Genomic DNA, 72,089 nt, shown 5'->3' with positions numbered 1-72,089 from the left:
CATGAGGAAAGTGTGGCGATTGCGCCGCAGTTCACCTGGGCATAATCGACGAGACGTGCATAGTCAGGGTTGTCACGGTAGCTCACGATCAGGTCGACGGTGAACACGCTGCTCGCACTCTGCGAAGACCCCAGGGTAGCCCGAGAAACAGGGGAAGCAGGAAAGGGTAGGGACATTAGGCCGGGCTCTTCCTCAAGATCAGTACCGCCACAACAAAGTCTAGTGTGATACTGCTGCGCACTGCCTCAGCCACAACCAACGCTAAGAACACCGCACAATAAACTCAGTTTACATTGACAGTAAGGTGAGTTCTGCGAAGTTACTGCCGTATTGTGCGAGCTGAACATTCAAGGACGTCACATCTTCGGAATGGCAAGACCCCACCTTCTGCAGGAGCAATGAGGCACACACCTGTCAAAACAGTCAACTCTCAATGTAAGGTCCCTTTGTAATGACACCTGCATTATTCAGGCTTTAAAAAGTCAATGTTGTACTTGGCAAGCAGAGCACTCAACGACTTCATTCCTCCTGGATGGCGTGAGGACTTTCTCGCCAGTCCGGCTGAAACATAGCCCTGTTCTCCTGGCCAGAGCCAACGTCTCATCCGTAGTCCGCGAGACGCTTCGAACAAGACGACGAACAGTACAGGTACCGCTGTCAGTTCTAGGCCCAGGGCGAGGGCAGTGCGTCTGGCGGTGTTTTGGACAGAAGTTCCTTGAACTGTCTCATTAGATATCGAAAACAGCAGAACATTTTTAAATTTATACGTGCCATTGATGTCATGCACATGGCACCTGAGTCTCGCGTCGAGAGCCTCAGACGGGTGCACACTGGCGTATCTCGGATAAGTGCTCGCGACATTTCTTGTGAGACCGGGATTACCACAGGCGCCCTCGATGGGACTCCCGGAGCGTTGAAGAGCAAGTTGGTGACTCGGCCAGAGAACCCTTACAAGAATAGTCTATAGAAAGTTGATAGACTGTCTATAAACAAAATTTTACTAAAAGTGTATGGCCATAAATATATAGATTATCTAAAGACTGTCTGTTGCATTTGCACTGCCTATAAACTCTTCTCTATGATTTGTCTATACAGAGTCTATGGACTTCATAGGCAGAAATCTATACATAGTCTATAGACTAAACTTTTGTAAGTGAAGGCAACAAGACTGAGTGGGATCCTGAATTAAGGACTCCACCGACTCCATCAACTAACCATTTCGGGGAAAGAAAAGTTCTTGTATTAAGCTCTCCCCAGCTGATGAGACGTGTAGTTCAACTCATATCCCGCGGTTACAAAGTACCTCGAGAACACTCCCGAGCCGGCAAGCATTACCAGCTATCTCCTCGAAGCGGCGCGGTTGTCCATCGCCGAACAGTCGGCTTGAGGTTGATGACGCGAGAAGGTAGAGGTCGTACGAAGACTGAGAGCAAAAAGCAGTCAGACTGATTCCTACTCCTTTCGCTTCACTAATAACCAGATTATGACTGATTGCGGGCAAATCGTAAAAGGCGCCCGTGTACTGGCTCACCGCGGTGGCTCAGCGGTTAAGGCAGTCGTCTATCGAGCCGGATTGCCTGGGTGCGAACCCGACCGCGCCGGCCGCGTTTCGATAGAGGCGAAACGCAAAAGGCGCCCGTGTTCTGTGCGATGTCAAGGCACATTAAAGATTCCCAGGCGGCCGAGATTATTCCGGAGACGACCACACCGGAGACGACTCTTTCTTCCACTGCCACCTTCTCTTCCCTTACGGTGCAGCTCAGCTGTCCACCGAAATGTATGAGACAGATACTGCGCCGTTTCGTTTCCTCAAAAACAAAAAAACGTGTGCTGCGCAATGTAAGTGCACGTTAAAAATCGCCAGGTGGTCGAAATTATTCTGGAAGCCTCGACTATTGCACCTCATTCTTACTTTCTTCTCTCATTCCCTGCTTTATTCCTTCCCTTACTGCGTGGTTCCGGTGTCCACCGAGATATATCAGTTACTGCGCCAATTCCTACCCTCAAAAACCAATTTTAGCTTTTTTTTTCTGAACAGAAATGCAGCCGTTACGACATCCCGGAGATGCACGAAGATACGCTTACACTGCTTCCGGAGAAGTTGATGAGGAAGGCGCCAACGATGAAGAGCCCGTTGAAGATCACCAGCAGGCGGATGCCCCGGATGTACCAGGTGAGGAAGTACACGTTCTCGCGCAGTGCCCCCATGAAGCCCATGAAGCTGATGAAGAGGAGCACGCCCGACACGAACAGCACCGTCACCTCGATGTTCACCATGAAACTGACGAGCAGGGAGCGATTCCTGAAGGAGATCTCGTCTCGACGATCCACAATGGAGACCACCTGCGACACAGGGAACGTGTGATCGACTCCGTGCGGCGGTACGCACGTCCGTGGTCTTTCTTTTGTCGGCCGTTATTTAGCTTAAAAGCACACTAAGAACGACTTTATGAAATTCGGTTCTCTATATATATGTTTTCTGCGGTTCTTTCTGCATATTTTCGTGTTTGTTCGACAACAAAAGACGCATGTATCGCTGAGAAAAATGGGTGCAAAACTCCCCCATCCTTCGAAAATAAATCGTGATGGCAAGACCGACAAAGACTCCGTGATCACCGCTTGGAAGTTAATACAGCAGGAGTAGATTACCCTCAGGGATTCGCACTGTAGAAACTCTCTTGACGTGTAGTGGTTTCCGTGTTAAAATTTGGAGGGGACACTTAGGTTCTGTGTAAAGGGTATGGCGCGTAAGCGTTAATGGGTTAATAACTTTATATGCGGAATCGGTCCTTCTCTACATTGGTAGATGGCTGGGACTAGTCATACCACTTCTGGCCCAGTGGTGCAGCGGTTAAGCGATGCGCCCCTGCCTCAGCAGGTGGTTTTATCAAACACAGCCACCGCTAGGGCTTGTGAGACCCAGGTTGTTCTTCCCGAGCAACCTCTGGCGACAAGTCGGTAATTTAACTGCCACCTGCCACGGAGGCACTTTGTTCATATTCGGGTGTGCAAAATACGATGACTTCACAACAGCACCCCTGGAGATTACTCTGTGGATGTTTCACTCGTCTCGGCGACGCCGATGACACCGTGTTTCTCGCTGAACGGGACCCTTAACGATGTTATTTTAAAAGGCAGGTGTCGCCGCGAGACATGTATTTCCTTTCATGACCCGTTCTAGCTCCTATCACCGCCGTTTACAGTAAAAGTAGCCTCTTTTTCATCCATATTCATCATCATCAGCCTAACTGCCTCCACCGCAGAGCAATGGCTTCTCCTATACCTCTCCTTTTAACCCTGTCCTAGAAGGCGGTCGGTACAACTATGATGCAGCTAAGCAAACTTCAATTTGTCCTCGCTTTCTCTTTAGCACGGCTTCCGGATTCATTCGATAGATGCATGCTGCCAGTCTACACTGAAGGCATTGACCTCGGTGCCCGCCTGGCCTATAGGATCAATCAAGGCACGTATTCTTGAGTTCCCACTCCGCAGCCGGCATTCTCCTTATTCCCCCCCCCCCCCCCTGGACCCCTTGGAAATTAGAAGCCCAATAAACTGCTATAGTCGGATGCCACTCGAAAATGAAGTCGGCCGCTTGTGGCGACATTGTGGTTAATCTGCTGTAATCGTGACGTATGGCTAATATGCGCACACTTGATACCCTACGCAATGTCACGCTAGCAAGGGAAAGGATATTAAGCACTAAGTCATGACAATCGATGAACGTCGTTGGCTGGAGAGTCTCCTTTCAGGGAAAGTCGGCGCTTCATTCGTGAGTTGTATCCCGTTATAGCACGGCAAATGATAGGTGTAACGTTAAGAGGTCGGAAGAGGGCGGAGGGGGTGAGGGAACAAAAGCGGGTTAATGACATCTTAGTTGAAATCAAGAGGAAGAAATGGGCTTGGGCAGGGCATGTAATGCGAAGGCAAGATAACCGCTGGTCCTTAATGGTAACAGAGTGGACTCCAAGAGAAAGCAAACGTAGCAGGGGATGGCAGAAAGTTAGGTGGGCGGATGAGATTAAGAAGTTTGCGGGGATACAGTGGCCGCAACTGACAAAGGACAGGGTTAACTGGAGAGACTTGGGAGAGGCCTTTGCCCTGCAGTGGGTGTAGTCAGGCTGATGATGATGATGATGATAGCACGGCAAAATAGACGCTCCTGCACCGGTATTCCAATGAAAGGCAAAAAGCATATATTTGTGACAAATGAGCCCGATTGCTCTACGACTTCGCTCAATCTTGGCCGAGTATCCAGGGTACCGAGGATTTATTTTTCATGAGCGATGGCAGTTTGGTGAAACAATCTCAACACTCATGTGTTTGGGTCTGCGGAAGTTTGAATCAAGGCCATATTTTCCCCAAGCATCACACCTCCTCCCCCCCCCCCCCCCCCCCCCCCCTTCCCCGAAGCCGAGCTCTACGCGAAGCAAAAGGACGCACCCAGTGGAAAAATCTGTGGGCACCTATCGGCACTGGGATGCCCCGCCGCGGTGGCTCAGTGGTTACGGCGCTCGGCTGCCGACCCGAATGACGGGGGTTCGATCCTGGCCGCGGCGGGCGAATTTCGACGGAGACGAAATTCTAGAAGCCCGTGTACTGTGCGATGTCAGTGCACGTTAAAGAACCCCAGGTGGTCGAAATTTCCGGAGCCCTTCACTACGGCGTCCCTCATAGCCTGAGTTGCTTTGGGACGTTAAACCCTAATAAACCAAACCAAACCTTTCGGCACTGGGTTCGAACTCCGCAACTCTCGCATGCGAAGTGGGTGCTCAAGCCACTAGGCCACCACGGCGGTGGCTTCGCGACGCAAAGGCATGTGTGTGTTCACTCACGCATACGAGGACGACCATGCAGTTCACGGTAAACATGAGCAGGTTCAGGAACACGAGCGGGACTCTGTGCAGCGGGTTCACGTCGATAATGAGCGTCGACTCGCCGGGTTTGGGCGTCGGGATCTCCGGCATGGCGCCGTTCCACCCTCGCTAATCCTGCGGACAAGATCAGGGCTGTGTCCCAGAAGCTCGCGCCGCGTGTCTTCTTGAGGCTGCCGCCGCTCGGAATCTCAGCGCGAGCCTATAAATGGTGATGATAATGCTACAGTCCACAGCTTATGACTGTGCTGGCGACACTGGTAATGCTAGGCGTAAAGTTGAGAGATCGGAAACGGGCGGAGTGGGTGAGAACAAACGCCGGTTAATGGCATCCTATGGTCGAAATCAAGAGGAAGAAATGGACTTGCACAGGGCATGTTATGCAAAGGCAAGGTAACCGCTTGTCCTTAACGGTAACGGAGTGGATTCCAAGAGAAGGCAAGCGTAGCAGTAGGCGATAGAAAGTTAGGTGTGTGGATGAGACTGAGGAGTGTGCGGGCATACGGTGGCCACAACTGGCAAAGGACAAGGATAATCGGACAGACATGGGAGAGGCTTTTACCCAGCAGTGGGCGTAGTCAGGCTGATGATGATGGTGATGATCCATTAGAAAACCTGTTCCTTCACGCTACAGACCTGGTAACTTTGGCAACTTTCGCCCCGTTCCCTCTTTCAGTCACCGAACTGACAGTATTTGATTAGTTTATTTCAATCAACAAATCGGAATTCCTTTTATTTATTTACTTATTGTTAATATTAATGTTGTTTTTATTATCGCCTTTATAATTTTTTAATTTCATTTATTTATTTTTAACGTTTAGAGCACCTCTCAGTCGCCGCCTGTGTCTTTTCCAATCTCGTGCATTGGGTATGCGCCATTATTTCGAGGACAACAACATAGGAACGTTTTCCAGTGGTTGGTGTTAAGGCTCCTTTTGAGCCTCTGTTCTGTCGGTTGATTAATTATTGCCCAAGCGTCATCATCATCTGCAATGCTATTTCAGCATAGCCGCTTCCAAAAGAACGGATATCTAAACCTACGAGCGAGGTCTCGTGTCCGGGAGAACAAGAAGAAGAGGTTCGATTTTTAGCTCGTGAGCCAGCCCCTGCCGTTACTCATTTTTTCCTCTCCTGCCGGCGGCTCGCTGCTCTCCGTAGAATTTACTTGGAGATCCCCGTCGCTCGGCTTGGGCTTCCTCTATGTATTCCGATTCTCTTATCCTTCGGGGCAAGCGCCAAGGGATATGCCCTGAAACCAGTGTGCGATTCTATTCACGATTATATAATTCCATCTGGTAGATTCCTCTGCTAGAATGTGAATTCACAACTTTTCCTTCTCCGTATTTTTTATTTTGTACAAATTCTACCTCTGCGTCCCAAAATTTTAAATATACTTTTTTTTTAAACGTCTTTATTTCTGCATTTAGTAGGCCGATACCTTGTGGCAGAACTAAGGTGCTTCATGGAGGTTGGGGTGGGGGAGTGGTTAAGGGTGGGGGTGAGGATGAGGGTGGGGGTGAAGGTCGGAGTGCGGGTGGGGGACCGGTGTCCGCTTCTTCCTCGAGGTAGTGCCGTCCCGAGGTCGGCTCCGCGAAGTGATGGCCTGGCCCTTCATCTTCCTTGAAGTAGGAAAGAAAAGTTCGCCAGAGCCGGAGTGCGTCTGATGGCCCGATGTGCGATGGCAGATCGACCCATTCCTGCAGGGTTCCAGGTCGAAGCCCGCCCAGGGACTTGAGTGCTCTCTCCCGTACTGCGTCAAAGGTAGGGCAACTCCACAGGAGATGTTCGGCCGTGCCTCTGGCAGGGCACGTCGGGCACTGAGGAGTCGGGTATGAGCGCGGGTTTATGAGGTGCAACTTCGCTGGTGATAGAAGCTGGCCGGTCTGGGCTCGGCGAAGGAGCACTGCCTCCACTCTCCGGAATGCGCTATGTGGACGGCGATATAGTTGCTCAGGGTTGGCCAAGTGCTGGAGTATGCTGCGACGATAGCGTTGTGCGCGATGCCATGTCTCCGCCCTATCCATATGGGGTGACGACGGGTGCGCAACGTCATCAGGGGGCCAAGAAGCGGAAACGAATGTGGATCCAGGCAAAGGTGCGGAAAGAGCTGCTGCGCGCGCTGCCTGGTGTGCCTTTTCGTTCCCAGTGATTCCTTCGTGTGCAGGAATCCATTTGATAATGACAGTGTAGCCCTCCTCTCGCAGGCGACGGGCTTCTGTTCGAATAGTGTTGAGAACGGCATAGTCAGCTCCCCCTGCGCGGCAGGCGGTGTACGCTGCTTGTGAATCTGTGTAAACATGGTAGGTGCAAGGAGCCGGATCTTGTCTTTCTACTATTCGAGTAATGGCAAGTCGTATGGCAATGAGTTCGAGATTGGTGACGGTGTGTTACTCGGAAAGCCATTGAACTACAGAGGTATCTGACACAGAATCGTGACAAGCTATAGCGGCGCAATGTTGAAACTGAGCGGCGTCTGTGTATAGTTGGATGGCTCCTTCCTGGGCTAACTTCTATGATGTCTTCTCGTGCCGTTTGGCGGCAGCTTTGCGCCTTTGAGGATTAGCCGAACTCATATTCTTTGGTAATGGCATACCATCTACTAAGTCGATCAGTTCCCATGGCGGGGCAGCGGACGAAAGTGGCTCTAAGTTGTCAACGTTGTAGCCTAATGCCCGCAGGATCTGTCGGCCAGCCGCCGTTGTGGAGAGACGGACTCGCTGGGCTAGCGATTGCTGCTCTGCCAGATCCTGTAGGGCATTGATTTTGCTGCATGCGTGTAGGCTCACTACTGGGCAATACTGCGGCAGACCAGTAACCAGACGCATCGCCTTGCGATTGATTCGCTCAAGCTGAAGGCGTTGGGTTGCGTTAAGCCGCATGTACGAATATGCGTACAGGATTTTTGATGTTATGAGTGCCAGGGTAATCTGACGGAGCCCCATCTCCTTGATTCCCCATCCACGCGCAGAGACGCGGCGCATAAGGTGTAAAGCCTGATGACAGCTATGCATCGTGTTATGAAGCCAGCTTTTGGCTCCTCCATCCTCGTCAATAAGCATGCCGAGTATACGGATTGTTTGTTTCCGGCAGATAACTGAGTACCCTAAATGAAGAGAGATAAGTTTGCGTTCGGCCTCGGCCCGTACCCGCGAACCATTTAAGACAACCACATACTCGGTTTTTTCGGGAGAGGTTTCCATTCCACACTTCTTGATGTATTCATGAACGGCATTAAGACCTGTTTGTAGGGCTAGTTCTTGCTCTGCAGGGGACCCTGAATTAGTCCACAACGTTATATCGTCCGCATACACGGCAAAATTAAGACCGGGTATCGACGACAACATTGGCGGGAGACCTGACATAGCAATGTTAAAAAGAGCCGGTGATATGACAGCGCCTTGGGGGACACCTGTTTGGTTACGTTGCCATTCACCCTGAGTATCTCCAACCATTACTGAGAAAGTTCTTTCTGCAAGAAAGACTTTCACAAAGCGGTAGAGGTTGCCGCCTATTCCCACTTCCTGTAGCCGGCGAAGTATGGTCGAGTGGGGCACGGAATCAAACGCCTTTTTGACGTCTACCCCAACAACCACTCGGAGCTGTACCCTGCTAGGGTAAGCGAGAACGTCGTTATAAAGCCTTCTGAGAATGTCTTCGGCACAGAGCCCTCGACGAAAACCTACTTGCATAGGAGACAGGACGTTGTACTTGTCTAAGTACCATTCAAGTCTTCTTAGAGCCATACGTTCCATGACCTTACAAAGGTTGGACGTCAGCGATATTGGCCTGAGGTCTTGTAATGTTCGACTTGGCTTGCCAGGTTTTGGAATTGGTATTACCACTGACTTCTTCCAGGCAAGAGGAAGATCACCGTTGGCCCAGTACTTGTTTATCTCTTTCAAGAGGGCAACTTTATGTGACTTGGGAAGGTTCAGAAGTGTTGAGTAGCGTATATCATCCGGCCCTGGGGCGCTATTGTGATTGGAGTCATACAGAGCTGCCTCCAGTTCGTCTAATGTGAAGGGAACGTCGTAATCGTTTGATGTACCTGATACGGAGTCCGCAGGCAAGGCATCTGCATTTTCAGGTTGGGGAAAAAATACCTTCCCTGCTTGTATAGCTAACTTCGCAGGGGAGACATTCAATTTCAAGGCCATGCATTGGGCAGGGGAAATTGGCTTCTTGCGTCCAAGGATAGCTCGAAATATGTGTCAGGCCTTCGATAAGTTAGCTGCTCCATTGAGTGAGTGGCACAGCAGCTGCCAGTCTTGGAGAGCGAGCTGCAGAGTATACTTCTCAACTTCTTGACTGATGCGAGTGAGAGCACGCCTCCGATGGGGTGTCCGGCCTGATCGACGATACGCCTTGAGAGCCCGAAGCCTACGATTCCACAGATTCAAAAGGTGGGAGTCCGGCTTTGGGGCATCAAACTTGACTGAAAGCTTCGTTGTAGCTTTCGTCTTGGCATCGCTGATCTGAGTAATGAGCTCGTCTAACCCTGTGGGAGCGTTCACCGTACCGAGCATTCTACGAAAATCGTCCCATGAGACGTGCTCCTCTATTCGACGGCTTTGTTGCCGCTGTAATGACTTTCGCCCTCGAGGACCCCTTGAGACCACCACGGTATAATGATCACTGCCCATGACATCATCAGCCCTCGACCATAGGATCTCACTGGGATGAGACACTAGTGTCAAGTCTGGGGAAGTGTCTTGTTGACCTTTGTGCTGGCCTAGGCGAGTAGGTAGCGTGAGGTCGTTGGCTATGGTCAGTTTCGCACTGACAATTTGCTGCCAAAGGTGCCTTCCCCTAGCATCTGAGTGATGATATCCCCAGCTGCTGTGCATGGCGTTAAAATCACCCCCAACGACAACGCGATCCTGGGGATATATCCTTAAGAAGTGTTCTACAAAAGACATATCTACTCGATATGTCTTAGTACCGAATGATCGCGCATAGATTGAAAAAACTAAGGCTTGTTGGTCGCCATCTAAGCTAAGGCGTACTCCCGCTACCTCCTGCGTCTGCGTGCACCACGTGGAAGTATCTAGTTCAGCGTGGGCCGTGCGCGAGAGAACAAGAACGCATGCTTGCCCATTGGCCATTGGAGGCGCAGATCGTGATCCTGGCCCGGGACGCCGGTGCTCTATGGAAGGGGTGCAGTAAGGTTTGTACCCTATTAGATTGGGCTTATTATTGCCAGTCTCCTGAAGCAGGACAGCTAGAGGAGGCGTTGGCGTGATGGACAGTCTCCTCTGAAGTTCCGCTTGTTTGCGACGGATTCCTCGGCAGTTACATTGCAAGAACCATATAGGAGAGTCCGAAGCAAAAATGTCATGTGGTTTCGCGCTAATTCCTGCCATTATTAAACTGAAAAGTACGCGGAAGTGAAGATGATGTGTGCCCAATTTCGGGCTCTTGATTCGGAGAAACCTGTGACATTCCCAAGAGTGGGAGCATACGCTTGATCACCTCGGCAGTGACCAGTTCGATAATGCGCGTGAGCTGGTTTTCTTCTAAGTGTAGCGTATGCGAACTATCTTTTGCAAGATTCGTTTGCGCGCCGCGTTGCGTATCACGGAGTGTTTCAGCGTAAACCCGATGAATGCGCGCTTGCTTTGGTGCCGTCGCGGTATGCTCAAAAACTGCGGTTAGAGATGAGGTGGCATTCCTTTGACTATTGCTCTCAGATTGTGTGGAGGGCTTGTGCGCGCCTTGCCGTTTAGTTTTATGTTCGCTGTCTCGTGTCTTCTGCAACGGCTGACTTTGTAGTGGAGGGAAGTCCTGATTAACAAGCACAATTGACTCCGAGGCTGATTGCTGTATACTGACAGGGCTCTTGTGCGCCGTCGTCTACACCGTTTGGTTACCACGTAGAATCTCGGCTTGTTGTTTGCGTTCTTTTCGTCGCGATACTCGGATACGACGGAAAATGCCATTCCTCAAGGTTTTTGTGGCCTGCCGCCGAGCAGGGCACTTTGGGCCCGTGGCTACATGGGGACCTCAGCAATTGCGGCATAGTGGTTCTATCGGACAAACCTCGAGGTTCCCATGTGCAAGACGACCGCAGTACGAGCATCGACGTTGGTCGACTAGTGGACACGAATTTGCCCTGTGTCTGATGTTGTGACAGGTCTCACATATGATAGACTTCGGGTGATAAGGTGTCACCGGAAGGAGTATGCTGTACAGATTAATTTTTCGGGGAAGTCTGGAGCCCTCAAACGTGATTAGAGCTGCTCCGTTCTTGCCCATAGGCGTGGCGTTTATTATCCTGCATGAGTAGCACGTGAGGTTTGCCATGAGCTGTTCGCTTGTTAACCCGTTGGCACGATAAATGACCCCGCGGATCTGGCCGGGGCGTATGGTTTCATAAGCTTGGATAGGTGTCTCCTTTCCAGAAATTAGGAGAGACTGCAGTCCAATCAGATGGTCTCTGGCATGCATATGCGATATGTCGACAGCAAACTGATTGCTTCGTTCAAGAGGCCGTACTTGAAAGCCAGAGTGAAAATGAATTTTCCGAAGCCCATTAGCAACAGCTTCGTGCAGCCAGTGTGCGGGGAGTGTCCCTAGTTGTCCAGGTGAGGTTAGCTTAATTATCACAGTGTATTTAACACTGATTGGATCGGCGGCTGCGGCCTTGTTCTTTCGCCTAAAGGCTGCCAATCATCTTCTTCAGTATGTTCATTATCAGCCAAGTGATCGATTCTGCCCATTGGGGTGACTATGGACGCTGAGGCACAGCCTAGCGATCGATAATGCGCATCCGTGAAGCGAGCATTTATAGCTATCTGCGAGTGGGCATGTTTTACGCCGTGTCGTTTGTTCTCAAAGCGAGTGCTTTCTTGAGCCATCCGCGAGGTGCCTGACCCCATCCTACGTTGCTTGGCAAATTTCGAAAACGGAAAAGTGCAAGATCCTACCTCGGAAGGGGCGCTTCCCGGCTTGTTTTCCGTGGAAAGAACAGAGAATGGGTTGGAGACAGGTATCGTCGCAACCACTTGAATGGCTTCGTCATCTGCCATGCTTTCGTCGGCGCCGAGCACGGCGTCAGGTTGGGCCGCGTTATCTGTGCCGCTGCAAAACGATGCTACCGCGGCGTCTTGCCGAGGCTGCTGCGAAGCCATGTTGGCGGCTTCGGCGGTAGGCGTATCCGATGCATCCGGATGGTTTCCTGGGGTAGTCGTTGACGCGGAAGCGTTGAAACCGTCGTCCACAGGTGGCGAGGAACACGATGGGGGTGGCCCATTCATTTTTGGGAGCCTAGCCCAAAAACGTCCGGGCCAAAAAGCTTCAAAAAGTCGGAGCGATGCGAACGTGCGTCTGTTCGAGACGGCTGCTTGCAGCGCCCTACCTTAAATATACTTCATTCCCTGTACATGAGTGCGTTTGTATCCGCTATGCACCCTGGCCAATCCCCCGCCGTGGGTATGTGCCATTCAGCTTGAGGACATCAACATCGTCATCATCATCATTCGAACCCCAGCACTCGAGCTCTCCGGTTGCTGTCTCGCCTGATTCTGCTAGGACTACCCGTCGGTCTTCTCTCTACCCAGGTGCACCCTTGCTTGGCCGAGGTCCACCCGTCCATCCTTGCCCCTCCAGTCCTGCCCAGCCTTGGACCATCCACTGGACAGCCGCCTGTGCCGACACCACCCCGTCTCGACTTCTACCATGTAACGGTCTCACAGAAGGCTTAGCAGCTACGGCTTTACCGCGTATGATGTCCTGGTCGCGGATGCCGCTCCCGCACATCGAAGGAAGTGAACAGCCAGCTCTGTTTTCGGGAGCTTTCAAGCAACTATTAGCTCGCATTTTATCCAGCCGTCCGCTACACCGTGGTGATTCATCAGTCCTGTAATGTGAGATTTTAAACTGGAGTATAATACGTGTAGGAACGTGACTTGACAAAATATGTTGCGTCCCTGTATATGATAGTTGGACCATACTTTGGACAGGCACCTGTGACAACATCACTACAATCTCGACTACTCCCAGTTAACGGTCTCAGAGAATGCTTAGCATCTACGGCTTCAGCGCGTCTGTGGTCCTGGTCCCGGACGCCGCTCCCGCTCCCGCGCATCAATGGAAGTGAACAGCTATCTATTTTCGAAAGCGTTGAACCAAGCATAGGCTCGAATTTTACTGAGCCCTCCGGTACCCCGTGGTGTTTCATCCGTCCTGGAATATGAGATTTTAAATCCCAGAGTAGAATACGTGTAGGAACGTGACTAGACGGAAGATGATGTGTCCCTGTACATGATAGTTAAGTAGAGAACAAAAAAAAAAGAAAGCGCACTGAGTTATTGGTTTCCTCATGCAGCAACCCAAGCTGTACAGGTAATCGGCCCAATATTGCAAATTGACGATTTCACTCTTGTTGTCAGTAGCACTGGTCTATGCCGATACGTTTCCGATATTGGGTGGATTACCTGTACTATTTGGGAAGAAAGCAGCCCTGGCCGCGCATTTTCATGCCATATCGCTGAAATGCATTCGAGCAAATCACTCTGTACTAGGCGTGTCACCAGAAGACTCCCAGGATGCAGCGACGTGAGATGTCGCCATTGCGCATTTATGCACGCCGCGGCTTTGGATGTCCGATAGGCGCCGTTGGAGGCTGAAAGCGCGTCGTAGGTTACGCCTGCGCTCGCAGCTTGCCCTTCGATTCGGGCTGCACACAATTCGAACTTTTGCTCGATGGTCGCTGTTAGCAGTGTATAACTCTTGCGCAAGCTGGACTTAAAAGTTTAGGCAGCTACAGCGAACAATTTTGAGAAGCGGTGGCGGCAGAACTTTTCGCTCTGAATTCACCACGCACACTTGCGATCACGAGGTATACTATACAGGGTGTTCAAATTTAGACCTTACTGATTTTTTTAAAACATGCGAATCGCCGTACGCTGATGCCACTTTTGCTTCCTGGTAATGCGGCCAGGCGGACACAAATTGGGGTCATAATTCTCCGCATAAATTCACTAATTAGCTAAAAAGATATTAATTAACTTTTTACTGCCTAAATTTAGCGTGCATATTTATATTTAGAACTTAGAGTCATTTGGTTTTCAGGGCTATTCCATTTTCTACAACTTTAGAAACATGCCTGTGCCCTGAGATACGCATGCCTAAAATTTCGTCCCAGTTCGTCTAATTACGCATGCGAGACCGCGGCTCTCGGCGTGAAGCACCTCCTTCGTGTGACGCAGCTGTTGCGTATGGCACTAGGCCTTGACTTGCGAGAGTGTGCAGCGAGCGGCGACGCAGATGACTTTTTATTCTCGGCAACGTTTTCCTTCTTGGCGCGCGAAACTAATGAATCACGAAAAGTCATCCGCGTCGCCGGTCGCTCCTGCAAGGCAGAGTGCCATATGCAAAAGCTGCGTCACACGAGGGAGGTGCTTCACCTCGAGAGCCGCGATCTCGCATGCGTAATTAGACCAACTGGGACGAAATTTCAGACATGCGTATCTCAGGGCACAGGCGTGTTACTAAAATTGTAGAAAATACAATAACCCTGAAAAGCGAATGCCTTCATGTTCTCAATATAAATATGCATGCTTGCATCAGGCAATAAAGTGTTAATTAATAATTTCTAGCTAATTACTGAATTTCTGCGGAAAATTGTTACCCCAATTTGCATCCGCCTGGCCACATTAGCAAGGAACAAAAGCGGCTTAGCATACGGCGTTTCGCAATTTTTTAACAAATCAGTAAAGTCTAACTTGAACACCCTGTATATTGATATACGCAGGTGTGAGCATAATGAGGGTCCGGAGGGTGTTGCTCGAGTGCTTCGGGGAGATATGCTTTAGCACCATGCGCTCTAGCCTGCAGTCAGCACGGGCGCTTTGACCTGATAGGCAGCAACCGAATGGAACACTGCTGACAGCGGGTTGCAGCATACGGACTCCTTTCGAGGTGTTATTAGAAGGCCACACACCCATTTGTCACATTGTTTGCTACCAAGGACACGGCTAATGAATCCATGAAGTTCTAAGGGATGCTATGCGGAATTCAAGAACTTTTTGTAATTACCAGAAATTCGTCTAATTATATCACAAAGGCATTCCACCGCTTTGGCGTCAGTTGCATATTTTAGTAGTGTGCTTATAAAGTAATACCTTTAAAGGCCCCGTTATCCAGCAAATCCGCCGTCTGCGTTGTCGTCGTTGGAAGCAAAACATCACGAGCACAACTGTGGCAAGTAGCGCCCAGAGGCGGCAGGTGTGCCACTTAGGTCACATGACCATGCGGTGTCATCACATCCTGCCCACCTTACAGTGAGCCAACTGCCTACCGCAGCAGGTTGCAGTTAAATTAATGATGGACGCTCAGGAAGAGCAACCCGGGTCGCATAAGGCCCACTGTTGTCAGCACCTGCCATAAACCACAGGCCAGAAAACCACAGGCTGACACTACGAATTGAAGAACTAGAGCAGTATGGCAGAATGAATAATCTGGAGATAAAGGGTGTCGCATCTCAGGATGAACCTGTCGATGTAGTAACAAAAATTTCTGAAATCATAGATGAACCAGTCACCACTTCTGATATTGACACATGCCACAGCGTTCCCACAAGGAACCCGGATGAATTCAACATTGTTGTCCGTTTTGTAAGGCGAGATAAGCGACATGCTTTTCTCGCAAAGGCTAGGAAGCAGACGATTACGAACAAGGACCTTGGCTACTCGGAAGGAGGATCCGTCTATGTCAATGAGCACCTCACCCCGGCTAACAAACAGTTGCTAGGAGCAGCAAAAGCTCGTAAGAAGGAAGTGTCCTGGAAATTTGTTTGGACAAACAGGGGAAAGATTCTTGCGCGGAAAGATGAAACAAGTGACGTCATCAGGATAGCTGAGCGGGCAGATCTTGATAAGATGACACGCTAGTGCTTTTTCCATTCTAATGTGCTAACTGGCTCGGAACCTCCATGGATTATCATTATCCATGTCTTCTTTATGACTCTGTCATTCAAAGACAAATTTCATTTGCAAAGACAAGCGTTTTTTGCCCTGCACTTCAATATCCGGAGTATGAACAATAAGGAAGACAACCTTAATATGATCCTGGAATCTTCGGGTGTGCAATTTAATGTGATATTGTTCACAGAAACTTGGTTACGATCCCATGAGGATCATATTAGCATAAATAATTATCATTATAATGGCCTAATACGTCAGCAAGGAAGAGGTGGAGGCGTTGCAATTTATGTGAGGAATGGCTATCCGTACTCTCTGTTGGACGAATTCTCTGTTATTGATCCCAGTGTGGAATGCTTGGCTCTGTCCGTTACAAACATTGTTGTAGCTGTAATATATAGACCTCCTACTGGTAACAAATCACACTTTTTTCAATTTCTTGAAAACTTTCTTGAGTACCTGATCTCCACTAAGCTCCCATTTGTACTTATGGGCGACATAAATATTAACCTACTGCACGAAGATGCCAACTCTACAGAATTTAATAGCATCGTTTCTTCCTATGCCTGTACAAACAATATAACTCTTCCTACAAGAGTTACTTCAGATACTGCTACTCTGTTGGATGTCTGCATCACTAATGTGATGTCTTCTGATAATGATTTTGGACTACTTGCATCAGATATTAGCGACCACCTGCCAATTTTCTGTAGCCTTCCGATTGGTGGTAGAAAAATTGCAGATAAAGATGCTGTTGTAAGATGTAGAGACATAAACGAGACTTCCCTTAATATATTTAAGGCATTAATTGAAAGCACATGCTGGGATGGCGTATACGCCTTAACAGATGTAAATGAGGCATATTCTGAATTTTTTTCCAAATTTTACCATTGTTATGACAAGGCCTTCCCTGTTGTAATGAAGAAAGTGAGAAACAATAAATTTCGTAAGCCTTGGATGACCAAAGACTTGTATAAGAGAATAGCAAAGAAAAATGATATGTTTCATAAGTTTGTTCAAACACGTGAGGCTAACGCTTACGCCGACTATAAAAAATATAGAAACAAACTCAATAAAGACATAAAGGCTTCCAAAATGAATTATAACATTGAACAGTTTTCAAAGATTCAAAATGACTCTAGGAAACTATGGCTAGCAGTCGCTAATATATGCCATAAGAAACAACCTAAGAACATAATCGAAATTATGACACCCAATGGTAAGCTTCTTGACACTGAACTACCTAATGTAATGAATGAATATTTTGTGGCAGCTGGTAACGTAACCACAGGCTCATCACCACTTGCGTCTAACTATAACAACCTGATTACTCCTTTGCCTAATTCTATAGTGTTCGAACAGGCTACTTCCCATGAGGTAGCGACGTTAATTATGAAGATAAGAGATAATGTAGCTGCAGGACACGATGACATAAGGGCACTTCCACTCAAGTATGTGTCAGTATTTATATGTGACATACTGAGTCATATCGTTAATCTTATGTTAACGGCTGGCGTATTTCCAGATGCGCTAAAAACTGCACGTGTCACTCCGGTATTCAAAGGGGGCGATAAAACTGAAATGTCTAATTATCGACCTATTTCTGTCCTGTCAGTATTTTCTAAAGTTCTTGAAGGCGTCATTAATAGCAGGCTGATGGGCTTCTTTCATAAATATAACATTATCGATAGTTCGCAATACGGATTTATGAAGAACAAATCCACAGAACAGGCTTTATTAACTGTGAAGAAGAAAATTATTGAAAATATCGAACATCGAAGATACACGCTTGGTCTCTTTCTGGATTTTCGTAAGGCATTCGACTGTGTGCAGCATAAACTCTTATTGCAAAAACTAGGAAGTTATGGCATTCGTGGTACTGCGTTAGATTTGCTAAATGATTACTTATGTAATAGATCTCAGTATGTGCAGGTAAATAATGTATCTTCCAATCACTGTGCTATTAGACAGGGAGTGCCACAGGGGTCAATATTAGGACCACTCCTGTTTATCACCTATATTAATGACTTCTCCAAAATACCAGGGTCACCTTATTTAATTATGTATGCGGATGACACTAATATTTTCTTTTCTGCAACTTCCATGTCGGAGTTAGAAACAAGCGTAAATTCTTATCTAAAGGAACTTCATTTGTGGTTGCAAAATAACAATCTAAGTTTAAACCTGACAAAAACCAACTACATTATTTTCAGACCTATTAATGCACTCATATCGCAACCTATCAATATCCGATATGCAAACACTACAATAAGTCGGGTTACTAATCAAAAATTTCTTGGCGTTTGGTTTAATGAAACCCTATCCTGGAATGTACATGTTTCAAAGCTAACTACAGAACTAAGTAAAGCTGTTGGATGCCTGTATAAAATTGCACCTCTAATACCTGTCTGGCTTAAGCTAGCAATATATTATGCCTTTTTCTATTCCAGGCTATCGTACTGTATTTTAGTCTGGGGAACCACGACAGCTGCTAACATTGAAAAACTTCACACACTCCAAAAAAGAGCCTTACGGGCATTAGAAGGATTTTATGGCTTACCGTTAAATTTGCCAACTGCCCCACTCTTTAGAAAGTACAGTCTACTAAACACTAAGCAGATTTATAACTTTCGCCTGCTGCAGCATATACACAAAAATCGATTATATGATTCCACCAATGACACCCCGACAATGAGGTACCCCTTCCGCAAAATAATGAAAGTAGTACCAAGAATCCGTACAAACTACGGCAAACAAAGTTTGAATTATCAGGTACCAACTATTCTCAATGTGTTTAGCGTTAAAACTGAATTTACCATTTCTCTAAATAGTTTTAAGAAAAAATTCAAGAAGCTTTTGTTAGAAACTGACCCTCTATTAACATGAAACTTTCTTAGGGTCGTCTCGTTTTTGGCCTACATTTTGTTCTTTTTACTTTTGTACTGCATATCGTGTTACTTTATTAAGTTACTATGCTTTTAGTCTTTGGTAAATATTTTTTGTTTACATGGTGTATGTTTTCTGTGCAGTGCCTGTGCACCTCTTTTGTATAATTATTGTGTATCTTCTGTTCTATTGATGTTGTCAGTAATGCATGCAGTGTTTCTTTGCTTGCATTTTGTTATGTCATTGCATTTATGTATATATATATATATATATTACATCCCCTGTGCGTTATATTCCGTAGCCACACTTTCAATACAGTGCATCTCCATCTCCTTTTGTGCCACCAATGTCACCAATTTTTTTGTATTTTGTTGCCATGATGTTATCATGCTTGTATGTGCTGCGCACCGCTGCCCCTGCTTCAGGTGCCGGGACCTCGTCAGGCCAATTGGCCTTTTGCCCCGGCTCCCTCTTTCTGTAGAAATAAAGAAAATAAATTTCAATTTCAATTTCAGTGTAGTGGAGCATCGGTTAACCGCTGCACCACTGCGCCAAGAGGGGCATGAGAACTCCCAGGGATCGATGAATGTAAAGTAGACAATTCGCGTCATACACTTAAGGCGGAGCTTAGAGGTCTCCTTCGATTTTTTTTTTTTGCGGATTCAAATGCTTCAATCGTCGTTGAGGAATGTTGTTCTTGGAAACTCTCTTTGGAATGTTATCTGATCAAGGTGCTGTCGTTGCACTGAACGACATTGCTTAAAGAAAACATCCACTGATTTCCATTCTAATTGCTATCCTTATTTTTCATGCAGTGGTGTCATCTAGGCATCCAGTGAGCCTTCCATAAGCGCCTTAACGTGCTGTACACTACCTGTGGCCTTTGACCCAGCAAACCGGCAAAACCATGAGTGAGTATCCTGGGAATAGTTTGAGCCAGCGGCATAAATTTGTGGGGCTTTTTAATTTGGCGCCTCAAACGTTAGCTGGTTACAAGCGCGCTAGGACAGCAGACAAACGGAATGAGGTGGCACATTGGTACGATTTCAGTTTGATGTTTGTCACTTCTTGGCGCTACGTCTAGACAATAATGCAATAAGCAAGAAATAAGACACTCACGCTTCGAAACTGTCACTTGTATTTGAGTGATGAAAGACGTTACGTATATGCATAATAAACAATAACTGTCTCTGAAGAAGCAACCGCGGTGGATCAGTGGTTATAGCACTCGGCTGCTGACCCGAAAGACGCGGGGTCGAACCCGGCCGCCGAGGCGAAATACTAGAGACCCGCGTACTGCCCGATGTCATTGCACGTTAAAAAAAACAGTGGTGGTCGAAATTTCCGGAGCCCTCCACTGCGGCTTCTCATAGCCTGAGTCGCTTTGGGTCGTTAAACCCCCCATAACCACAGCTGTCTGTGATGTGACAGCACCCAAAGGTTTTCCTTGACCAGTCGCAAGAATTTCAGAATTCCTGGACATCACTTATAATTGTAAGGGAGCAGTGGATTATTCTAAGGTGCTGTTAACGAACATATTGGTGGCAATTGTCTACGATTCCGTTTCGCAGCAACATCGTGCTTTCAGATTTTGTCCTTCGCTCTCAACGCGTAGCAAAGGCTGCCTTAGAAAACTATTGGGGTGCGTTTTTTTACTGTAATCGCCAGGCAACTGTGGAATATCGTAAGATATGCTTAGAAATATATTGATAGAAATCAGTTGCGTAGCCAGAAATTTTTCGGGGGGTGTTATTCGCCGCTGGTAAAAAATAAAACAAAGAGCCTGCACCAAAGCAATAAACCATTTTCTGCTTTAATAAAGCCGAAGGGCCAGTTTCGTTCTTTGCAATGTCTACATAAATATACGATCGCACACAGGACTCCGAGGAGTTAATCAATAAAGAATATTTCTTTTCTCACAAAAAAAAAACACTCGCATGAAAAATAGCGGCTTTTTACAATACTACAATACACCACCTACTTTGTTGATTTCTCGGGTCACATGCCGATGTGAAGTCCGATATCGTTCACGGAGAAGGCTGCCTGATCTGAAGGTTCCACTAACATTGTTGCAGACGCTTGTGCCACCTCAGTTGAAGTCGCCGGTGCAGCACTTGCGGTGGGTGTCGATTTACCTTTTGAAGCGAAAGCGTTACCGCGCCATGTTCGGCGAGTTTCGCAGACTCCGTCGCTTTGACCTTCAGTGACCTTCAGCCGCTCCGGAGCTGCGCTGGCTCGATCATGTGACTAGCCACGTCACTCGCCGCTGTGGTTCCGCCGCCGACGCAGCTGGAAACGCCGCGCATGCGCTCTGGCACTGTCAGAGCGCGTTACTAGTCGTGCGCTTCGCCGCGGTATAAAGAGGAGCGTACCACTCGCCTAGGCATTGGACGTTTCGACATGGATCCGAGCGAAGGTGGGCCATCTCGGAACGTTGCGCAGAGGACCTTGCATCGTCGTCAGCAAGCGACATCTGACGACCCCGCGGATATCGCCTGCTTTCGCTTTGTATATCTAGGTTTAGAAGAGATGAACCTTCAGTAATTTTTTTTCAAGTAATTGTTCAGTGTCAACTTGGGTCGTTTCTTCGAGCTCATTTCTAAAGCGGCGCCAACACACACACACACACACACACACACACACACACACACACACACACACACACACACACACACACACACACACACACACACACACACACACACACACACACACACACACACACACACACACACACACACGCGCGCGCGCGCGCGCACACGCACACGCACACGCACACGCACACACGCACACACACACACACGGTAAGCACGAAATTGAAAGTATATTTACAAAGTGCAACGAAGCAGCACCGTAGAAGTCAAAATCAACAGTGAAGCTTTTAGTGACAGGTGCCCACGCGGGCGCAGTGCAGTGCCCATGTCTCATCCTGGAGGCTCCCCCATGCTAACCAAGGATGCCCCAGCACCAGATAAGTATGCCCTACATTTCCTGCGCCCTGCGAACCCACTAAATGCGACTACCATACTGTCGCTGAAGAGTGTCCGTTATAAATTCATTTTGTACCCAAAAACACTAATTCCTAGCTGTAATTTAAAGTACTTTAGCCATTGCGCTGATTTTATTGTTAAAAGTTGAATTACTGTCTCGCTTTCTACTGAAACGAAGTGGTATAAAGGCAAATTTAAGCCTCGATATGCTCCTATTATGCATGTGGTGCCACCTGTCAGTAACTTTTTTCTCTTCCTTTGTTGATCAAAACTGTAACAATGGTAAAACATCGGGCGACATTTCAGCTCCACTTTTAACGGTATGACGTGATAGCGTTCATAAGACCCGCCAACGGATCCTCTTGTCCACGCAGGCACGGGCACTGTATCCCTATACGACAGACCATAACGTATGCATACAAAATCCAGCTTTAACCAGACTGCACAAAAGTGCGTGCTTGGCACTGAGGTAGCGTATCCGTCTCGAAACTGTAGGGTCATGGTTTTGAATCCTGACTGATTTGGAAATTAGAAAATTTAAGGAAAGGAAAAATGGCGCAGGAACTGCCTCGCATATATATCGGTGGACACCCGAAGAGCGCTGGAAGGACAGGATAAAGGAGGAAAGGTGAAATTCATTTGTCTTCCTAATTGAGTGTAATAAGAGGTATATATTGAAGGTTGTACAAGCCTAGGCGCCCAAATGCATTCATAGATATAGAAGAAAGATTTCATGGACACGTTGAATCGGCATTGAGCAGACAAATTACTGGAATACTTTACCTCCTCCTTTAGGGCATGACGCACCTGCGTTCATGATTATTCGCTACTTTGTCTCCTTATGAGCTCCTCTTTATAATTACACACAGTCATCAGTGAAGTGCAGCAGACATACTAGATCACGTGATAGACCACATGCCACACAACGTCTTCTTTTAGGTAAGCCGAAGGAGCGGGCCTCAGTGGCCTAGGAGTAGCCTCCAATTTTAAAAACTAACTATCCAATTTTGTTTCAAGGGTAATTAATATACCTTACACCCGTGCATGTCATATTGACATATTCGACATACTGCATAAACAGTCAGAATTTAACCCCAGATTTATTAAATCTCCTTTCACAGCTCAGTGTGTGACGTCACAACCCTCTCGACCAATTCTGAACTTGTGTGACAACTCGTATGGCGTTCCATGCGAACGCTTGCTCTAACGTTGCGTTAAACGCAGCGAGCTGTAGGGTTGGAAGGCTTCAGTGCGAAGGTAGGACCAGGCAGTGGGGCAAATTTAAAATTGGTTCATGAGAAAAGGAAATGGCGCAATACTTTTCTCAATGCACTGGACGTAGTGGAGGGCTCTGGAATAATTACGACCACCTGGGGATCTTTAACGTGCACTGACCTCGCATAGCAACCGGGCGCGTTTACGCTCCGCCTCCATCTAGACGCGGCCGCCGCGGCAGAGTTCGATCCCGGGTACTTCGGCTCAGTAGCCGAACGCCATAATAAGAATATATTCTTACATCGTGGTCACAACTGATCAGCTGCGGCTGGTTTAGGCACTGGGGGACTATGAAAAATTCGACACAAGTTGGCAAACATTGAGGGACACGAGTGGGTTAGCAAACATACTCTAATCGATGCTTTGCCAGCTTCGATCGAGAATAAATAGGCATGCACAGGGCATGCAGTGTTCAGAGCAGATAACCAGTGAACACTTAGGGGACAGTGGATTTAAAGAAAAACCAAGCGAGTGTCAGATAACCGGAGTAGATTAGGATGATTTCGGCTTGAGGGTGGCCAGAGAAGGCACATGAAAAGGTTAGCTGGAGGTCGGTGGGAAGAGGCCTTTCTCCTGCAGCGGAGGCAGTTTGGGTGATGATGCTGGTGACGATAGACATATATGCTGGCTCAACCATAAATGCCTGTGCATTGGGCACTGTATTATTTGAGGTGAGAACAAGCTAAAATCATCGTTATCATCATAAATCATCTTTATTCAAAACAATAATACAAAACTATTGTCTTGGGAGACGTGAGAAAAGGCGGAAAAGTGCCTGACGAGGTCACGCCACCCTGTGGCAAGCAGCGGTTTGACACTCATGCAGAGTGTTAGGTGTTTGCAGAGAAATGTCTAAGATGAACCTGTATCCCCCCACACCCTTACTATATTTTTTTTACAGTGCAAGAATATGCACAGCAACGGAATACAAGAATAAGTGCACAACGTCTATTAGGAATGCATGTTTACAAAACACTTCCAAACATAAAATACATGTACACTATCGAACTTGAAGCACACGAAACAAATTGAAAAAAAAAGAAAAACATGAAAACATGAAACACTAGTATTCCTTTAAGAATAACCTCTTCAGTGTTTTCTTAAACCTGTTTAGTGAAACTATTTTTGGCTAATAGGTCATGAATGACTGGACAGCTGTTTATTAAATCTGCTATCTGACAGCTTAATATTTGATGCCCATAGTTGGTTCGAGCTCGGGGCATGACTATGATGTTCTTCCTTAAATCGTACACACTTCTTTTTTCCTGGTATTTTGTTTAAAGGGTAGATTTATCCAACCGGTATTGGCGATAAACTTCGAGGCTTAGTCTGTATTTGTAGAACTGAGGCATTTGGAGTATTCCATACGATTCATAGTAGGGCGCACAACTAGAGGACAGCTCTAAGTTACCGATAGCGCGTATTGGTCTTTTTTGTATTGATACTAGGGAATCTAAATTTGTTTTCATCGTGGTTGGCCACACAAGAGAGCAATAGCTAAAACGTGAATGTATAAGAGAGTAGCACACCAGTCGTTTGATAGAAGCTGGCAGGTAACATCTCAGTCTGTTTAAGATGCCTAAGGCACGAGAGAGGTCAGTTCTAAGTGTGTGAATGTGAGCATTCCATAAGAGATTTTCGTGGAATGTGACACCGAGGAATAATGGATGCAGAAGCACGGTTGGGTTAATACAGCAGGGCATATCGAGAAATACATATTTTGTTAGTGGGAAGCAAGAAACCAAATAAAATAAAAAAAATCAGTGAACAACTGAGGACTGAAATTCATTACAGTGCGAGGCACAACGGGTGTTTGGACGAGTCCGTGTAGTTGTCGTTGAGGAAACGGCCGAGCCGCCTCATCCTCACTGTCCGCACGTAGCGGCCGAGGACCTGCGTCCGCTGGCACTCCATCGTAACGCTGTCGTAGTTGACGTCGTAAGCAGCAACGGTGAAGACGACATGAGTCAGGTTGTACTTGGCGTCGCACAGCTGCGTTCGTCGGAACACCATAAAGGAGCCGTCAGTCGGCGTCGTAACATAAGCCGGCTAGAAGCTTTCGTTATCAAATTTAGCACTATCCATGGCTACTCCATGACGCAAAACAGCGCTAAGGAGGACCAGGGCGCTACGCATGGACAAAACAATAGCATCAAGTGTTGCAAGATGCGAAGAGATTCTTGCCGCGAGTTTTTGAATTCTGGCGGATGGGGAACAAAGTTTGGCACAGTTGACTGACAACATTTGCAGCTTAGAAGAGAGCCACCTTTTAACAAAGATCAGGTCTCTGAACGTTAAGCAATTCCCGGCACAGCTGCTCGCTCCCATAGTAAAGTCAGCCAACTCCACACATTCACCACGCATGCTGGAATTTCCTCCTACTGAGTTGCATTCGATGGCGCTGTAAGCTAAGTCGCTTGTGTCGTGCAAATAAAGTCGGCAGTTAAGATCCTGATTCACATGCGCCAGTGTTTTAAGGCTCTAAATAAGGCTATCAAGCGGATACTCGAAAAACTGCATGTCACAAATGAGCATGCAGGCACCACAGCTGAAGGCAGCTTCAAGGCTTAAATGATGAAGCCTAGCTTCTTGTCCTCAGCAGCTGGCCCTCAAATCTGCAAGGAAATGGTGCAACAAAATGACTCGCATTTCGAAATATCAATCCCAGCGAAGCCCGCAGGGCATCTCGGCACGTAGTCGCATAGTGAGAACAGTGTTTGTAGTAGTGTTTGTAGGCTAGGATTTAAGAAACATTTGAAAGATTATTCCTTGACTGAGCCAATATAGTCACCCTGTTGTACAAAGAAATCACTGCGCAAAAAAAGCCGCCTTTACTTGAAACAACCTTAAGATTTCCAAAGACTTCGAGTGCAAGAACCACTCTTTCGTTCTCGGCTGTTTTCGGTTTAGTTTGCTGGAAGTAATCCTCACTATTGATTTAGCATTAGCTCGAGGAGAGGTTGGCACTTATTCGAAACTTTCACTGGCTATGGTGGGCGCTACTGGTAAGCCAATATGGCTGCTCTTGAGGAGATTGAGCACCCGCAGCGGTGTTAGTTTCGCTTTTGATTTCGCTTTGGATCCACGTGTTCGCAATATTAGCTCAGCCTGCAATTGGCTGGGAGCGAGAAGGAGCGAGTCACACACTCGTCATGCGTAGAACGCAAAAAGGTTGCAAACGCTGGCCATGTAACAGGTTTAGTGGTGACAGCGCCGTGGAGCATAGCGTGAGGGTCAGGCATCAGAACAGGGTCAAAAACTGCGTGCACACTCATATAACGAATGGGCTGGAAAAATCTGGAGGTCAGCATCTCTGCACAAGAAAAGCCGTTCAGCACGGCCGCCCGACTGGTTTTGAGTGCAGAAATAAGTCGCGGCGCTGGAGATTTCCCCAGTCAGGGATATCCGGCGAACACTTCCTGTACACTCCTACATTGCTCTGCCACCGCGATTAAGCTCAGCTCTGCGAAGCCACAGTTCGGCAGGTGGAACACACCTCCCGCACGCAGACGCCGCGACGGGAGGTGTGTTGCACGTGCCACGCTCTCACGAAAACGCAAATTTTCTCATTGCCGTCCGGGTGCAGATTTTAGAGTTCAAGTTCTTGACCCCGTGCCAGACAGCTACACCGGTCTCAAAGCTGAGATTCATTTTGCGGTGGCAGACATGGAGGTGAGCACAGAAAAGAAAGTAAGAAATGTTTGCAGCATACTGCAAACACATGCGTTTAAGTGCTTCTATCTATATAAAAATTCATGAAAGTTTTTGCTTTGTTTGGAGACACATCATGAGAGGTAGGAAATTCCGCAAGCACTTCATGATGATGTGCTTATTTGCTCATGTAATAAGCGGGTCGTGAAAAAAGCTGCCGAGTCCGGAGGCTAGACTGCACGCAGCATAACCAAGTCATGTCGGTTCTGTTACCCATAATGAGAGTTGCAAAAGCACGTCTAACATTGCTAGACAAGCATCACATTCTGCACGACTGATTTTTCAACAATTTTTTTTAAACTTCGAAGTGGCGCTCCAACGCTTCATGCAAATCGCGCGATAACCAAATCTCAACGAACAAATGTCATGTTACTCGATAACTTTTGCGCGAAAAAGAAGATTGGTCGCCCTACAGCAGGCCATCCAGAGTAGGCGATGGATCGAGATTTTATTACAAGAAGAGCGGACTCCACCGCTGCTCCTCAAGAAAAAAAGTAAAATCAAATGTACGTCTGTCAAATATCCCAACGATGCTAGCAGTTAGCCAACAAGCTACGGTAAGGCTTAAAGCACACGCACACCGCTATAAATCCCGTTTTTTTTTTTCCGAAATAAGAAGTACCTAACCGTGTGTACCTTATAGTCGGTAGTGTACAACCACAAATCCTTGCTTTAATTTATTTTGTGCGGGCAAGGTGGTCTTAATTGTAGCAACTGGCAGCTACACATTGTGGCCTGTTGAAAACAAATACAGAGGTCATGGTTCAATTCATTTCTCGGTACTGGTGGGTAGCGGCGACGGAGAAAGGAGTGTTTCCAACTCACCACTTCGCTAAGTGTGGTAAACAAATGGCAATGAAATGAAATTGCGTATACTGGCATAACGCCAGCGCTAGCAACTCACATTAGACGCGTATTGAAGCTCATAGTATTGTTTATACACTTTCTCAGCTGCCTGTCGCTTCGGTTCCACAAAGCCTTTTTCTCGCATGGAAGTGCCTATCCGCTTTGGCACAGACAGCGGCAGTGCTCGCAATGGCCTTATGGCTCGTTCACAGTTGGGGCATTCGGCGACGACAGCGAGCGAAATCCGACGCCGCCGAATTGCTGCCTCCTTCACTCTTTCCGGCCACCACGACGCTGCTCGTGGCCTTGAGAGATATGGTTAGAGAATAGTATAAATCGACGCTGTCAACGTACCACAAGCACCTTCGCACTTACATACGTTAACCGCTAGTTTTTTTGCGTGACGTCGAGCGCTGTTTTTCACATTCCCTATTTTTATAGTTCAGCGTGCACAGACACGCTGAAATATCAGCAGGTGTTGACAACATAAATTCTAAAATATTGAAAAACACCGTATCGATCTCCAGTGAAATTCTATGCCTCATCTATCAGCAATCATTATCATCCGGTTTACTTCCTACAGATTGGAAAATTGCTAAGATCGTTCCAGTGTTCAAAAGTGGAAACAGAAATTCACCAGAAAACTACCGCCCCATTTCGCTAACCTGCATTTGCTGTAAATTACTCGAGCATGTTATCGCTTCTCACATTTACTGCCATCTGGAACTTAATTCTTTCTTTTTTCCTAATCAGCACGGCTTCCGAAAAGGTTTTTCTTGTGACACCCTACTGCTAGAATTTACGACTGACTTGCATTTCAACATGGATGCTAACCTTCAAACTGACTGTATCTTTTTAGATTTTGCTAAAGCCTTCGACCGTGTTGCACATTCCCGCTTGTTCTCAAAATTGTCTGCTATGTGCCTAGATGCTTTAACACTGTCATGGCTACGTAACTTTCTTTCATTTCGCCAGCAGTTCACTACAGTTAACAATTTCACCTCCCCACTCAGTGATGTAGAGTCTGGCGTACCCCAAGGCAGTGTTCTTGGCCCCTTATTGTTTCTAATATACATTAACGACTTGCCCGCAGACATATCTTCTTCTATACGACTCTTTGCTGACGACTGCATCATTTACCGGCCCATTAATTCTATGCATGATCACCTTGCCCTCCAAACTGACCTGAAATTGATTTCAAATTGGTGTAGTAAATGGCAAATGATGCTCAACTCATCTAAATGCAAGGTCATCTCTTTCACCCGCAAGCGTACTAATTCTAATTTCTCGTACTCCATTGAAGGTATCGCAGTGTCTCGGGCATCATTTTATAAGTATCTAGGTATTCACCTCACGGATAATCTTTCATGGGCCACACACATTCAATCCATCTGTGCCAAAGCTTCAAGATCACTTGGGTACCTGCGCCGGAACTTGCGAAACGCCCCTAATAACGTGAGAAAAGTCGCTTACTTAACAATCGTGCGTCCTCAACTAGAATTTGCTTCACCTATGTGGTCCCCTTATCAAAATTACCTGATCAACATGCTTGAATCCGTACAAAATAGAGCCGCTCGTTTCATCACACAAAAGTACCACCCCCAGTCCAGTATCACTAAGATTAAACTTGATATCTCCCTCGAACCATTACATATTCGTCGCTCCATCGCTCTTTTATGCTTACTTCATAAATATCGTCAGAGTACCAGGCCATCTCCCTTGCCCCTCGAAGAGCATTCACGCATTTCACGCCGCCTACATAATCAGTATAGCATTAAACGCATTTACGGAAGAACCTTAGCATTCAATTCATCTGCACTTCCACGTGCCATTATTCTTTGGAATGATCTCCCCAACTGTATCGCATCTATCGGCAACCACCAATCCTTTCAAGACCAACTGCACAAACATTTTCACGACATTGTGTCTTGCTTCAGGTTGTTCTGTGTCCTTGGTTCCCTTTTCTTCTCGTTGTTATTTTACAAAGTTTTGGTTTCTTGTGCAATTTCAACCATTTGTATGTTTTTTTATGGCTACTGCTTTTTCTTTTGATGTGTATTGGGCACATGCGATGCATTCTTGCTACTATTTTAATTTTTGTTGCTCGCGGTGATGTATGTCTTTTGCTTACGTTTGCCCTGTATATTTATTTATAATTGTGTTTAATTCTTGCCTTGTATCACGCGTTGTTTTTAATTTATTCTTCCTATTTGCTTAATCTATTGTTTTTGCCCCCCTTACTCAATGCCCTTCTGGGCCCTGTAAGGTATATTGAATAAATAAATAAATAAATAAATAAACGATAAGGTGAGCCTGCCATCTGGTTGATAGGACAGGAAAGATGTTTTGTCAGCAACCCGACGCACCTCTTAAACCTAAAAGCGGCGGAATCGTAACTCTAAATGAGAGATAAAGCAAATGTTTCACTAATAGCTTTTGTCACGCGCAAAATGAGAAGAATTGGAAGACCGGTGCCCCCTTTTAAGGCCAGTCAACGCGCTGAAAAAGACAGTAAAAACGACGGAATCAGTCTGAAGCGAGAGGTCCAGTTTTGAAGGGCGTCGCGATGTTTGTCGCCGCGTGAATGCAACTGCTGCTATGCTTCGGCTCGTGTCCCTGTCAGTCTCTTCCTCAGCAGTTACTCTGTAGTTTTGCCCACAGCACATATTTTCGGCAAGAGGAGTGCCGTGTGCAAACCTTGGTACTAACGGGGCCTTCTGAGCACTAAAGTTGTCTTTGATCACCCTCAAGGCGTTTTTTTTTTTTTCTTAGAGTGTAGGCCATCGGTAAATTTGCGCTGGTCGAGGCAGAAAGGCACCCATGATGAAATTTCTCTGCATAAGCACGTCCCAAGCCCATGTCGCTCTGGCGGTCCGCTGTTGACGCCGACAAGTGACGGTGTACGACGGTGCGTTTGATACGCTAACGAACGTTACCGGCGCTGATGACGTCTCAAGCAAAAGAACTCCTAGTGCGGGTGCCACAGTGATCGCTAAATTTCTTTTTCCTATATGTGTGGAGCAGTTGGAGGAGGCCTTGACCAGCACGGTCCGGGAGGACCAGCTCGCCTTTATAGACCATTACATCGGGCGAGGATAGTGCCAGAACACCTTCTCTCTGGGCTGCCGCAGTCCGTTTCCGCTGCCGCTTCCACTGTGCTAGCGTGGGGTGCACACAGTGGCCCAGCGAGAGATGCGGCAACGCCCATGGAGCCCTTATTGGAGAGATCTATAGAGCGAGCATGTGCGGCGGCCGTATCCCGAGGGTCCCGGACTAGACGAAAGAAGTCCGGAGCGAACCACACTGTCCCCATCGAGAAGTCTTTGCGAATGAAGTTTATCCCTCTTCTGTTCATTGGCTGCAACTGCCACGACACCCCACACAGCTTACCAGAGCTTCCTCCCATGGGCTGCAGCCTGCAGCTGGCGCGGCGCTCTTCCGAGTTTACCCGATCTACTTCAAGGCTTCATTTGTAGACTGAATGGTTTTTCCGTTAGCGAGGCATATAGTGCTACCGCACTGAAATAAAACTAACTGGCTCGCAGCTGCAAATTGGCGAAACAGCATTATTCATGTGCCTCAGTCGTCATAAGGATGATTGGCGTCGCTCCCGCGACTAAGTCTACCGTACCTGCTGTGAATGGTTGTTTGCACCCTAGTACACCGTGCACCTACCGCCTGGTCTTTATTGCACGACTGACGCCACAACCGACTGATATGACTCTTTACGAAACACTACTTTCTGGTACTCTATGAATTGAAGTCGAACCCACCTTTTGCATGTATGTCTGATGGTTGTCGAAAGTGAAGGTCTGTTTGAAGCCAGGTCTTTTGTCATACGTGGTCAATGCTTGAGCCTCCTGGTCGAGTTGTACATTCTTGGCGTAATCTGTGTCTGTCATATTGCAAACCTTTATTCAAGGAGAGAGAGAAAAGTAGCCAGCACAAGTGCAAAATTTTCAAGGTACTGTCGCATATCATGTACTCGGAAAATAACGATTCGTGGAGCGCCTTCTCTTTCCTAGTAAATGTTTTTATGAATGATCAACAATGCACTATAATTCAACGCAGAATAAGGTTCCAGTCACTTGCTTAGCCTTTGAAAGAATCACAGAAAAATCGGTATGTCTGCATTCTGCCACCTAATGCACTTGCATTCATATTTCAGTATAAAAATTTCGTTAGCGCCATTAAATCTTGAGAAACCGATATGTCGCCGATGTCCAACAATTAGCATTTGGTCCATTTTTTTCCCTGTAGTCTGAGCTGTGTGAAGGGCCATATTGAAGGCCTCAAAGGAGGAGGCCTCGAAGGCCTCGAAGGAGCCTCGAAGGGTAGTCAATTTTGCTATCCAACAAACTGCTTCGTGTTTTTCACGAAACACTCTTGAGAAATATGACAGACGAGGAATTGTTGATCGTTGACTAAAAGTCACACACTGTCACCTCATTTTCTATGCACAGCGTGATCATAATGCCGCCAAATATTTATACTGCAAAGCGCTGGCAATTGAGAGCGTGCTGACACAAAATCTCTCATGCAGTAGGGTAATGAGTACTATACGGCATGCAAAATGCATGCGGTGAAATCACGACACAGGGCAAGAAATAGTTAATGACTCTTTTTCATGCACCGCAGAATGATAAAACGTAATGGAGAAGACCGTTGCAGACATACTTGTGCCTGCTAAGCGTGTTGTCGAAAACGAAACCAACTTTTTGAACGCTTCACGCGTTTATGACGAGTCGATTCAGTCTGAGCACACAGTTTCGACATCCAAAGCACAATGCGACCAACTGACAAACACGCGGGGCGATCGGGTGGGGCGATCATATATACCGGGTGTTCTTTTAGGTCCAAAATTTTAAAAGAAAGGTATATTCCTTTAGATTTATTTTAACCCTGGGGCTATACAGAAAGCTACGGCGGACGCCAGGTAAGAGGCAAACTACTTTAATTAGTTCGCTGATTAACCGAATACGTTAATTAACTATTATAAATTTTATTTTAGGGGATATGTTGTATTAGCAGAATTGGACATCATCTTCCAGACTGTCCAGCCAAGAAAAAAAATTTTCAGGAAAATTTTTTGCGTGCGTTACGAAGCCAGAAAAAGTCACCCTGGTAGGCAGCTTCGCACTGTTACACAGCGTCTGTGAGCGCCTATGACGTAGTTCACTCCGCCCTGCGCTTTGTGTCGCACGGTTGACGTCGCCTGAAGCATAGATGGGCGGCTGGCGGTATCGCTGCCCGTTTCGCTTCGCTCAGCGGCCTCACGGAATGCCGCGTTGGACCAAAAACGCACGGTCATTGCGCTTGCGATCCGACCTCAGAGGGACAGCGGGCCGTAGCGTTTGCGGAAGGGGCAAAAATAAAGGCTCGAGTCATTTGCGCGTGTGGTGTGTCACAGCATCGGCCTCGAAATGCCGTCGCGGAGTGAGGGAAGGCTATCCACGTAAGAAAAAGTAGACATGGTTGTCGCATATGTTACAATGGCCAAGAGAAAGCGTCTGGCGGCGAAGTTCTATGCTTCCAAGCACCCGGGGCGTCACCTTCTAGCGGAGACATCATTTAAGAGGATTTTCAACAAATTTGCTTGTACAGCTTCTGTGTCATCAGCAAAGAGGTCTAAAACGTATGTTTCGGATGAAGAGTTTGAAATCGGTGTGATTGCGTTCGTAAGAGCGAAGCCAGAAGCCAGCATTCGACAGACAGCCCAATGCGCAGGTTCAAGCATGATGCCAGTATGGAGAGTCCTTGTCAAGCACTGCATGTATCCTTTTCCTGTGAGTCTTCACCAGCAGCTGAGTACGACAGACTTTGAACGAAGGCAGGATTACTGTAACTGGGCCCTGATCAGTACGACAGAGATCCTTGCGTTTTACACAAGGTGATCTGGACGGATGAAGCACAGTTCTGTCGCAATTCGTCTGTGAACCTGCACAATGTCCATTACTGGGCTGATGTGAACCCTCACTGGCTTCGAGCCCACAAACACCAACAGAGGTGGGCAGTGAACGTTTGGTGGGGCATTTTCAATGGACAAATCATCGGCCCATACTTTTATGAAGAGTCACTGACTGGGAAAAAGTACTGCGAAGAAACTCACGAAGAAACTCACGAAGAAAAAACCAAGCTTTCATAGATGAGCCTGCCAGTGTAGAGAGCCTAAGACGAGGATCATCACAGCATGAGCTGCAGTTGAGCCTGCAGTGCTGATGCGGGTACTTGATTCTGTACCCGAGCGATACATGATGTGTGTTGCTGCCGAGGGACAGCATTTCGGGCATTTCTTGTAAAGGTTCTGTGTGCTTCTAGCACCGCTTCCCAGTTTACACGCCAGTCCACAAATTGTAATTTTGCCACTAATGCAATACTTCGATAAAGTCTTTCCGTTAAACCTGGACACGTTGCTTAACTGCTGGAAGGTAAACAATCAATTTCTTGTTTTGTCTGTTCAACTTCAGAGTTCTCTGTTTTCAATGCCAGAAGATTGCTGTCAATCAATCATGATATGGACGTTCGCTTGCGTCAAGTAGGTTTTAAAAATAGGCAACGTCGCTGTGGAGACCGATTAGCAAGACTTATTTCAGTAGTGAAATTTATCAGGCACTGCACGTTGCATGTTCTGTCAGCAAGTTAATTGTGAGGCACCAAAGCGTCACTTCAAACACCATCTAGAACGTTAAGATTGGGTGACAGCTCAATTATCGAGCGACTTCGTATTCTGCCTCGATCGGAACAAGTGCCTTGAAGAGAAAATGAAATTAAATCCCCCCGGAGATGTGGCCAACCACAATAGTTCTTCGCAAAGGGTCTTCACGCGGAAGGTGTTTCCAATCAGGGCGTCAAGGCAGATAATACATCTAAGGCGCTTGGGCAGAGTTAGCGAAAAAAAGTTTTGCCGCAGCTGTTCACTTTGCGCACTCAGCAGTTGCAAGTGTCTCAAGCATTTATTTCTGCCGGTTCCACCAGCGACAACGTTCTCGTAGTCACCCTGAGGTGGCATCGCAAGCGCAATGACAGTGCGTTTTTGTTCCAAAGCGGCATTCCGAGAGGCCGCGGAGCGAAGCGAAACAGGCAGCGATAGAGCAGGCCGCCCGTCCGGGCTTCAGGTGACATCAGCCGTGTGACACAGCGCAGGGCGGATTGAACTACGTCAGAGGCGCTCACCGCCGCTGCTTTACGGTGTGAAGATGCCTACCGGGGTGACTTTTTCGCGCCTCGTAACGTGCGTGAAAAATTTTTATTTCAAGTTTTTTTTTCTCGGTTGGACTCTTTGGAGGACGACCTTGAATTCTGCCAATACAACATACCCCCTAAAATAAAAATTAGAAAAGTTTATTAACATATTTAGTTAAACAGCGAACTAATTAAAGCAGTTTTCCTCTTGCTTGGCGCCCGCCGTAGCCTCCACTTAGCCGCAGTGCTAAAATAAATCTAAAGCAATTTACCTTTTCTTTTTAAATTTAGGAACGCCTAAAAAAAACACCCGGTAGTGGTCTCATGCAGTGACAAGCGAAGTTGATGTGTTCGCGCCACCATGGGCTCGAGACCCACTGGCGGCCACAGTGTGTTTCGCCGTAAAGTGTTTTAAGGCGGAAGCCTTTAAAGGCTTCCCTCGCGGCCATGACCCTGTCCGTCCGTCCGTCAGTTACATCTGAACTGAAAGGGAAACAGTCATTACCAGTCACAAGTCATGACTAACTAATCATTAACCAGTCATTACTAGCGAGTCATGACTGGTACCAGTCATGATTAGTTAGTCATTAACCAGTCATAAATAGTTAGAAATGAACCAATCATGATTTCTTAGGCACCAAATAATTAGTCATGACTAACTAAATATTAACCAGTCATCAACTAATTATTCATGACTACTTAGTCATTAACCAATCATGAATAGTTTGTCATTAACCATTCATTAATAGTCATGACTAGGTAGCCATGCGTCATGAATAATTAGTCATTGCTAGCCAATCCAAGTTGCCCCATAGCCGCCCCGCGTGTGCCCACAGCCGTGCAGCCAAAGTTGCGTCGAAAGGGTTTCGCCTCGCGCTCTTTATTTAAGTAGATGGTCAAAGTACCCCCTGAATTTTTTCTCAGCTGGCCATCAAGCCTACAGGCAGGTTGCCACCTGTCCACCACGGCAGATGGGCGATCTGCCTTTAGGCTTGGGACAAACAAACAGTGCGCGACATCTGAGAAAGGGGGTTTTAGTGCTAGCGCACCCAAGCGTTAATCGTGCATGCTTCTGCGTTTTAGGTCACTCCAAAGCGCTGCCCACTCACCACACCCGCAATCGAGTCTTGGTCGAACGACCTTAGATCGCACTCCTGGTACAACCCGTAGCTGCCGATTGCCGATGGGGTTGACTTTTCGTCGTCGGTGCGTGGCACCCACCAGCGTCCCTTCAGGGTTAGGGAGACACCGATGGGGACCCCTAACTTGTGTTCAATTCGCAGGCATTCTGCCAACTTGCATCCTTCGTACTGCGAAACGAAAATCGAAAAGTAAGATTAGCTGCGATTCATTCAATGTAGAGACCACTGTCCAACATTCAGGAATGTATTTAAAAATATGGCTGGCGGCTTTGCCTTGCTATGCAAATAATATTGTGCGACAGCACTGTTTTTTGCAGATGGACACTACCACTAACCACTCTAAAGCGCGAATGTGTTAGCCACAGGTCGAAGGAGACATTTAGGCGCATATCGCTTCCTCAAAATCAACGGAGCCTAATCCTTCCAATATTTTTAAGAAAGGAATCTCCAAACTTTCGTGGGTGGGCCACCCAAATGGGCAAAGCCGATTTTGATGGTGTCCCTGGTCGGTTCTGAACCTGGGGAGCTAAATTGTCAAATTTTCCGTGGCGGGCCACCTGAATTTCTGAGGGGGGCCAAGCCATTTAAGGGGTATGCCAGGTCGGTTCCGAACGTACATCAACTCACGTTACAGGTTTTAGGGGACAGGACAACCAAATTTTTCGAGGGGGGCCAATTCCATTTTGAGTTAAAGTGAAGTCGGTCTTCCACCCGAGCACAACCACATTCAGTAGCCGTGAAATTCCGCCAAGATTATTCCAGGGCAAATTTAAGGCTTTCTGACCATATCTGGGACATACCCTCGTGTGCCATGCAGTGTGTTGCCGGCATTACACTGCACGGCCATCCCCACATTGAGCTCAGCTTGGTGTCCCACACGTCTCTAAAGCGGTCAAGGTCATTTAAGGTCGGTTTTCTGGTGGTCCTAACCATTTTACGGACATGCCTCATGTGCCATAAAGTATGTTGCCATCATTATCCTGCATGGCCATCCCCAATATTCAGCTTTGCTTGGTCCATTACCATGCGCACCCATTCCCGTACTGAGTATGGCTGAGTAATTTTCTTCGTGTCAGACATCCCAAAGCGGTGGGGGTAGACTAGAATTGCTTTCGCACTAACAACATCTGTTTCGTGCAGTTGAGGCACATTTTTGTTAGAACCCAGCATTCGCCCTTGTAAGAACTTGGGCCTTCCTATCCACGTTCTTAAAAAAGAAAACCTAACAGCGTTTAGAAATTGACCCACCCCGAAATATTCAAAAAGACCATCAACATTTGGAATCAGGCAGGCCGCGGCGGTTGCGTTACGATGGAGGCGAAACGTGAAAGGCGCCCGTGTGCTGTGCGATGTCGCGCACATCTGAAATTGTCAGGTGGTCGAAATTATTCCGGAGCTCTTCACTACGGCACCTCTTTCCATCTTTCTTCTTTCACTCCCTCGTTTATCCCTTCGCTTACGGCGCAGTTCCGGTGTCCACCGAGATTTGAGGCACTTACTGCGGCGTTCCGTTTCCGCAAAAAACAATTTTAATTTATCACCCCAGAAAATGGATTAAGACGGATTAGTTGGGATTTGCGGGGACATTATTGGTGATTGGTGGGCAGAATAATGTGGGTTATTGTGCATTTGTTGGTGGTTTAATGTGGATGAGTGGCGATTAGTAGGTGAATTAAAGTGGTAGATTGGGTCGCGATAGTAAAATCCATTATGATAATCGAATGGAAGGTACTCGAACAATCACTCCTAACAATTTCAACTTTGAGCGCGCTGATGATATAACAACACCCTTGACCAAACCTGGAAATTTCGTTACAGAGAAACCGGTTGGGTTTTGGAAGAAACGAACCGAAGTGCTGCCGCATTAATATGTCTTGATTTGCTTTCTATTGCGCACCAGAGTGTCTAAGTGTTTGGCGTACGGCTACTGATGCCAGTGTCGCAGGATTACATCCCTACCGTGGTTAACGAGTGTAGATAGCGGGGAACGGAAAAACGCCCGTGAGCTCTGCAATCTCGATGCACATTAAAGAGGCATAGGTAGTCGAAACTGACCCGGAGCCCTCTCTCGTAGCCCATATGTCGCACTGGGACGTTAAACCCCTCAAAAGAGCTACCACTTTCTGCTGAGGTCCCTGGTAAGCGTCATATATTCCATGCTCTGCCTCTTATCCCTGGTAGCACTGGAGTGAGTGTCACAAATGGCGTCTTTTTTGTGCCTTGTCCGTTACTATGAATCTGGAATAATGTGATATCTTTTTAATATTGCTTTAACTACACGTGATCTGAAACCAATATTCTTGCTTGCATTATCAATTTTTTCTCTATTTGCATGTTTGCATCACTTCCGTTGCCTCACTCCACTGATGTCGCGTCTGCATTCTTGTCGGACCTTTTGACGCGATTTTTTGTATTTTTCTGGGTCCAGTCAAGAAGCAAACATGCTATACGAAGACCTACATTTCATCCTTTCATGCCTACACTCGAAGGGTTGATAAAGCAAGCGCTAGATTTTCCTGACACTATTTTTCATCAATAAAACAGCAGGCCTGGAACAGATTGGCTCCAATGGCTTCTATGACCTAGAGAACTGAAAGGTTTTTTTTTTCATTCTCTGCAAAAACATCGTACAGCCCCGAATATGGGCGATTTCTAGTGAAGGTGAACGGGAAGAACCGTAGATGGCATCTATTTTTTGGCATATCTAGAGGAAGGGCTCGCGTGATCAGAATTATTATCACCAGGAACACTTACGTATGTATGCGCGTAAGGTGCCAGGTTGCGCACAGCGGCTGGTATCTGGTAGATGTTTGGTGGCATTATGATGCACCTGAAGTTGGAAATCTGGCCCGAAATCGCATAAGGTTGGAAGGACATGTGCCCCAGGATAACAATGGCGTCTGGTGTGAACACGGACCTGCGGATACAAAAAGTCAGTGGTGTGAACAAATAGGCAAGCGCGCTTATTCGCCGTCTTTAAAGTGAACTTTTTGGTGGCATAGTTCTGAGTTGGTCTTCTGGTACGTCTCCTGCTGTTTCTGGATATTTTCTGTTCTGTGTCGTCGGTAGACCTAAGCGAGATCCTCCGCAATGTTCAGCCGTACAGAAAATCATTACTTTTAAGCTCCTGTCGAGCAGGCTTGGCTCTAAGTGATTCGAAGAGAGTCTTACGCACAACAAGAACACTCTTAGTATCTGCGTACTTTTCGGAAATGCAGCAAAGTACTGAGAGGGAAAAAGATTTCACACCTGTAGTTTGAAGGTTTGAAGGTTTATTTCCGCAACTAGGTGTTGCGAGGACAGCCAGGGAAAAAGCTGTATAGACAGCTTGAGAGGTCCTGGCTGCCTCTTACAGTGCAGCATTAACGGCGGCGGAATAGGACATCAAACAAATTGTAAGAAAAAACTCGTATGTTCTGTACATAGAATGACACATGTACTTTCAGTAAGCAGTACATTCTGCTTGTAAAAGAAAAAAGAACTATATTAGGTCAAAGAGACTATAAAGGCAAACACAGGGAGGAGAAAATAAAGGACAGCAGAACTGACAGGTGCACTCAAAATGGTAATAGCAAGAAAAAAAGAACTACACGAATATTTGGGGCAATTCTTTCAGAGAAATATTGGAGACATCAAGATTCTTGTGGCAGTACAACTGGTTCAGAAGTGTCGGTAAGGTATGCTGCAACATTTGTTTGCCATAGTTTGTACGGCATTTCTTAACATTCCAAGGCTCTGCTGCGCGGGTATCATACACAGTTCTGCTTTGCTCTAACCTAGCAAGTGTAAGTAAGAAGTCATCATTTTTCATTATGGCGAGTTTATATTTATAGCACAGCCTATAGTTATACATGGATTTCATTGGAATAACGTTGTGTCGGTGGAAAAGGCTCGCAGTGTGGAAGAAATACGGCACTTTACATGCAATGCGTATAATACGTTTTTGTAAGACAGTGAGTTTGTTAATATTTTCAGCTGTTGTTGTTGCCCACACCATACATCCGTAGCTGGCTATGGAAGAGAACAAAGAGTGATAAAGTAACATGTTGACTGACGTAGGAAAATTAAAGCAATGGCGGCGCATGATACCAACTGTTCTGGAAAGTTTCTGAACGACGTAATTAATATGGTCATTCCACGACATATCTGCTGCAAAGTAAACGCCCAGAGTTTTCACAGACTGCACAAATTCTATTCTGGTATTGTTTAATTCAATTAGAGGAAGTTCAAAGTGTTTGTGACGTGGGTGGAACATGACGGCTGCAGTTTTACTAACGTTAATTCTTAAGTGATTATCAGCAGTCCAAGTATTTATTTCTTTTAAGGTTTTATTAGCTCGATTTGCGAGATCAGCCGTTGAAGTACCCGAAAAAAACAGACTAGTGTCATCTGCATAAATTATGTACTTAGCAGTGCTATCGATGCGAACAATATCATTAATATAAAGAACAAAAAGCCAAGCCAACTGCCAGTGCTTGCAGGCAGCTCGATGCCGAGTGGACACAAGCTTCGCTTGAGCAAGGGCCACGCTAGAGCATATACCATAACGTTTTCCTCGCATGTTACACGGAAGAAACTGGTTAGTGGCGAGAAACTTTCGCCATGTATCAGGGAGTAACCCTCACTAACCAGTGAGCTTGGAAAGGAGGCATCAGGGCAATGTTCCGACCCCTTTGAAAGAGTTTATTCTCCCGGTTCCACATGCCTTTAAAGCCCATGTTCGCAATCTCTCCACCCTCCTCGTTACTGGATTTCTTTCTGTTGAACTGGGGTATTACTTCATCACGGTCTGGCAGGCCAACCAGTTCGTACCCTTTAGCAGCCATTCTGTCCAGAGAAGATTTTCAGGTTCAGGCTCCCCAGCTTTCCCCTCACGTTTTTTCCCCCTCAGAATAATGCCTGATTTAAAACCCGCCAGTGATATATCATTTGCTCAGACAGACAAGTTCTCTTGTCGAAACGTTGTCTGCGACTCAGAGGCTTCTGTCCTCCCCCTTGTTGACTTTGTGCTGTCGAGAAACACATTTACTGCCCTTTCTCCAGCAGCGATCCCTTCCAAAGTAGATATGAGAATATCTATGACGCCACACAAATTAACCGTCCAGTATGACTTATCATTCGAGTGCATGCTCCGTGGGGAACATTTTACGGCTTTAACTGTGGCGCAGTCAAAGCTGCATGTCTTAGACGCAAACTGTCCGCATTTTGCCACAAGCTGAGCAGATTGTCATTGATGTATGTCTAAGCCATAAGACACTAGTAAGTAGGCAATATTTTAAGTGCAGCGCATGTGTTTGTGGTGTTTATGCGATATAGATGAACTGGTGAGAAGGCCAATTCTGGCCTGTGGTAAAGCAATGATGTTTTTAAATCGCCGACAGTAATCTAGTGCAACTAAGGTTCGAATGGTGGATCTAGCTCTACGCAAACACATACTCACTTAATCTCTTGGCCGATAGTCTGGCATCCCCCGTAGCAGCCAAGGAAGGTGTATGGCGCAATTAGCCTCTGACGAAGCAAAGGCCGCGAGAATGTTACCGCCTCCTGCCGAGAAAAAAGCCTTCTATCGGGAAGGTACTTCAAGAGCACTGGCGCGATTCAAGTGTTTGCCGAAGAACTAGCCAGTAGCATCGGTCAGCGCTCCTCAAGACCCAATCGCCCAGCGGTCACGCACGAAATGTGAGATGTGCTTCTTGAAAATGCTCGTTCATCAAACGTGACGGGGCAGCGACATATCGACGCTTAAGGCCAGAAGTTACAGCAAATGCGAACTGCGATTTGATGCCTTTGCGAGCATTTTGTGCTCTACTAAGCTCTCTGACCACGCTGCTTTGAAGATACACACCGCCACCATATTTATAGCAGCAAGCCTAGTGAAGCGTTGGCCGCAATTTTTCTGTGACGCCACAGTTTCGGAATAAGCGGCTCAAAAGCATGCTGAAATTTAGTCCACCTTCCGTTAATTTTGCCGCTTTTACCTCTACGTAGCACGATCGTTAGTTTAGGCGGCAATATTACAGCGATAGTTCCTTGAGGTGCTCTCAGCGGACTAGCTCGCGACGCGTCGGTGTAGTCCATAGAAATGAAAAACTCGCACATTGTGGATCTTACAAAAGTTGACCTAGCAAAAGGTGCTGTCGAAAATCTGTGCTGCGTTGTCACGGGACCTTGGGAAGGATTTCTTAACTTTTAATTTGCTCCTCTGCCATTGTCCACTTTTTAAGGCGACGAATGCCGTGGGAACTCACATCGCCCTAGTGGGGGAGAAACCCGCCCACAAAGCAGTGGCGGACCAATGATGACCAATGACGGAGCAGGACGCCACGTTTGATACGCCTTGGCGCGTTGTGTGGTCGTTAACCTCCTGGCGTGAAACAAATTTTGGGGTACACTTATGATCCGCCTTAGAGTATGACGCGACCGCGTTAATGGTTATTTGTTACTTTCTTGAATAATTAATCTCCCCTTTCTATTCACACACACTAATTACAGGAGTAGGCATACTATAGCCAGATTCAACTTAAGAACACAGCGGTTTTTTCGTGTCAATGGACCCCCTTCAAGCCAATGGCGTCGGCCGATTCTCATGACCCTGCTAGTGTGACAAAGCTGAGAGCGGTAGATGAAAGGGGATAGTCCCCTCCCTCCATGGTCGGGGATAGGCTCCTCTCTCCATTGTGGCGACGCTCCCTGCATTATCACGTAGCAGGGTCACGAGAATGGGCTCACGCCATTGGCTGGAAGGCGTCCGTTGACGGGAAATTCCGCTGCGTTATTATGTTGTATCCGACTATAGACCCCGTGATACACCACCAGACATTCAAGGACTCTCTTTAACAGAGTTATCGAACGTGTCTATGCCGCAACGGGCCGCGTGTTCGAGTCCCAGTCGTGGCAAAGTTTATTTTCCTTTCATCTAAGTCTGTTCAGTGAACAGTGCGCCTTGGTGCGGGCGGCTTGTGCTTCGCAGGACCGGCCGCCAGAATGGTTGCCAGTTCCTCGCGCATGTGTAAATCTCCAGCCATTCTGATGCGCTGGTGGAGTGCAGTATACGAAGACGTGAGAATGTTTGTCTGCATCGCGGAATAGTACGTGCAAGTACGGCATTTGGTAGCTAAGCGGGTTCGATTTGGCCTACGGCTAGCGCGTCTGAGTGAAAAGGAACGAGTGATCAACTAATTGCTGCAATTTTTTTCGGCCTCATTAATTTACTTGATATCCTTAAATACGGCATAATGACCTTTCAGTATTGGCACGACCTCATATTCACAATTTAACTTCGAGTTTTAAACTGTTTCATTGCAGAGGTCCTCGTGTGACTTCACCACCCACTCGACCAATCCTGAATTAGTGTGACAACGCTCACAGCTTTTCGCCGGAACATCCGCTCAAACACTGCCGCGTTAAATTGTGTGGTGGTTGTGGGACGGTTTGTGGGAACACAGTCCCCATGACTCGGCCGGGACTGTAGGCGTCGGCGGTAGGGTAGCCAGCGGCACCGCCGCACGACAGGCAGTGACTAGTGATTTATCACCTGCTCCCCATCTCGTGTTACTTCGTCACGGCTTCCGTAACGACCAAATCAAAGTAAGAATAAACAATAGGTTTCAAATTACGCTGGCCCCTGTGCCCTGCAGTGAGCATTATAATGAAATGGCTGATGGACAACATTGCGGCTCCCGTTGTCACTTTGCGACTCATGGAGGCGGAAGTCTTCTGATGCGAAGGGAAATGCTGATTATGAAGACCATGGACGGCGGACCCAAATATTCGTGAGAGCCTTGCTATGTGCTTTCCGGTGCCCCAAAGATTTCTGTGGGCATAATCTGAACGCGAAATGCGTTTGCGTCCCAGCGCTCGCCTTTTACTTGAATGTCATGCTAAAATTCATAATGTGGTCGCTTTCAGATCCATCCCAGTTAGTCGCAAAGGAAGCTCTACTGACATTCTTTTATAAGCTGCAGACTGGAAGAAGCCATTGTTCACGCAAACTGAATGACTGTGAAATGACCGTGCCCATCAGTGAGTGAGTTTCCTAAACACGTTTACTGCTCATCAACCAAACTAAAAGAGGGAGAGAGAGATAGACAGACCTTGAGCGCTTGAAGTGCATTCTTGAGCATAGCCGCGTTTCCTTCCAGGTACACCTTGTGAACGTTCATGGCTCCCCAGTGGTACACTTTATTTGTCAAAAATTTTTCTTCCACCCAGGGTGTCGCTTGCGTCTTCCTGAGGCCGTTGACGAAGTCTTCAAGCGCCCTGTATGCATCGATTGCAAGAAAAAAGTTTGAGCATAAAACAAGATTTCTATGGAATACATAAAGTGAATATTAAGGATAGAGAAGCCAAGAGCGAATCTGGAAAAGAATAGGTCGGTTGTAATTTCTCTGATCGTCCAATGCGTTTCAATGTACTGAGAAAAAAAAAGGAGGCTAAAAACCTCTTCTTTGTTTATCCTTATTTATTTATTTAGGAATACACTCTTTCACAACTGCGAGGCGTCACAGTTACAGGAGATGAATAGTAAAAAGAAAAAAAAAGACACTGGACCTGTTTATCGCCTCTCGATAGATTGCCTACAAGCATTGTGAAAAGCTTAGCACTGATACATTGTACCCTAGCGGCACCCATAAGGATAATAGTAGAATGGGGACAAACGAAGTGGGCTCCGCTTTGCAACCAAGAGTAGACTGCTCAAGTGAGCTCAGCCTTAAAGGACTATAGGCACCAAGTTTTTCTTGCAGGTTTTCTTCTTTCAAACGATGCGCTAAACATAGGTATACACGAAGCACCCACTGGTAATCGCCTACGACCGGTAAATAATTTCTAACTGAATTTCTTCTTGAACGCTCTTTCGGTTTCATGAGCCGAACGATGGCTGTGATGCATAGTTGATGTTTAGGTCACGTGAGGCCCAGAAAACTGCAATGTAACTGATGATACGTCGTTTGTTTTAATTCTAGCTATACAAGCAGGCTGGTTTAAGTGCTGTAGTGCGTTAAAACTACGTATCAGCGGTTATATTGCTGTTTTTCTTGTTCATTACGTGATCTAAACTTCCACTATACGTCACCGAAACTATACATCGAAACAGCATTAGAGAAGAAATCGAATTATAAATTATTTATCGGTTGTAGCCAAAACCCACGCGGTGATCCATGTATTCTAGTGTCTAAATCACCATTTGAAAGAAAATACGCGATAAAATTTGGTGCCTATGGTCCTTTAAATACGGCAAGCACGGAGAAACTAAGCACGCATACTTTCACCACCTTGTTTGTGACTCGTTCTGACAATCCAGACTGTTTTTTGAGCTATTTATCGCAGTTAACCTCTCCTTGACAAAACTGAGCACCACGTTCGCTAATGCTTAGTATTCTGCCTGTCATTAAATAAGGCCTCAGACCTTCCTTCTCCACTGACGAAGTCGATCCTCTCCTCTCTGTAGAGGCTGAGCTAATCCTACAACACAAATTGAAACGAGAGTGCAAAAACACCCCACATCTTCTTAAGCAGCATCATCGTCATCGTTAGGAAATTAGCTTTAACTTCAGGATGAGATCTTCTGCCATAATAATCCTCTTATTCTGCCCTCCTCCGAGCCAAGCATGATTTTCTGATCCGGTGCACCCAGAGAATTCTTCATTAACAGTAACCATCTTTGCAATCACTTTGGATTTATTACGCAACTTTGAAAGAGTGGCGTTTTTTTGACCTCTGCACTGCTTGTCCGACCGATTTCAACTCCCCCTCTTGATTGCAGCTATGATAGGGTTCCTGGTCAAGAAACACCAGAGCATGAATTCTGACAACATGCATCGTGCCGTAATGTTCGTAGATTGTAGATTACCAGCGTGCTTTGGCGCTCGACCGAAACCCGACATTTGTCCGAGTTTGTCGGAACGTGATCCTTTGGATGCTTTGTAGGCGATTGATAGCAGGCTAATCGGTCCACAACTCATCATTTCTGTTGAATGTAGTTTCTCTTGGAGTACGTTGTGACCACTCCTCCAAGCTTTGAATGCGCAAGAGTTCAGGAGGGATTGAGTACACACGATTTCAAGCTTTTTTTTTTACCCAAAAAAATTTAGACCCTCCGCAAACCTGAAACTGGGATAATTTTATACTGCCGCTGCTCCCATCTGCAATTTTTCGGAGCTCGGTTTTTTCGTTTATTACTTGCCGCCGCGGTGGCTAAGTGGTTATGGCGCTCGACTGATGACTCGAAAGACGCTGGTTCGATCCTGGCCGCTGCGGTCGAATTTCTATGAGGCAAAATTCTAAAGGCCCGTGTACTGTGCGATGTCAGTGCACGCTAAAGAACCCCAGGTGGTCAAAATTTCTGGAGCCCTTCACTACGGCGTCCCTCATAGCCTGAGTCGCTTTAGGACGTTAAAGCTTCAAAACCATAAAAACAAGTTTATTAGTTGGCAGCATTTAAGCGATTACTGGTGTAATTTGGCTCCAGTACATTTTCTTAGCTTCTCGGCAACAATACCCGTCTTCTTCAAATTGGTATTAAAATTGTTTGCTCCTTTGACGTTTATCTTGTTTGTGCCTGTCAATCGAGATTTAATGCAAATATACGTAGACAAGACAATAACGACGGGACACACACCAGTCCCCTCCTGCTGTCCGCGTCTATTCGCACTAGTTACTAAGTCTCGATGCAATAACCAACTAGCCCAATTAAGAACATCAGCCTGTGATTAACAGCTTTTGGTTGCTTTAATCTGTCCTCAGCTCACTTCCAGTGAATGTGGACTCGCCTTCCTCCATTTATACAAGCCGCATGCCGCGCCGGAGGCCTGCGCGCTTGCTCCAAGAGTTTTCATGTCTATCAGAGTAAAGCTTGCGTTCCCGGAGTGCACTTGTACTTTTAGTTCACGAGGCTGCTTCATAGCAAAGCCGCTCCAATTAAACCCCGCTCACTCGCGCCTCGAATTAATTTTCCTTCGCCGTGGGGCAAAAAAGGCATATAGCCCCTTAGAATAGCTAGAAGTAATTTAAAACCATTGTTAGTTGAGTCAACATATTTGCCAAACACTTGGCCGACCTTATTTCGCACGCCGCTACGGGTGCTCTTAAAAGGACCCTTCCACAGCTATTTCCCACCGAGGCGTAACTGTGCAAAGACAGACTTCACACGTGTACTTAATATTGACTTGCGGCAACAGAACTGGCATATACGAAGAAGGGTTTTTACCACGCACGATATAAATGGGGCTTCCACGAACCAGCTCTCGGTTTAACAAAAGAAAGAGTGCTGGCGGAAGGACACATGTTGCAGCGTCGTGGCATGTTTGCGCCAACATACATCCTTGAAAACAGACCAGAGTAACGGGCTTTTTTTTCTTATTCAAGCACTAAGTAATCCCAAGTTTGCACATGGCATGGCACATGCCGAGATATCATTTCTGACAGCAGCACACAGGTGCCACAAAGAATAAAAAGTGATTACAACCTATAAGATGTGTCCATTTTCAAGACTATGACACATACAGAAGAGATATGCATCAGGAGACGTACTTGAAATGTTACAATCAACGCAGTTTTAGATTTCGTGGCGTAAAGAAAGAACCCGGGGCTACATTTTTCAAAGTTTTTGTTACCCTTGCTTATCCTTCGCCTCTCTCATCAACAGCGGATAGCTATCATCATAGAGTATAACTAGAGGGAAAGATGGCGGCGATACACTTCATTCACCACGGAGAGGCGCAGGAATGTCGGGAAGACTACGTTCCTGACTTGCCTTGGCTATTTTAGGTCATAAAACGTGGATTCAGCCGTAATAGTACGCCTTTTTTAGGCAAACCTGGATCAAATGCTGTTAATCTTTTAATACCGGGCCGACACCTAACTACTACTTGCGTTAAATCTATTGAAGAAGTGACACAGTACAGAAATAACCTAATCTGCGCACAGAGGCGAGCCTCGCGGCACGACTGCCAATATTAAGGTACAATCCGCGTTTTCGGCCTAAAAATAGCCAAGCCAAACATGAAATCTAGTCTTCCTGGCATTCCCGTGCTGGTTGAAGTGTTCCTTAAGAGACTCGCTTAGACTGTGGCACCAGCTTTTCCTCTAGGTAACATTAGAAACTTTATGGCCTGTGACGTCAGGGTTGAGAGCCGGCAATCAATTCGGCCGAAGTGCACCGTTATCAGAGTTGATCATGATCAGTAGCAGAGGGCCTGAAGCACAAGAGGAAAGCAACATAATATAATATAACGTAATATAAGACCCCCCGATCTGATTTTGCATTCTCAGGCGTGCATCATTCTCGAAGGGAGGGCACCGCCAATGGCACCTGAAGTTTGCAAAACTTTTATTGCGAAAGCAATACTACTTTCACTTTCATCTCCTCGCGTGGCGAGGCCACGGTAGCTACCATTGACCTTTAGCTTGACCTCTGCTATGACGTCATACCATCTGCCGCAAAAACCATGGGCCCTACTTGTGCCGTCGCGAGGCGAGGCCGTGCTTGGTAGCTGCTGCCTAACTCCTGCGCCCGCCGCGCGCGGCGCGCCTAGCGGTGTGACGTCACGGTGGGCCACCACCCCGGTGTGCCGGAGTGCCACCACCCAGTTTCAAAGGGGGCGCTCCTATCCATCCATCCATCCATCCATCCATCCGTCACCGCTGCAAGAGCAGGGCTTCAACTTGTGCCGTCGCGAGGCGAGGCCGCGCGTGGTGGCTGCTGCCTAACTCCTGCGCACGCCGCGCACGGCGCGCCTTTCAGCGCTCTTCATCACACACCGGGATAACGGTAATCTACACACGACCACTTCAGCATTGCATTGGATTAGATTGGATTGGATCGGATTGTATTGGATCGGATTAGATTACATTGGATTGGATTGTATAACCGATGCATCACCACAAGTCTAACCACATGCACCGCCACCAGCTACACTACCAGCTGAACCATGGCGTAGCTACGGATATTGCTTTCGCAATTACCGGGCTTAACCAAGCTAAGCCACAGCCATTTTTTTGCGCTTGACGAAGGGCCTTGAGAGGCTGGAATATTGCTGCAGCCAAAGGAGACAACAGTCCACACCGCTGCTCTTTCCACTTATCGTGGCTCCCTGCTCTGTTAGGAATCCTCTCGCTACCCGTTGCCTTAGCGAGTGCTAAGCTACGCGACAACCTTGTCTGCAGAGCAACAGAAGTTACGCAGCCTAAACATTCCCGCTCTTGCTATGCATCCAATTATTCGTTCTTTCTTAAAGTACAACCACAAGCAGTTCTTTACTAGATGGCGCCAGCAGCTCAAGCGACGAACACAAGTTGCCGCGGGGAGAGCAATGACGGGCTTCCTTGCAGAGTCACTGGATAGGTTTTCCAGTGACTGTACTAGCCTAACTTATTGTTGGGTTTTAAGAATATTGGTTTAGAAATTGCAGTCTATTAGGCGTGAACGTCACCGTAGTTGAGGGCAGAGTTCTAGAAAACGGCTGCTGAGATTTTTTTGTCAAGGGCGTGCTCTGGGTGAAGAGCGGTTATGCCTGGAAATACGGTGTGCACGTGGAATAATTTTATCGAGCGCTAGGAAAGTGTGAGGTAACCTACGAAGTAAACAAAAAAGAGGTGCTGCATGATGGGAAACGAGTGCTGGCGCATGTAATCGAGGCTTCACTCTCTGATGCTGCTTTTATGACAGTAGTTAGGTAGAAGGGTTGAAATGCGGGCCAGCTGGTACATTGTAAGCGAAAAAAAAAACAATGGCACAACAATGCCGAGGACCCTGGGGTCCGATGGCGGTGCAAACTTGCCGCGCCATTGCAATGAATGTGGCTGCTATCCTTTGTTCAGCAATGTCACGATTCTTGGCCGAGGCAAGGCAAAACAGGAGCGGGAAATCTTGGAAGCATATCATATCGGTTTGTCACGCCATGATTGTGTTAGCACAACCTCGGTGCGGTTACTCGAAAAAGAATTTTCCTTTTTAGGTCGTTCACGATAGATGAGATTTCTTGTCTTTTGTCTCTTATGCTCAGTGATTTGTGATGATGCTGTTGCGCATGTTCTGCTGGCCTTGCTCGGACTATGTATTTTCTAATAAACTTGAGTTACTAGACCAGTCGTTGTTGTGCGTACACTCTTCTGGTCCCTCGTCTTCTGTGACTGGTGTTGTTTTTCCGTTTACAGTAGTAAGGTGAAATGGCCTTTCGCGGCACGATCCTGAGCTGCCTTTCCACGGTATTACCCATGTGAGGTTAATGGGGACTCCAGCCGTAAACTGTAATTATTGCGTACTGGGTGGCTACACAACTGCTTGCTTGTACGTCCGAATGTGTTTTCTATCTCCCAGTGTAGTCGCAGACACCTCACCTCTCCTGAGCGTACCTCCTGTGTGCATTACGTCTTCTTTCCCTATTGCTGCGATTCGCAACACTCGGTAGATAACATGCAAAACAAGGAGTCTACGTGAACTAGGAAAGGAGACATTAGTAGCAACCAATTCTTGAGGGAAGCACTGCTATGAGGCTTATCCCTAGGCATGGCGATTGATTTTCGCTCATCGGACGCGGTTGTTTGTCTCGGTGGCTGTTAGGCGCTTGAGAGAGAAACAGCGAGCGCAGTCTTACAGGGTGTCGACAGAACAGCCGTACTGCGTGTTCCAGCTTGTTGCCGCCAGTGCCACGAAGCTTTCCAGGCTCGTTGAGAGCGACCGTGCTGCCAGCTCGCCGCCGCACGGCAAGTAGAGCGAGTCGAACAGCATGAAGTCGCACACGCCGTCTCTTGGCGCAACAATGGGCTTGCTGCACGCCACGGTGCAGATCAGCGAAGAGTTCGTGGGTGGCTTGTTCAGGTAGTTGATGGTCTCCTTATAGGGGAGAGAAAAAGCACGCGAAAAAAAAAGATATATTACTGCGGGAACGTTTTTTCAAGGATGTGATCTGATAATCACTAGGATTCTTTGATTCGCTGTGATCGGTTGTAAAAGTTCCCTTTCCTATAGTGAAGAAACCTTCCTCGGGGATCAGCACTTCTGTCGATTGAGAAGGCCGCCGTGCTCTCTAAGCTGCCCCCATAGGAAAACTTTTGCGTGCAGAAACCCTCTTACAGGGTGACGAAGAAACAGTTCACTTTGAGATCGTTTGCGATAACAGAGAAATACGATTACAAATAACGGCGTGCAGTCACCTTCGGTGGTGAACAATTTGCTAATTTATATAGAACATAAAGAGCATAAAAGACTGCAAGCATGTGTTAATGAAAAACCAAACCAAACAGGACACTTAAGTGAGTTACGAGATATTTTTGCTCGTGCTCCCCTCTCTCCTGATTTCTCATGGCATGTGAATGTGACGAGCATCATTACATTTGCTAAGAAGTCGGCAGGTATTTTAAACCATCAAACCGTAACCCCCCCCCCCCTCACATGTAAGAATACTCGCTCACACAACGCAGGTCCGACCGAAGTTACAATGCTCACCTGCAACGTTGCATCCACGTCAACTGCATTTGGCTAATGCTGTCTTTTTAAGTCCTTCAATAAAGTCCGAATTTGATCAGCAGCATCTTGCGTTTCGCCATCGGATCACTAATCTCTGTATTTACGATAGGTTTTTCTATTCGACACTACATGAGATCTGCGGACCTGCTTCATGCATTTCTTACCGCACCGGACACCCCATTAAAGCATCACGACAACGCGCCCGTATCACAACCTTTTCGACGTCATTCTTTCCCAGGGCAGCAACCGACTAAAGCGAACTTCCCACCCGGCATCGCAGCCATCACCTGTCATTCGGCTTCCCGTGGAATTTTCGCCGTGTAACATATAAACAGCAATTTTAGTGCGAAAGCAGCATTTACAGTGGTCCCAACCAAGAATCTTGCGTGAAGTCTCGGACTATTGGGGCTAGCTCGGGTTGGTTCGTAAGAGCGCCGCGCACACTACAGCCACTGCAAGGAAGCCCGGGTAAGTGCGGAGGTGCGTCGCGCCAGATGTAGCCAATGGGAGAATGACCTCGAGAGTAACGTTGGCCAAACCTAGCATAGCAAAAGGCCATACAGAAATAAAATAAATAATGCTGCGCTGACCACTGCGTGATATAACTCTGCTATCGCAGCAGCCAATCACGCCTCGTGTTAAACTGCAACACGCTCTCGCGCTGTGCATTGCATACCATCGTCTTCATCAATCTCCTTCTGGGGCGCGAGCAGATCGGATCAGCTTAACCTGGATCAGACCTTAACCTGAACTTAATACCGTGCCAGATGTGCCGACGACACAGCAAAGCAAAACCATGAGGCAACCAGCCTAAACACATGCTTTCGCACGTGTACTCCTTTTAACTACGTTAAACCCCACCCACTTTTTTTATTACCGTCCCACCTCTTATGATATACATGAATGGCTTATTTAGGGTAATAATATATAATGAAAATGAAATGAAACAAGCAGGGACTTTAAATTGCAAGGTTCATTTCAGTTATGACGCGATGCAGTGCCTTCACTCGAGTTGTCGTGAAAAGCCGACGTGTCGGGATTCGCAGAAAGGTTTAGAGAATCGTGCTGACTCAGAAACAAGGTACTGGCTATTCTTACCGGCAAATGGCCTAGGAGGGTCACAAGGGTGCGGTGCAATAAATGCTAACCTGTGACAGTGGTCTGGCTCGGAGTGGTAGTCGGCGGAGTGCGAGGGGTACTAGACGAAGAGGAACTCGGCACTGGGGCGCTGGTCACAGAGAGTGTTGTAGAAGGTAAAGTAGGTGAAGTCGTCGTCACAGGCAGAGTTGGTGGGATTGTTGAAACGACTGGTGGGGCAGTCGTTGGCTCCCCACCAGTCGTTGGCTGCGGAGAGATGATAGGTAAAGAGACGGGTGATGTTACCATTTCTCCATACCGCGTGACAGACAGAAGTCGCTGAAGGAATTAGTCTTGAGCGCATTCTGCACAGCGGGAGACGCTGAGTGTCACGGGAGGCGCGGGATGCCTCCTTGCCTCGATGCCAGCTCCTCGATGGAGCTGGACGAGCTCTGTATAGCCGCACGAAAGATCAAGAAAATGCCGCCCCTACCCTCAGAAGGATATAAAGTCGTCTCCCGCTCCCGGGGAGGTCTTCATCTGACGACACTCTAGCCACGCTACCTCCTTACCGCCATCATGTAGGCCGCTGCGCTGACCTACACATCGGAATCATACCTCCAAAAACACATGCACAGTGTCGGCGGCGAACCAAGATGACGCCCTCAAGCTTGTACAACTCCAGCAAATCACCTACAACCAGTGTGAGTATGTCATGACGGCATATATTGCACCACCTGATGGCGGTCAGGGGTGTCTTTACGAACGCTTACTGGGAGGAATCCCCACAAGAACTCCTAACAGACTTAATCGTTCCCAACTCCCCAACCCCATCCCCTCGAAACCATACTGGTCGCTTGGAAAATGGGACTCGCACGATCCATACTTATAACCTTCGATCAGGCCGCCGTCCCTCGAAAAATAGTTTGTGGCGGATGAATGCATCTCTGCACACCTTACAGACCGTAGGTCGAGACCTGCAGCAACTGCCGGGCCATCGGCCACCGCATGGGCGTCTGCTTCCAACCTCCAACCCACAAGTGCCCCAGATTCGGCCAGTCACACTCGAAGTTGTCCGGGACCCGGGAAAGCAAATACCGTTACCAACCTAGGACAGCCACGCCCACCGAACGCGAACGCGACACCGAGCCAAACGCGAATCACCATCCCGGCGACGCTTAGAACACCACCCGCAAAGCAATGCAGGCACTAAACGCTCGGAAATACGTGATGTCAGCCAAAGATCAGGACGATCCAAGAGCTCGGACCGACTGATATGGGCAGACAAGCTCGAGACACCCAAGACACAAAACCCGAAAGCCACATCCCGCCTACCCCGGACCCCCGCGACCAGGAGCTCCGGGCCCTGCGTGCGGAGGTAAGCCTCCTCACGAACTTAACACATCCCGACACCCTCATCCTCCCCTTCCGAATCTCTCTCCCCAGGACCGGTTTTTCCACCCACTGAGGCAACACCCAACACCGCCCACACCCTTCTCACCCTTCTCCCCTAAAAAGAAACGCATTTCAGACACAACTGATGATTACAAGACAGATCTTAGGACCTTGCACTCCAAATCTGACGCTACATTGGTAGCCTTTAAGGCACGCCTCGAAGCCAAATTCACAACACTCGCCGAGCAGCTATCTACTCGTCTCGAACAACAAATGGACACTCTTTACACGCCTCGCCTAAACCCTCGCGAATATAGGTTTACACAGTTTTAAAGCCACCTTCAGATGCTACAATTAGCAGCACGTCACATGAGGGGTCTCCTGCCTCCATCCCCCCCCCCCCCCCCCCCCCCGTGCCCCTTCACCTACCAGCACAAAAACCTATCCTAGATCCCAACACGCTCCAATACGGCGGGTCGGGATAATTCGTCTAACCGATAACCACTAATCCAATGGAACTGCCGTGGCTTTCGGGGCAAGCAAGCGCCGCTGCAACTCCTAATACCGACACTCCCTGCCATACCTAAACTTCTCCTGTTACAGGGCACACAACACCAAACGAAACTCCTTAGCTACCATGCGGTGCACTTAGACCCCACTGACACGCCCCCAGTGTCCACACTTATACATCGCACTATTATCTACCAAGAACACACAACCACTTCCTCCACCCCTTGTGTCCTAATAGAAATCATTCCCACGAAATATAACGCCCCCCCCCCCCCCCCGATCTTTGTAGCAAACATATATCACACCAGCCCATGGCCGCCCTGGATACACTATTCCACCAAATTCAACGAATCGTGTGCCAGAATAACCCTAATCATAGCAGGCGGCCTTCAATCGCAACCCATAGACTCGGATTATCGGTACACCACAGCACGGAGTCGCACGCTTTGGACTGCGCTCCAAGACTTGCGCCTCATTACACATAACTTTCATACCCCAAGAAGGATCGGCAACAGTGTAACCGTGGACACTAGTTCAGACCTCATACTCAGCTGCCACCTCAAATGACTCTTGTGGTCACGTACGCCACACACAGTTGGAAACGAACATTACATTATCGCCATCCAAATACCCCGCACACAACGCAGTCCTCGACCCCTCAACCACAGATTTATTAACTGGGACGAAATCCGATCCACACGCCAACTCCCCGATACAAAACGTTGATAACTGGGTCACGCCCACACTGGAATCTCGTCTAGCCCACCCTTGGGAAGCCCATCATAGCATTCTGGAGAGATGGAAGTGACAAAAACATAACAGAACGTTAAAGCGTCGGCTGGCCGCGCTACAGACATAAATCGCTGCACACGGCGAGGAGCTATGCCACTTTAACTGGGGTCAAGTGTGCAACAGCGTAGCCGGCAAAGTCTCTACCAGGACAGCTTGGGAATGTTGGTTATTCATTTGTGACGGAACAGCGCTTGTCTCTTGTCCCGGTGTTTTGCGCTGTTCTGTCACAAACCTCTCTACGTAGAACGCATGGCAACTTCTCCGCCACCTCATAGACCCCACATACTCACGCCGAGAGTCACATAATCATACTACACGCCTCATCCAAAACTCCCCGCTCTCACCGGACACCCTTCTGGACCAACTCCGGACTATACACACTGCACCCGGCACATCCTCCCTTCTCCCCCCTTACACAGGGGCCCCGAATGAGTTGTGTTGTGTGTTGTGTTGGGTTTAATGGCGCATAAGCAGCTACGGCTATCATGCGCCAAGCTCAAGGTATATTTGTTTTATGCAGATTTTTGCTAATATGTGAAAAAACATTGCAGAGGGTCTAAAGTTTGTTGTACCCAGTAATAAGAGAGGGAAGAAATTTTAGAACTGTCTACAAGTGAAAGCTTTTAAGGATTCCGGGTAACCTCATTAGTGGTCCTTGGCTGGGCAAGGAAATTGAGGTTCCCAACCAATCAAATAAAGACCTCAGTCTTCTTCTGGAGGATGAGAAGTGTATTATATATAAAGCGAAGCAGTGGATTAAAATTTACAGTTTCTCAATAACACCTGGTTCTTTTAAAAAGCTAAAAACACGGAGCCCCAATTGAGGGTCTGGACGTCGGCAGAAGAGGTCCGCATGGCCCTCCAAAACCTCCGCACAAATTCTGCACCAGGAGAGGACAGAATCATCAACCCTATGCTCCGTAACCTCGATGATCAAACGCTAACACACTGCTGGAGAGAGGGCACGCTCCCACAGTCCTAGCGCCACGCCAAAATTGCCATCCCCAAGCCAAACAAACCCGTCATCACACCGAAACTCCGCCCTATATCACTCGCATCATGCTTTGGAAAGTTCTCGACCATGTTGCCTTAAACGGAATCATACAACATACAGGGTCTGTTCTGAAAGTAGTATGACTGATTTTTTTTCCACATTTTATTGATGATAATACTACAAATGATTAGCATTTTTCAAAGGAGCACCCTTCCGCATCTACGCACTGCTGCCAATGAGTTTTCCAGTTTTCGTACGCCTCCAGGAACTCCTGGACCGGAATGCTGTATAGCTCCCTCGTCACGGCCTGTTGAACCGCCTCTACCGATCCGTGACGCTTCTCCTTGAGCGTCGACTTTATTCTCGGGAATAGAAAAAAGTCTGGCGGGGTCAAGTCGGGGCCATATGGGGGGGGGGGGGGGGGGGGGCGAGGCAGCGTTGCCACCTTGTGCTAGGCAAGATACTCGATTATGATGAACCCTGTGTGGCTCGGCGCGTTGTCGTGGTGCAGGCGCCATTTGTTGGCGATGGCTGGGCGGACACGAACAATGCGTTTTCGCAGTCTTCTGAGGACTTCCGCGTAAAAAAATGCATTAACTGTTTGTGCGGGTGGTACCAACTCTTTGTGGGTGACTCCATGTCGATCAAAAAAGCAAATGAGCATGGACCTTTCCTTGTATTTGCTCTTTCGCGCTTTCTTGGGGTGTGGGGAAGAAGGGGTGAGCCACTCTGAGCTCTGCCGCTTGCTCTTCGTGTCGTATTCAAACACCCATGTCGTTTCACAGGTCACTACATTGTCCAAAAAATCGGGGTCTTCATTCACGTGATGAAGAAGATCCTGGCAGATCGCTTTCCGGTTGTCCTTTTGCTCCTCTGACAACACTCGCGGCACCAACTTCGCGCACACTTTCCTCATGGCGAAGTTTTCGGTCATGACCTCTAGAACTTGGGTTTGAGGAATGCTAAAATCGCCAGCAATCATTCTGATACTACACCTGCGATCAATGTTAAGTAAAGTTTTCATCGCGACACTTTCGTTGGTCTTGCTGGTCGATGAGCGTCCGGAGCGGTCGTCGTCTTCCACTCTTTCCCTACCTTCTTGGAACAGCTTGTGCCTCTCAAAAGCACCTGATCTACCCATGGCAGCATCACCGTAGGCCTCCTTAATCATGTCGTGAGTCTCTTTTACCGTTTTACCAAGCTTTACATAAAATTTGATCGCATATCGCTGATCCAGTAAACACTCAATGATTTTGCGTGACGAGGCGTTTCGACAGGGGTCCACAATACAAGTGACCTGCTCTCTTCAACGACCGAGAGCAGACTGTCGATTTTCGCCACCGTTCCCGATATCCCCCTTCACCGATCCTGCGCGCGCAGACAACCTTTCGTCTTCCCGTTCGTCCAGGAAAAAATCAGTCCTACTACTTTCAGAACAGGCCCTGTATGCACGACCACAACTTATACCCGCAAAGCATGGTAGGCTTCCGCCCGCGTCTCTCCGCCCAAGATGTCACGCGCCAATTGAGGCATGACATCTTTTTTGCCCTCTCATCCCCACTAATAATAAAGTCGTCTTGGCCCCAGATTTATCCAAGGCATTTGATCGCATAGAACTGCCAGCGACCATGGCGGCTCTCTACCCCCTCAATGTAGGCGTCCGCATGGATGCCTACATACAAGCCTTATCTCGGGACGCACGGCCGAGGTTCACAGGGGCTTCATGCATTCCCTACCCACACCCTTAGCGAAGTCGGCACCCCGCAAGGCTCTGTACTCTCCCCTTTCCTCTTCAATGCCACACTCATTCCCCTAACCCGCGCTCTTCACAATATACCTCACCTTCGACACACCCTCTATGCTGACGACATCACTGCATGGACCACCCACCGCAGTGCTGGCGTCATAGAGGAAACCTCACAAACCACCGCAAACATCACACAACAACTCGCAAAAAGCATAGGTCTCTCCTGTTCCTCGGAAAAGTCTGAGCTCCCTCATGCGCCCGTTACCACGCACCCTTCCCACAGCCCCCATCACTGTTACTCTGGACGGACGCCCTGTCTCGGCGTCCGTGCGGATCCTGGACACTCCGGATCGTGGGCCTTCATATCCAGAACAACGGTAGGAACACTTGCACTATCAGGAAACTCAAGCGGTGGTGGAAGCGCTTCCGTAACATATCCGTAGAGTTTCTGGCAAAAAACTATGGTATGGAGCAGCACGATTTATGGCATTTCGTGTGTTTCATTTATGCCGTCTCTGTGTTCATACTCAGCCGTTTCCTCCGCACAGTCCCATGCGTCCGACTCCGGCAAGAAGAAATCACCACCCTTGATGTTATGATTCGTAATGCTTACAAGGTGGCCCTACGCCTTCTCCCTAGCTCCCTAACCACTAAACCTCTCCAGCTCAGCTTCCACAACACCACACTCGAACTCATAGAGGCCCACAGACAAGCACAATACACTCGCCTAGCTCAGTCTTACACAGGACGTCACGCACCTGACAACCTCCAAATTCTCATACTAGCAGCCGACCCCACACTACTGCCAGTCCCCCGCCCCATACACATCGAGCTTCTAGTAAACCCCACCCTCGAAACACCCACGCCACTCATTACTCGGGTGCCTGCGTGTCCCAGGGACCTGGGTGTCCCAAATCCCATAGTCAATAAAGCTATTTCTCTCTCTCTCTCATATTTTATGGACTCCTGAATTGCTTTGTCGTGCCGAGCGAAATACAAAAATTTGTTCCCCGCTGCGTCGAGGTGGAAATGAGCAGAGCGATACCTGTCTGGCAGTCGTCGTGTGTATGTGGCCATATTTGATGTACACGTCGTCGCCCTCCTGTTGTCCGTCGTCTCCGATCTCCTCGCTGTCGGCGTCATCCTCGCCTATTCATTACAACGAGAGGAATACTTTAGTTTGCGAAATAAAAGCGTGAACGTCGGCTCGAAGCGAACCACAAGTGATTTACGCCGATTCAGTTGTTTAAAGATGGCGCATTTTAAGTCGAAAATCGGTTTCGTCGGTTAGTCACAGTGCATTAAAAGCCTGTCTGTACCTCACTGCAGTTGCAATCAAGTTCTAGATTCTGCAGCACTATCATTTTCACAACTGCCAGGAAAAATGACACCAGCAACACGACATTTGTTCGACAGTAAGTTTCGCTTACAAACAACACTGACTTCCGCCCCGTGCACTAAATCACTGTCGCATGGCTGCTGATCCGAAGCCCATAAGTTTGAAACTGGGGCGCGGCGGGCGCATTGCGATCAGGCCAAAACTAAAAATTGCCAGTATGCTGTGCGATACCCAGGTGGCCGAAATTAATCGGTGATCTTCGACCCCGGAGTACTGCTGTCATAACCTTCCTCGTGTTCTGAATATTAAACAGCAAATACCGAAAACATAGACATGCATTTGACAGTTTGAATTGCGTAAATCACGACCGACAGAAACCAATGAACCAGCGATAACATATGCGTAAGGAATTTACTTTAAGCTGATTATTTTGCCCCTCCAAAGAATGCGTTATTGACGTAAAAATGTATGGCAGCGATTTCTGAGTTAACGAGGGAATATGACATTGGCTTCCCATTAAAAGGCACACATTAATGGAGCCGAGGCACTGGTCCTGACGTCCGGAAGGCAGATAAACAGGAACCGTGACCGCCAGAAGAAAGATTTGCTGCTATACGGACCATTCATCGTCTTTCACATAGCCTCAAGAAAAGTAGAAGAGGACACAAGCTCCTCCGTAAAAGGTATTACGCGTTAGCTTTGATGGGTTAATGCCCATATATGAGGAATTGGTCATTCTGTACTTCACATTCATTCCTGGCTTGGAATCCTCATGCCACAGCTGGCCAAGTGCTGCAGCAGTTCAACGATGCGCCACTGCCCTGCAATAGAACGTGTTCCCATCGCTGGGACTTGTGGTACCGGGGTCGCTCTTCTCGAGTAACCTCTCGCGGCCAGTCATTAAATAAACTGCGACCTGCCACGGTGGCCAATTTGCTCAGAATCCTACGGTTAGGCTCTGATGATGTCACAAGGCAGATCATGTGACCTACGTGGCCCATCTGCCTTCTATGGGTACGATGGCCCAACGCCGGATGTTTTTTCGCTCACAACGCCGATGACGACGCCGGAAACGCCTCATTTTCTTCAGAACAGGAGCCCTGAAGCGCTCTCGTTAAAGGCAAGAGCCACACGAGCGCAGGCAATCCATTCTCAAGGAGAACCATTGCGCGCCCCATTTTTTTGTATCCAACTTTCGAGAAAACCCAACACACACTGCAACAACAGAATCGCACATTTGAGATTCGCCGTCTTTTGTGATAATGGAAATACGCCAAGTGGAGCGCGCTTACTGGTGGCAGTGCCCGCAGTGACCGCCACAAACAGCAGTGAGCCCAAGAGCACGAGGAAACAGGCTGCCAGCACCAGGACCTTCCAGCTGTCGTAATCAGGGCTGCTGTAGGAAGAACGGCACGACGGCTTGTACGGCAGTACAGAGATAGCGTGTTGTCGTGAACAGCTACTACAGACAAGAAGAGTTGTGGACTAGCAATTCCGCACCAAACTCTATTACGACATGCGTTTGAGGGAATTCATTTCTATTCAACGACGGCAACGTCGAAGATTGCTGCGATAAAATTTCATGTACACCTTCTGGCCCGCAAAATTTCGGCCAGGCGAGCTCCAGCCGCAAAGGCCGTGAAGAGCCAACGAGTAGTCGCTGTCTAAAAGGTTCAATGTGCTTTCGCGTTGTCACTGCGTATTTGCGAGTCGATGTAATCAAAGGAATGGTGGAGGCTGCGTACGCTTATTGTCGTGACATTGAACGCTGGCTATGCGAGCCCTTTGTTTCGGGCTTAGAGGAATATTCTCTGTACTATACGAGGAACACGGGACAGGTAATTAAGGTGACAGTCGTGAACTGCTGTTAACTGTGTCAAGCATTGTGCTGAACACTGTTCTAAGCTACCACTGCAAGGCCTGGGAGTCTTTTGCCAGACAATAGGTACCATGAAAGCAACGACGCACTGCGAAGCATATGAAAGCACTTCCTTGCTTACCCTGATTCCGTTTCTGCAGGAGGAAAAGACGGGATGCGTTTTAAAAAATTGACAACATGTTTATAATTTTCTTAGTGAATATTTGTACAGTCCGTAAACACATTGCAGCGACACCTCACAGGAGGAAAGTTCGTGTTGTGCTGCAGGCATGAACGATATTAATGCTCTTGCCGCTGGAAAGGCTGTAGTTAGTGACGCTCAAGTTATGGCCGCTGGATTAGTTGTAAAATTCCTGTCGAATTTTTCTGAAGTAAAAAATTAAAATAGGCGAACAACAGCAGTTCTTAGGACTTATAGTGTTTAATTAAAAATTACTAACTTTTCTCGACCAAGCTTTGTGTAGTTGTCGGACTCAGCAACTCTCCTTCAAAACTGCAGGCTGCCGTTTTTCTTAGCGGTGGCAAAGGCGTCAACTAATTACTCTTTGAAAGTCTGCGCTAGCAGCAGATCCTTACGCAATTGATACTACTTTAATACTCACCGGACGGTGCGGGAAGCTCGCCTGCATAAAAAAAAAAAGTTGTAATTATGTGGTAGAAAGTAAGATGGCAAGGAGCAGCTTCAGCATTCATAAATCCTCCAGTTGGATAAGTAACGCTCACCAGCGAACGCCACAATTTACCTCATATTCGCTTTCAGGTGTTCCTGAAAACAGGTCATTGATCGAGCTGTTGTTTAAAAAACAGCGCGAAGCAAGACACTGGCTGCATTACGCTTAGCACATATTACAAAGTACCCCGTCAGTGATTCCAGTGTTCTCGGGAGACGAATTATTAGTGTTGCTTTCTATTTAATGTTTCATGATTATGTCAAGAAAGAGTAAAATAGTCAAATAGTTTGAAAAGTAGAAATACGGGGTCTGCCTGGTTCGCCAAATCTTTCGTGCATGCCACCGCAATCCGGGCCACGTGTAAACAGAAAAGGACGCCAAAAATAAGACAGAATTTGGCGTCAGTGAAAAAAATTGACACCAGTCCTTCGGTGTCCTGCAACACTACAGGCAGCGTCTTTACGGCGCGCATCGATGCGAAACGCTTCAGTAGGGAACATGATAACGGCTACGGAAGATGCCCCTTCCTGCGCCCGTCTAATGAAACCCACGTGTGTGAGGTGACGACCTTCTCGCCTGAACACAGCAAGCGTCCTCAAGAAAGGCATCTAGGCCTGAATGCTATTGTCTCGCACGTGTAGCTTCTGTTGCATAACCACGTCGCAAACAACGCCTACTCAGTTTATTTTGCATCACCTGCCATTCTTGATCTGCAGAAATAACGCTACGCTCCCGCTTTCGATAGGCTTGAGCCATTTGCGCAGAGCTAACACGGGGCGTTGCGTCGCTTCTGGCAAAGGTAATAGTGTGAAAGAGAAAAATGCAATAAAATTTGGTCAGAGACCTTGTACCATGCAGGTCTTGACACCTACACTCCTCTAACACGAGACACAAACGTCCGGGCTTTGCGGTCCACTCTTTGTAATAATACCCGTGCGTGGCTTCGGGCGAGCGCAAAAAATTTTTCCTGCTACCGCTTAGACTAGTGCCGCGAAAACAGAAAAGTTGTAAGAGAAGAGTAAAACACGGAACACTCGCCGCTGTCAACGTATGCTTCTGATCGCCAGCGACGGCTGCGTTGAATTCGCAGGTAGGAGCCCCTATTCTCAGCCTTGCTCTAGCTGATTGCGGACGCCCAGAACTCGCTACTAGTCGGGATCGCAACTACGCTTTGTCCCGACCAAAGGACAGCTTTGAGCAGAAACGTCGAGGAAATGCAGAACTAAATCACTATCGGTCAATGCGCCAAATACTGAGACAGAATGACCAAACACAGTAGTGTTATTAGGGGCTAAATACGCAGAATTGATCCCTCGTTTATATTATTAGGCAGAAAATATATTTACTGACAATAATAGCAGTGTTCCCCACTGGTACCTTTAGGTGTGAGCTAGTGGCAACACCTTTACAGTACTGTCTTTCTTATAGGCAGTAGACAGAGCATCTGCTATTTAACCCTACGCACCTTATTGCCGAACAATTTCCAGCAATCGAAGTTTTCACAATTTTTCACGAAGACGCTCAGAGCTTCTTTGATTACCGCGAAATGAGCCACGTTTGGAGGGTTCTCCCTATTTTCTCATGCACGCAGTACGTGTGCCCTCAGAGCTGGCCTAAAATATTTGGGAGACACTTATACTCCGCCTTTAAGGGTGTTACGCGACAGCGTAAACGGGTCCCGTCAACGACTGCACTTGATCTCATTAGCGTAATACCCGGTTACGTAATCTACTAATGTTATCAGGTCTCATCACACACCAATGTCACGTGACACAAGCATACAGTCGTTGGCGTTCACTCACCCATTAGCGACATACACTTTGCTCATCGCTGAATCACTGCTAACCTAATTAGTGTCTAATCAGACACATACTCTTTACCATCAGTCATAAAGTACGACATTATATGTGAAAGGCCACAATGACATGCATATAAAATCTCACTAGGAAAAAAGTAGGAAAAAATTACAGTAAGCAAGGGTGTGTTCGGGCATCTCCGCCCGGTAGGTACTGGGCCCGGCAATAGAAGGGAGCAAGTTGAGTGGGCAGCACGCGAACACAATGCGCCGCGGCGCCGTCGTGCCCGATCAGCGCCGCAGAATTCCGCACAAAGGAAACAAAGCGGTACTTGAAACGTACAAAAATAACTTCATTCAATGTTCTCTGTTAGCTTTAAAAGGACTCAATTTAGAGCACATGAGTCGTTATAGAAGGCCTATTTTCAAGTAAGCTGCGGTTTGTCACAGTGGTATGGTCGGATGCCGGATGTTAGGCAATGATACAACACGATTGAAGGTAATCATGGAGCCATTTTCAGCCTAATAGTCTCTAATTAGTGATATGGTGCAGTAACCTGCAAATGCCATGCTGTAAGCGTAAATTTACTTCTGACGCCTGACAAATGTCAGCATAGGCATACAGAGGCCGAAGATCAATATCTTCATTTCCTATATATCCCCTGTACTTCAGCATGAATAAACAGGTGGTAGTTAGCGCTCGTGAACGTCTTTATGTGTCTCTCTTCGTCCCTTGTCTGTTTTTTTGCGCTGAATTCTATTTAACATGCTTCACCAACTAGCCCGGCAGCTTGCTCTCCTGAAGATCAATATCAGCTACCACAAAAATAGGATGGAGCTCTCCTCAGTGTCCCTTTAAAAGTTTTGGCTTGAAAAAAAAAAGCGACAAAAAGAGGTCCGCGATGTTGACCAAATTACCCGCCACTCATTAACCGGTTTTAATTCGCTTCTGCCCGCCACTGATGGCTTGGGCATCACCCATGAGGAGGGTTGACATATAGCACTTACACGGCACAGAGGCAGCCACGAGACGGCACAGTAACATATATCGAACCACCTTTTCAGGCGGCTGTTCGAAACAGAGTACGTCCCCGAAGGGCATAGCGGGGTATACGGAGCCTCTCCCAGGACTGCACCCCCTGAACAAACCGGTCGCCAGGTCGGGGGGAGCCTGTACCCATACGGTGGGTATCCGACGGTGGGTTTCGAAATTGCCACCTCCCTCAGCCGTGGCGGACGACCAAACCACTAGGCCACGGCTGCGGTGATTGCATGATCGTGTTAGAGTCTTTTGACTGCTGTTGTGGGATACCTTCTTGCTTCCGTATCGTGCTTCGTATTGCAGTGTAATGTTCTTTGCCGGCCGTAGTGATAAGGTATTCACTCCTGATTGTTTCCCTAGGGAATGTGAAGCGATTAAAACAGCCTGCTGTGGAAATTTTCTTGCCGAATCAAGTGTTTCGACACAAGTACTCGCTGTACCCTTCGTCGTCTTATGCAGAGTCTAAGACCCTGGCGTCTTGAATGAGGACAAAGAGAGAGTTGTATTTTGAGCCTTTTTACCGCGATAATTACAGCGAGCAAAACAGAACATCTTTAATCCGGTCGTTCTTTCCGGTATGAGGCCAGTTTTCATAATTTCCTTCCCTTCTTTGCTTTTGAAAACGCCAGGAAAGTGCCTCCACTGCGGGTACCAGCACCTACTAACATTTTCCTCAAAGACTAAGCGGCAGTTGCGGCTTAGTCTTGCACGCATGACAAGATCATCCTGCACATGCAGAATAGGCGAACGAACGCATCGGGAGCTATTAGATCGCATCGCGCGGTCGAAAACGATTAACTAGTGCCGTTTAACTAGTGCAGCGCCAACGCGCGGAAGCAGCAGCGAATCAAATGTTCAGATAAATACGCGTATGTCAACATGCCTCTAAATAGAGTTCATTGATTGCGAGAAACCATTTCACTCAGTGGAAACCTCGACAGTCATGCAGGCATTGCGGAATCAATGTGTAGAAGAATCTTTTCTGAAAATACTGGAAGATATCTGCAGCAAATACACAGCTACCATAGTCCTTTATAAATTCAGCTATAGAATTCCAAAAAGGAAGGGTGCCAGGCAGGGAGACACGACCTCGCCACTGCTATTCACCGCCTTCTTACAGTAGGTATTCAGAGGCCTGGATTGGGACCTGTTTGGGATACAAGTTAATGGAGAATACTTAATTTGTTATTCACTGATGACATTGCCTAGCTAAGCCACTCAGGAGATGAGCTGCAAAGCATTATCAATGAGTTAGACAGGCGCAGCAGAACATAGGGTTAAACATTAACATGCAGGCAACCAAAGCAATCTTCAAAAGTCTCAGAAGGAAACAGCAGTTGTTCACAATTGGTAGCGAGTTGCTGAAAGTGACAAGGCAATACGTCTACTTAAAGGAAGTAGTGACCGCCGACCCGGATCACAAGAGGGAAATAACTAGAATAAGAATGGGGTGAAGCGCATGTGTAGGTTCTCTTAAATCATGAATGGCAGTTTAACAGCATCCCTCAAGAGAATAGTATACAATGGTTGTATCTTACAGGTACTCATTTATGGGGAGAAACGTGGAGGCTAACGACATGGGTTACCTTTAAGTTAAGGACAGCGTAACGAGCTAAGGAAAGAAAAATGATAGGTGTAACGTCAATAGACTGGAAGCGAGCACAGTGGTTGAGGGAACAAATGTTAGTTTAATGATATCCTACTCGAAATGAAGATGAATAAATGGGCTTGGGCAGGGCATGTAATGCGAAGGGAAGATAACCGCTGGACACTAATGGTAACGGGGTGGATTCCAAGAGAAGGCAAGTGCAGCTTTCTCCCCAGCCAGGGAAAGCTGGGGAGATGAGATTAAGAAGTTTGCGGAGATACGGTGGCTTCAGCAGGCAAAAGACAGGGTGAAGTGGACGGACTTGAGACTGGTCTTTGCCCTGCAGTGGGCGTAGACAGGGTGATGACGATGACCAGTACGCGGTCTATTTCTCCAACCACCTATTTCTGTTGTGCTTTCTGTAGTGATATTTGTAAGGCTATCGTTGACTGCTTAAACACCCGTCGTCTTCCTTAGTTAAAGTCGAATATCTGTCCTGCAGCAAGATCTGAATGCCTTTATTTTACCTCTTGCTGCTTATACTTTCATGCACTTTCTGTTCGTTTGTTCCTACCGTTTCCTCCATAAGTACAGGTGAATTCATAAGCCTTATAATCTAATACTGTTACCTTGCAACTTGGCGAGCGCCTTCAATTTCTGCAAGATATCATGGGGAGCCCACAACTGTGCCTATTTCATTTTTATCCTCGCCATTCGGGCTGTACCATGTCTGCTGCTATTTTTCCCGCTTTCGATAGAAGGTACTGATGAGCAATAGAGTATTTCGTTCTGCGAGCTCTATAGTAACACTCAATGCTGTATTTCTAGAACCTATATCATACTAGTCGATGCCTAAAGTTCATCCAACTTATTGCCTATCGTGGCGCGAAGTCGCCCAACTGTACACTATGCTGTAGTTTTACTTTACTCAATGCCGATTTCTCGTGTCCATAAAAACTTGCGACTATCTAGTCATCAAAGTTCTATATAGTCGCGTAGGCCTATACCTATACCAGATTGTATTGGTACAGGGTTGGTCAAAAGTTCCCAGGCCACATGGTCCGCTTTTCATCGGTATATCATTGCACCTAAGATTTCGTTAACGCTATCAAGGTTCTCATATGGTAGAACAATCCTTCTTCTATTCTCTACAGAAATTTTGATCTCCAAGGGAACCTCAACTGCCCGACTATGCTGGTCAAAAGCAAACCCTGTGGCCTTGGAACTTTTGACTGACCCTGTACATCTTTTTAGGGTTAATTACGATGACGGCCACCCTCATCTCAGTGCGATAGAAATCCTCTATTTCCAGCTAAATCTTAACTGATACCACTCACACGCTTGTCCACAGAACCTCCATAGCACTGTCAACCTGCTCTGTAGCACCTTATATGTGTAGTGTAGCAGCCGTGCTCGCTCACTGTGGTGAACTGTAGTAGTGAAAGAAGACGACGATCCTGAGGTGTGACGCTCGCTCGCAGCCCGAACGCTTGGCCTGCACCTTTGCTGAACGTTGCAAAGCGACCTAGGTTCTGCTCAGCCACAACCCCATCCTACATTTGGTGGAGGTGCTGCTGTATCCGTTATTAGCGCAGCCCTTTGCCGTAGACTCCGTAAAGTGACGACGCCTGTTTCGAACTTCTGCCTCCGCACTGCAAGCTCGCACCGCATTCAACCTCTAGCATTATGTACAGCTCGCCTTGTTATCCGGGATGTTGTGTATATCGCCGAGTTTTTCGTGCTGTCCTCCTGTTCTCATGACGTCATTCTGGGCTGCGACTTTGTAACCCTTCATCATGCGATCATCGACTGTGCCCGTGCCAGCATTGAACTGTCTCCGCTCTGCGCTACTCTGCCGTCCGACACCTCTCTCCGCCTCGGTAAAATGCTGGTCGCTGCAGATACTGACATCCCTGCCTTCTCTGCTGCCCTGGTTCCCCTCACTTGCGCCTGCGATCCTGATTCAACTGTTCTCTTTACTCCGACCGATGCCGCTGCCCGTCGCCACTGTTTCCTCCTTCCGTTCGCTCTTCTGACTGTCTGCGATGGCCACAGCGCAATCTATGTCACGAACCCTTTTTCTTGTCCATCAACGCTTCTCCGCGGCGAATGCCTGGGCCATGTAGAATAAGTCGATCACGCTCTTCCATACTCCGTCTCTGACGAACCTGCCCCTCTCCAGATAGATGCCATTGGTTCGCCTCCTGCTACGCCAAACCAAGACACCGTTTCTGTTTTTTCCCGATCTATCGATGCCAGCCTTTCTCCGCACCAACGTGATCAGCTCGTCGCATTACTTCAACGTTTCCGTACGTCCTTCGACTTCCCGCACAGCTCTCTTGGCCGCACATCCGTCGTCACACACAGCATTGACACCGGAACGCATGCCCCTTTGCGCCAGCGTCCTTATCGCGTGTCGGCCCCTGAACGCACCGTCATTACCAAGGAAGTGGACGACATGCTTCAGCGCGGCGTAATCCAGCCTTCTCACAGCCCCTGGGCCTCTCCCGTTGTTCTCGTGCGGAAGAAGGACGGATCCATCCGCTTTTGCGTTGATTACCGTCGCCTCAACAAGATTACGCGCAAGGATGTGTATCCACTTCCCCGTATTGACGATGCCCTCGACTGCCTGCAAGGCGCAGAATTCTTTTCCTCATTGGACCTCCGCTCCGGCTATTGGCAGGTGCCCATGGCTGCTGCTGATCGGCCAAAGACGGCCTTTGTTACGCCCGACGGCCTCTACGAATTCAATGTCATGCCGTTCGGCTTGTGCAATGCGCCGGCCACATTCGAGCGCATGATGGACACAGTTCTCAGCGGACTCAAGTGGCACACGTGTCTGTGCTATCTGGACGATATCGTCGTCTTTTCTCGAGACTTTTCGTCCCACCTGGCCCGCCTCGAGCGTGTCCTGCAATGTTTGACCGACGCCGGCTTGCAACTGAATTTAAAGAAGTGCTGCTTCGCAGCCCGGCGGCTTACCATCTTGGGCCACGTCGTCTCCAAAGAAGGCGTCCTTCCCGATCCTGCAAAACTGCGCGCAGTCGCCGAGTTTCCCCGACCCACCTCCCTGAAAGAGCTGCGTAGCTTCATCGGGCTGTGCTCTTATTTTCGCCGCTTCGTACGCAATTTCGCTTCCATCCTGTCACCCCTGACTGATCTGCTTGCCGGCGACACCAGCCTCTCGTCTTGGACACCAGAATGTGACGCGGCGTTCACAACGCTTCGGCGCCTGCTTGTGTCCCCGCCGATCCTCCGCCATTTCGACCCCAGCCTGCACACTGAAATTCACACTGACGCCAGCGGCGTGGGCCTCGGTGCCGTGCTGGCTCAGCGCAAGCCCGGCTGCGCCGAACATGTTGTTGCGTATGCCAGCCGCACTTTGACAAAGGCCGAGCGCAATTATTCCGTGACAGAGAAGGAGTGCTTGGCAATAATTTGGGCTATTGGGAAGTTCCGCCCTTACCTATATGGTCGCCCGTTCTCTGTCGTTACCGACCACCATGCCCTCTGCTGGCTGTCGTCCCTCAAAGACCCTTCAGGCCGTCTTGCTCGTTGGGCGTTGCGCTTACAAGAATACGACATTGAAGTCATCTATCGATCTGGCCGTAAGCATTCTGATGCCGACGCACTATCGCGGTCCCCGCTACCTTGTGACTTAGACTCCTCATCTTTCGCCACCGCTGATGCGTCCTCCCTTGATATTGCCGACATGCCGTTTGAACAACAACGGGACCCCTGGATCGCTTCCCTCCTCGCTCTCCTGTCTACACCATCTCAGCGACCTGCGACCCGCACTCTCCGTCGTCAAGCCCGCCACTTCGCAATACGGGATGGCCTCCTTTACCGCCGCAACTACCTTCCCGACGGTCGCAAATGGCTCCTTGTCATTCCTCGCCACCTGCGTTCCGACATCTGCGCCTCTTTTCACGCCGACCCCCAGTGCGCTCACGCCGGTGTGGTGAAGACCTACACGCGCCTTCGACTCCGCTTCTACTGGCGGGGAATGTACCGTTTCATTCGACAGTACGTTCGCTCCTGCCCGGAATGCCAACGCCACAAAGCCCCTTCTCGCCGTTCCATTGCTCCGATGCAGCCCTTGCCTTGCCCCATGCGCCCATTCGACCGCGTTGGCATCGATCTCTACGGGCCCCTTCCCATAACTCCGGCTGGACACCGCTGGGTCATAGTGGCAGTCGATCACCTTACCCGCTACGTCGAAACGTCATCTTTGCCATCCGCGTCTGCGCCCGACGTTGCGTCTTTCATCCTGCATCATCTCGTTCTACGCCATGGTTCTCCTAAGGAGCTTCTGAGTGACCGCGGCCGTGTCTTCCTCTCAGACACCGTCGAAGCCCTACTTCGCCAATGCCGCATTGTTCACCGCTCTACTACGGCCTACCACCCTCAAACGAACGGCGTTACTGAACGTTTCAATCGCACATTGACCGACATGATCGCCAAGTATGTTGCCTCGGACCACTCAAACTGGGACCGCATTCTCCCATTTGTAACATATGCGTACAACACTGCCACACAGAGCACAACTGGCTTCTCTCCGTTCTTTCTTCTTTACGGCCGCGAGCCTTCCTGTACCATGGATACCGTGCTTCCGTATCGCCCTGATATCTCCGAGTCTCTTACCCTTTCTCAAGCAGCGACCTATGCTGAAGAATGCCGCCAGCTTGCCCGCTCTTTTACAACGCAAGATCAGAATCGCCAGAAGCACCTTCGCGCCCCTACCAGTCCGCTTCCGTCCTATACCCCAGACTCGCTCGTGCGGCTTTGGGTTCCCTCCACCAGTCCCGGTCTCTCCACAAAACTCATTTCAAAGTACCACGGCCCGTACCGTGTCGTATGCCAGACCTATCCAGTCAACTACATCATTGAACCGCTTTCGCCGCCGCAAGATGCGCGCCGTCGTGGCCGTGAAACAGTGCACGTTGACCGTCTCAAGCCGTACTACGATCCGCCTACCATCTGTGCGCCCTAAGTCGGCAGGATGCCTCCTTTTTCGCCGGGGGGTAATTGTAGTGTAGCAGCCGTGCTCGCTCACTGTGGTGAACTGTAGTAGTGAAAGAAGACGACGATCCTGAGGTGTGACGCTCGCTCGCAGCCCGAACGCTTGGCCTGCACCTTTGCTGAACGTTGCAAAGCGACCTAGGTTCTGCTCAGCCACAACCCCATCCTACATATGCTTTATCCATCCTCCAAGCCTCACTGAATTCTATGTATTCCAATTAATACCGGCTAGTTCCTCGAAAAGCACTGCTGCAATAGCCTCATTGGATACCGCCGTAGCGTTAACCGCTACCAGGTTTACTTTCCAACGAAGGCCTATCCGGACCCTGAGGTTGTTAGCTGGTTCTTAGTTGGTTGCACCGCAGCCTCTGGGGACCGAGGGCCGGGGTAATTCGTGTATTTCCATATAGGTGACCGAAACCTGTTCTTGTGAGGGAGCACGTTGTGGCTCTAGTTACCGGCATCATACCATACACTGGACCTCCTTATTCAATTCTGTCAATACGCAGGTTTTTTTTTTTCCTTCGCTGAAAAACTGAGCAGCACCGGGGTTTTATTCGCTCTCCTCTTGCACGGAAGCAGGTGCTCCGCAGCAAGCCATCGCTACAAACCCATACACCTCACACATACTAGGTATGATCGGAACGTCATACACTATACCGTACTACATGGGCTTATAAAAGCGTGCATGCAGCCCCGAAAATCCCAAAACCAAAACGTTAGAGCAGTGGGAAGCGCGGCTGAGCTCATGCCTAGAAAACCAAAGACAGCAGATCCACCAATCGCAGAAGACAGCTAAGGACGTAGGTAGCGCAAAACTATTTATTAAATCCAAATGTTTATCACCCCCCCCCCCCCCCCCCCACCGTTCGCTCCCATGCAAGCGCCAGTTTCGCAGGCTCCCCCTGAGGGTAATGTCGATGCGCGCCTCTTCCTCTGCCCTT

General features: G+C 47.9%; 2 protein-coding genes across 2 annotated transcripts in view; both read right to left on the bottom strand.

Annotated features, from left to right (window-relative positions):
- Positions 1-4,853, bottom strand: part of LOC149346242 (tetraspanin-33-like) — a 16,562-nt gene extending 11,709 nt beyond the window's left edge. The window contains exons 1-3 of the mRNA XM_089585363.1: positions 4,836-4,853; positions 2,086-2,343; positions 36-119 (exon numbers count right to left, since the gene is read on the bottom strand). Coding sequence (XP_089441489.1) covers positions 36-119; positions 2,086-2,343; positions 4,836-4,853 — 360 coding nt within the window. The remainder of the gene's footprint in view (positions 1-35; positions 120-2,085; positions 2,344-4,835) is intronic.
- Positions 4,854-24,271: 19,418 nt separating this feature from the next.
- On the bottom strand, positions 24,272-57,203 carry LOC149346241 (uncharacterized). The gene is made up of 9 exons (XM_089541267.1): positions 57,158-57,203; positions 52,499-52,638; positions 50,423-50,661; positions 43,922-44,087; positions 41,269-41,372; positions 38,583-38,745; positions 35,796-35,996; positions 31,278-31,415; positions 24,272-24,939 (listed from the first exon to the last, which is right to left on the bottom strand). The coding sequence occupies exons 1-9, from the start codon at positions 57,201-57,203 to the stop codon at positions 24,736-24,738; spliced, it is 1,401 nt and encodes a 466-aa protein (XP_089397393.1). The 3' UTR covers positions 24,272-24,735.
- Positions 57,204-72,089: the final 14,886 nt, after the last annotated feature.

The sequence above is a fragment of the Amblyomma mixtum genome, chromosome 4 (genome assembly GCF_055824585.1).
Source record: "Amblyomma mixtum isolate Tamu chromosome 4, ASM5582458v1, whole genome shotgun sequence".
Classification (NCBI taxonomy): domain Eukaryota; kingdom Metazoa; phylum Arthropoda; class Arachnida; order Ixodida; family Ixodidae; genus Amblyomma; species Amblyomma mixtum.
The sequence above is the reverse complement of the archived record's forward strand: the minus strand, read 5'-3'. Positions and strand labels throughout refer to the sequence as shown.

Bases quoted from the DNA above. Each gene is read 5' to 3' on its own strand.
- LOC149346241 (XM_089541267.1), bottom strand. From the start codon at position 57,203: ATGGGTAGATCAGGTGCTTTTGAGAGGCACAAGCTGTTCCAAGAAG. The intron at 41,373-43,921 runs GTCTGTCTATCT...TTTTCTCGGCAG, and splicing joins ATGCACTTCAAGCGCTCAAG to GAGGCGGTAACATTCTCGCG. The intron at 24,940-31,277 runs GTGGGTTCGACT...CGACGAACGCAG, and splicing joins ATCAGACATACATGCAAAAG to CTGTGCGACGCCAAGTACAA.